General features: G+C 44.7%; 1 protein-coding gene across 3 annotated transcripts; it reads left to right on the forward strand.

The window, feature by feature from the left end:
- The first annotated feature begins 27,661 nt into the window (after positions 1–27,661).
- Positions 27,662–57,372, forward strand: CDH5 (cadherin 5). Of its 3 annotated transcripts, none has more exons than XM_019284253.3 (12): positions 27,662–27,890; positions 44,108–44,309; positions 46,562–46,850; positions 46,939–47,055; positions 47,724–47,888; positions 48,277–48,464; positions 50,169–50,422; positions 50,993–51,135; positions 51,700–51,824; positions 53,324–53,432; positions 53,719–53,964; positions 54,738–57,372. In XM_019284253.3, exons 2-12 carry the CDS (start codon positions 44,121–44,123, stop codon positions 55,241–55,243), a joined length of 2,331 nt encoding a protein of 776 aa, XP_019139798.1. In that variant the 5' UTR covers positions 27,662–27,890; positions 44,108–44,120; the 3' UTR covers positions 55,244–57,372. The 3 variants fall into 3 exon arrangements, with proteins under 3 accessions (XP_019139798.1, XP_010394809.1, XP_019139799.1); XM_010396507.4 differs by having other exon boundaries at positions 27,666–27,890; positions 54,750–57,372; XM_019284254.3 differs by lacking the exon at positions 27,662–27,890 and adding an exon at positions 38,795–38,923.
- The last annotated feature ends 3,576 nt before the right edge of the window (positions 57,373–60,948 follow it).

Here is a 60,948-nt window from a genome sequence, read left to right on the forward strand (position 1 = left end):
AGAACATAAAACAAAGACCTGTGATTAAGCGTTGTTCACCTCAGTCCCCCTGTGCTCCAGCAGCCTCAGAGAACAGCCCCTCTCCCTTTTTTGCCGGGCTTGAAGACCTGCAGCCTGCCCCAACCTCCCTCTTGCTCCTGCACCACCTCTGTGGCTTCTGATAACCCTCCTAGACCCAGCAGAAGAAACTCATCTCCTTTTCTTCAAAAAGGAGATTAAAGGATCAAAAACCTCTTACCACCTCTCACCAGGAGGCTTGGCTGCCACCCTGAAACATTCCCTTTCTTGCAAGTGTGTGAAGGTTATTAATCCTTTCCCATTAAGCCTGTGCCACCCAGGAGCTCCACTCCAGCCCGGGTGGCCAGAATGCCCCACTGCACGGATTTCCTATCAGCTCGGTGCTCTGAAAAACTCTTGCTCTTCACTCCCAACCTATCTAAAATATTTAATGGGTACTTGAAACAGGCACCAACGTTTAGTTTGCCTCCTGAAAAACAAGGGGGAAAACATATGGGTAATATGCAGCCTGTTTTGCAAAACAATAACGAAGCATCTGGTAACTTCTCCAGGAAAAGAAATGGAAGCTGAGGGGATATTTTGCAGAACTTGGAAGCGTTCATGGGATGGTGTACTGTTATCCAGCATGTGTCTAAACACACACAGTCTCCTAGCACAGCTTGAGGGGAGATATTTGGTGTATTCATTGTAAATCTCTGGCAAGCACAGCACACGGCCACTCTGTTCCTGGCAGCAGGCACGGGAGCCAATCCCGCTCCCACACAGCCAGCCCAGGCAGGAGATGTGCCCAAAAACGCAGAGAAATGGCTTGTGTCAGAGCCATGGGCAGAGCACACCTTCACTGGGGCACCAGCCAGCAGAGCAAACCCCTCACAGGCCAATAGATTTTGCCAGCTGGGGTTATACACCTTGCCTGAAATTCAGGTTTTCCCTCCATTTAAATTACAGCATGAAGTCTAATTCTATCCCTTGCTATGATGAATAAGCAAATTCAGTTTGCATGATTGAAATCTGAGGCATCAAAAATATGCCTTCCAGATATCCTTCTTATTGTATTACTACGCTCCCCATAACCACGCATAAAATGCCAAATTTAACAAGCAGTACATATAATGCACTACATAATGCTCACATCCACGTATTAGGCAGTGTGTGTTGAGCCACACTATCAGCAGCTACAACAGACCCAGGCTGTGCCTCAGCAGTGAAAGAAAAGAACACTAATTAGAGAACTGTAAGAGAATTTAAACCCAAGTTGTTATAAAAGACTATAAAAAGGATCAGTGGTGAGAGAGGGGAGGGCATGCAAGTAAAATACACTCGGCAAGGACATGATCAAAGGCAGGACAAATCGACTGCAAACACTCTGTAAGGTGCAAACACCTCCAAGGTGTGCTGAGGATCTGAGGAGCATCCTCCTCACAGCAGGAGGCTGCAGGCACATTTGGCGTGGCCTAATTCACCAACAGATCACAGCCAGCTAATAAAGGCATTCCTCAAAGACAGGCACGCTCTGCCGGGCTGGCCTAGCAGGGAAATGAGAGCTGCTCTCCATGCAGCGGGCAGCAGCCACCCCTGGCTCTGCTCCACGTCCAGCACTGCAGGTAACACATGGCTGGGGCACGCTGGGGAGTGCAGGAGCCCATGGTGGGGAATTCAGCAGCCCCACACTGGGGAGTGCAGGAGCCCATGGTGGGGAATTCAGCAGCCCCACACTGGGGAGTGCAGGAGCCCATGGTGGGGAATTCAGCAGCCCCACACTGGGGAGTGCAGGAGCCCATGGTGGGGAATTCAGCAGCCCCACACTGGGGAGTGCAGGAGCCCATGGTGGGGGACACTCAGCAGCCACCTGTTCGCAGGGATAGGAGAATAGCAGCAGGTCCCAGCTCACACCAAGGGCAGGAGCAGGGTTTGGAGGGGGCTCAGCCTGGCAGCCTGTATGTCCCAGGGCAGGACTGGGAGCTCAGTGTGGGCTGAGCCCCCTCCAAGCCCCTTCCACATCCCACTGATCCCAACAAGCCCCTCAGATGCCTGAGTTAAGCCCCATCTCAGCTGAAGAAATATTTTCATTTAGGTGCAGCTCATTTCTCAAAACAATCCTCAGAAACACCGAGTCCTGGACGCTCTTCCTCAAAGCAATAACCCAGGCCCAGGTTCCCTTTCTGTTCAGGAAGTTCCATGGGGAGATGGCACAAGGGAATAGCCAAGCTGCAGAGCTCCTGGGGGTTCAGGTGACCTCCAGCCCCACAGTACCAGCCCCAGCTGTCAGGCAGGAGCTGCTGCCACATCGGCAGCTGTACCTCTCCCCTGCATGTCCCCACCAAGAGCAAACCAGCCCACCCAGGCTCAGGAGGGCCCCACACTCGTTCCCCAGCTGGACCTCACATCACCCTCTATCCCTGAGCTTGTTTGAGCTCTCTGCACCATCCCTGCAGACAGACCCAGGCTCTGAATACTTGTGTCCTTTGAAAATTAGGAGGAACGGGAAGGTGGCAGTTGTAAAAATTTCAGCCTTAACCCAAACCAGTCTCCTGTACAGTGCCTAAGCATGCAAAATTCCAAGGAAGAATTAATTATTAATATCTTAATGTAAAGAGAGCTGCAGTTTTCATTCTCCTCACAGCTGTCAGGGAGGCACAGATGCAGCACTACCTTGTGTAATTGGAATCTTTATTTTACAAACAGGGCACTAGACTGTGGTTTATCTCCTCTGATCCCTGTGTAATACAATCAAGGCTCACCAGTCAAGGCTCCTTCCCCTTTGTTTGCCCTTCAGATGCTGCAGAGAGCCTCTTCTGTGCACTGCACAGTGAGAGTGGTGTGACACAGCTGCATCACAGAGAGCTTTTGTCCTGACTTTAAGGTATCCCCAAAGTGCCAACTGGCAGCACATTCCAGCCTGGCCAGGTGCTGTTCTCCAAAAGATACCATTATGTACCAACAATTAACAAATCTATCAACAGATTTCCTTTGTGCTCCCTGGTACACAGAATTTAAATACACTGCAGAAGGATAACAGTGCCTGGGTGCCAAACAGAAACACATCCAACTGCCAGAGCTCACACACGAGCACAGCAAAACAGCTCTGCTGAGCCACAGAGGGATGGGAGCACACACAAACCATGATCCTGGGGAAAATCCTTCAGCCACAGCCAGGGCAGCAGCCATCCATGGGGACGCTTGGAACTGTAGAGCATCAGCTGCAGTGGAAACCTTGTGAAATCTTAACCAGTTATGGCACCTCAAAGGAACGTATTTGGTGTGAGCATTTCAAGCTCAACACTTCTGGTATTTCTGGGAAGGCCCCTGAAGGAAGAATGAGCTCATTTTTCCTGGGCTAACTATAAATTTTCACAAATATTTTACTTTTAAGATCAGGATACTTTTTTACTTTTACCAGGATATTTTTTTTACTTTCAGATAGGGCAAGTGCTGGGGAGCAAGGAGGCAAAGATAAAAACAGCTTTAGTTTTCCTGATAACCTGCCTGATTTGGAGATAACTGTATAAGTAAAGTTCATGCCCATTGAGTAGAAATATGGATTGGATGGAGAGCCAGGAAAACTGTGTGGATGATGTGAGGAGGGAAAGGGAAGACCGTTAATGATCAGAGCTGTATCAGGCTTTGCAGGTGAGCCAGATAACTGCAACAGGAAAACCAGGATTACCTGAGCAGGGCTTTGGCTTCAGACACCTGAGGAGCAAAGGTTGTGCTTGGCTACAATGTCATGGGTTAGCTAACATAGTCTCGGAAGTGATGTTCTCGAAAAGGAATGCTTACAGCTTCCCCCATGACCTGACAGAACCTATCAGCTGGCCAGTTTGAATACGGACAATTCTCTGAGCCACTTAAAGTTGTGACCACCTTAAGAATAGTAAACCCTGAGGCAGAGGCCTGTCTCGTTTCCAGTGCTGGGACAGGTGGCTGCGGGCCCCGTGCGGGGGCCAGTGGGCCCAGCCCCTGCTCAGGCCAGGCCGGGCCAGGTCGCGGCCATCCTGGAGCCGATGGGCCCCATTCCACCCGTGGAACCCCCCCACAGCCCTGCTGTGGGCAGCCGGAGCGGCTCAGCTCTCCCCCCTCTCCACTGTGATAAGCCACATTCCAGCTGCAAGGCCTAGGTGAGATTAACCCTTTTAGTGCTGTCAACAGCTGAAAACCTGAGGGAAGAGAGAGAGGAGATGCTTAAAGCTGTGAAGCTATGATATATCAGAGTACCCATTGTAATTTCATGAAGATACGGGGGGTGGAGTGTTCAACTCGTGAGCAAAAGCACCTGCACTGAGATAGGCAGATGCTGACGCAGCTGTAATTTCATGAGAAGTCTGAACAGGGAGAGATGGAAGTGATGAGGACTTTTGCTCCAAATGGGAAAGAAGAAAACCTCAGTCCCTAGAGATGCTCCCAGAGATAGTCCTAACAATGAAGATGAGGAAGACCCTTTGCTCCCAGGGAAGGAGAAGGGCCTCTGTTTTTGTTTCTGAACGGCTCAACCTTAAAATTGTACCCCAAAAACCTTCAAGAGTGGACCCTCGAAAGAAGTTGTGGGAAAAGCTGCAAGCTGGGGGAAGGGACTCACATGCAAGCAGAGAGACTCCTCTTCCTAAATGGACTGAACAATATTTGGAAGTGGGCGGCTGTCTCGTTGTGATAATGTGTTCATAGCATGAGCAAGAGAGAATCCTCTTCCTAAATGGACCGAACAAGGTTATTATGGAAGTGGTGAACAGACTGAACATCTTAAGGCTTGTCTTTTTACATTGTCAGTGGGAGAAGGGAGGAAGGAGGGGGGAGGAGCAGAGTTCTGAAGGTGTGGTATGATTTTTTTTTTTTCTTCTTTTAGGTCTGTTAATAAACTTCTTTATATTCTTTCAAGTTTGGCGCCTGCTTTGCGTTTCTGCTAATTCTTATCTCACAGAAGATAAACAGTAATGAGTATTTTGGACCAAACCACTACACTAAATTGGTGTTTCCGCCCGGTTACAAACCCAACCCACTACATACAACCACCTAGAGAAAGGGCTTGTTTGAAAAGGAAGGAAAAGCAAATAGGATTTGGGTGAGTAGCAGAACATGTCCAAATATCACATCCTGGGCACAGAAACATGTTCATTATTTTAGGATTGGGGAAAAAGATGTATAAATGCAGTTAGAAAACTAATTAAAGCAGTTATCAAGTTATAAAGTTAATTTTCCTTGAGCAACCCTCTGGTAACCCTGCAATCCAAGATCAGGGCAGCTTTTGGTGGTGTCTTTTCCTCAGGCTGTCACAGCTGGATCTCACAGCTGGATCTGGCCCAAGTGGGCATCTCTACTGCCATGAGCTGTGGCCACTTTCTTCACCAGCCAGTAGTGGCAGAACAAGATTTCATTTTTCTCACCCAGGGAACCTCTAAAGGTGGGTGAATTTACCTGCACTGGGCTCACTGCCCTTCTCTTGGAGCTCACAGGGAAATGTGAGACCCACCCTGCAGTGCAGCCAGCCAGGCCCACTCACTGCTTCTGCCCTGGTTCTGTGCCCTCCTGACCATCTTCCCTCTCTCCTGCCAAAGAGCTGGAGGGAAATCCAGCGGCAAGGAGATAAGGAGGCTTTGAAACAGGGTCTGCATTCCCAACCAAGTCCCAAGAGCTCAAAAGCTTTCAGCTGTATCCTATTCGCATCTTTTCCTTGTCAGAAATCCCCTGATGAGAACAAGGTCTGACAGGAGGGGAGGAAGAAGGAAATTACATAAGCAAAACAAAAGTGTCATTAAATTAATTCTGCAGATGAGCAGATCAGGTCTTGGTTGTAACTTTTCTTCTTTCTGGCACATTCCAGACAGTTCTTTAAGGAATTCTCTGCTAAATGAAGCTCAGATGGCAGGTTAAGAGCTCCTTGTTCCAAGGGGTGGCAAATGTCTGGTCTCTTTTTTCACTCCCACTGTCTCATGCCATTTGCACCAATGTGAGCACTGACAGGGGAAGCACAAAGTGATTTTTCTCAAGGTTCTGAAGTGAAAGCATCAAGGCCATGGCTGAGTTATGCAGGATGAAAGCACACTTCCACCCAGAGCCAGCCTCCCTGGGGTGTAGTCCTGGGCTGTCTCAGCAACTGCTCTCAGCAGTCACAAAATGCCAGCTGACTGATACTGTTAGTGTTCCTCGGGCATCTCATCAATCACAACTCAAGCCTTTCCCAGTGAGTAACTTAGGAAAACAAGGCCATTCCTCCTGCTCATCCTGCTCTGAAGGTTTTCAGTGGTTCCATTATTCTGAGTTACTGACAGGTGCTTTGTTTCTCCCCTTGCACAACTTCTAGATACAAACTGCTTTTGATTTAGCACTCAGATTAAGTCCTTACCCCACCTCGTTTTTCTAATTAGAAAAAGGCCTGAGGCAAATTCAAGGAAGATTGTCCCCAATTCCTTCTCTCAGAGTAAAGCTGTGATATTTTTAAGAAGTACACAGAGGATGTTGAGAGTGAGGTGTTTCCAGTGCTGCCTGGAGAAGAAAGACCATGAGGTCCTGATGAGAACACAGAGTAATGTCACTCTGAGCCGCTCTGCTTTTGTTCAGGGTTACTGGGCAGAATGACCTGAAGATATTCCTGACAGTGGGGACAGTAGATCAACTCCAGATATTTTAGCTGCAGGCAGAACATCACCCTGACATTCTTGGAGTGCTTAAACAGATCAAGACAAACTCGAGAGGCTAAATCCACTTAAAACAGGTTAGATCATCTAAGAAATAAAATGCAAAGTACTCAACTACTACAGGCCTCCACATTCCACATCCAGTGAGAACTTTCTGATGACTTATGTGCAGTATGTGCAACCTGAGACAGTGCAAGGCTACTTTGAAAGGTGCTGAAATAGTCGTTCAAATTCATAATCTGATTGCCCACATGGAAATGCTACCGGCCCTTTCAGATACTTCAGCTATGAAATTCTGGCAAGCAAATCATCCAAAAACTCCTCAAGGCTCAAAATTAATAAGCATTACCTCAATATCTTCTAAAAAATATTATGTCTGATTTTCTCTCAGTATTTCTACTGAGCTGGAAGCTGGTAGAAATACTGAGAGAATTGTTGAGAAATTATTATTTTGGAAGGTATAAAAAGGAAGCGGCAAAGTTTTAAAGAAATTGTGAGCTTCCTTGCAAGCTGGAGAGAAAAGGAAAGAAGTGAAGATTTCAACTCAAAAATGCAAGGTAGACAGCAAATCCCCAGCATTTAAACTGCCAAAGACTACATAATTTTGCAATCAAGATTACTGCATTTATTTCTCAAGCTTTAACTTGATAACATTTAGCAGAGGTTTCAGAAAGTATTTATTTACATGCAGGTTTATCTTACTTCTAAGCTACTTGACTATTTTGTTGGGTTTCGGGCTGGGTTTTTTAGCTAATAGGAGAACGACAGTGATAGTTTAAAAAAAAAAAACCTTTAGTTATAGCTACAGTAGAGGAAAACTGTCTCTGAATACCATTTAATTTCCATGACAGAGTTATTTCTGAAATCCAGACTCCAAAAGCTATCAATGTAATGCATTAGATGGATTTGCAGGCATTTAAATTCATGACTCAAAATGGTAACAGGTGTGCTCATACAAAATTAACACTCACTCCATTCACTCATTACCATTTAACTGCCCCTTATTAAGGGCTGTCAGTGTTTTCCCAGGCTGAGGAAGTGATTTACTTGAGTGATCCTGAAGAGGGGGAACTCCAGCTCCAAGTTCTGCCTTCTTTGCCCTACTTTAACACCTCACCAAAATTTCTGGGGCGAGCAGTTCCTCATCTGTGAGGTTTCAGGCCCTGAGCAGTGGAACACACCCAGGGCCTCTGTGGGAACACGGGGCTGCTCACGTCCACACAGCAGCTCTGGGTAATCTGACACCACGGAGGGATTGCTCAATGAATTGGCCACAGAGTTCATGGTGGTGTTTAGGGAGGCCGTGAGGATGAAACGGGATGGCCCCAGCAGCACTGCAGCGTCCTGAAGGACACAGATCCTGGGAGCTCTGTACCCTCTGCTTGGGGAGGACAATGTCTGTGCAGCCATGCACGGATGGAGGGATGGATGGATGGATGGATGGATGGATGGATGGATGGATGGATGGATGGAGGGATGGATGGATGGAATGGTTGGAGGGATGGATGGAGGGATGATAGATGGACAGATGGAATGGTTGGATGGATGGATGGATGGATGGATGGATGGATGGAATGGTTGGGTGGACGGATGGATGGAATGGTTGGGTGGATGGATGGATGCATGGACGGATGGACAGAATGCTTGGGTAGATGGATGGATGCATGGATGGATGCATGGACGGATGGACAGAATGGCTGGGTAGGTGGATGGATGCATGGATGGCTGGATGCATGGACGGATGGACAGAATGGTTGGGTAGATGGATGGATGCATGGACAGATGGACAGAATGGTTGGGTAGATGGATGGATGCATGGACAGATGGACAGAATGCTTGGGTAGGTGGATGGATGCATGGATGGATGGACAGAATGGTTGGGTAGATGGATGGATGCATGGACGGATGGACGGAATGGTTGGGTAGATGGATGGATGCACGGATGGCTGGCTGGCTGGCTGCACAGCCACAGACTTTACTAACTGTGGCACTGACAGATGAGCCTATGGCCAGCCCGTTTTACACAGCTTCTGGGGTTTAAGCTGAAAACTGCACCTGCAGTTGCTTAATCCCTGCACTCAAAGGCTCACCCCTAGCACAGCCCAGGTCCCTGCATGCTGTCCAGTGCAATTCCAGGGAATTGGGCAGCTTCCAGGGAACTGGGCCAGTTCCAGGGAGCAGACACAGCCACCCTGGCATGCTCAGCAGGAGCCTGTGCACCACATCTTTTGTACCCAGCCATCCCCAGGAACAGGGACAGCTTTCCAAAGCCTGTCTGAGCTGTAATATAAACAACAATCATTCCAGGGGAAGAAAAGATGAAGCATTAAAATATTTCTATACTTTTTAAGAAGGTCTGAGTAATGACATGAATTAAAATTGCTAAATGAGTTCAGGGTTAGGGTTCTCTGCAGTGAAGCAGAGAAATGTCAATCTGTGGAAACAGCAGGGCTTGTAATGGTTGGAAATTCAAGTGGAGAAATTGTTGGGATGGAGTTGGCTTTGGAGAAAACAGTTTAAAAACCCCTTTATACACCTTTCTCTAAATCTAACATTATATTTGATCTCAAATGTAAAAAATCATATTTTGTCCAAGAGTCAAACTAACAGCAGCATATTTCTTTAAAAAAAAAAATTCAGAGTTACAATCAAATTGTGGTTCATAATCCCTCCCATCAAATCCTGACAATAATTTTTATTGTCAGTAGCAGCAATAAATGATTGCCCACCTTAGCTGCAGAGGACATGCAGCTTATATGATCCAAATAGTTACCAGTAAAACGCACAAAAAGAAGGAAGAAGCATTATCCAGATTACTACAGCAGCAACCTGCTGTAACAGGCTTATATAGTAGAACCTGTAGAAATATTCATTTATCTCTTTGTTTAATACAATGTCTAGTACATGAAAATGATACTTTTCACCATTTTATTTACTACAGGCAAGGAGGTTAATGCAGGAGAACATGTTAAAGCTTATCTCCATTCTTTGAACTAATTAATTGTAGCACTTGAGGAATCCTTTTAGGGAGATTTGCAGCAGAAAATGCTTTTAAATGACTCCATAGGTAACTGCATTAAAATAAATCCTCAGACACTGGAGGCTGGACAAAGAACTTGGAATAAAACAGCAGCCCCCATTTGAGAGAGTCCCAAGGTGTTCTGAGTTTGCCCACTGCACACCCTTTTGTTCCATGGCTCTTGTAGGCCCAGTAGGAACATTTTTATGGGCTTATAACTAAATTGATTCAAGATTTCCATATTGGAACAAACTTTTAGTGGACTGGAAATACAACACATTCTGCACTGTCATTTAACCAGATCTCTCAATGTTTCCAAAAATACTGAGGCCATTAAAGGGAAGCTCACTAAACAAGAGCAGGAATCAAGCTGAAAACGCCATGACCCTGTGGAGTTGGATCCAGAAACTTCTCTTGTCATCTTGCAAAAAGGTTTTGTTCATTTGGAGTAGAAAGAACTGTCAGAACTCAGCAGCCAGCACAGGAGAAGCTGGGTCTGCCACCAGTGAGGAAGAGCCCAGGCAAGCCCAGCACCACTGGCATGGCTGGAACCCCATTTCCTGCCTCCCTTTGGGGTGATATTTTTGTTAGATGGGGCACGTTTAAGAATTGTTTTTAATCCTCTTAGTTCAGTGTTGTCTCCTCTTGAGGTAACACAGCTAAAATACACAAAGCTGGTGATAGTGAGAGAGATGCACAGAAAAAGGGGGGAAAGCAAAGAGGAGGCTCCTGTGTTTTAATCAGCAGTTGTAGCACCCATGGCAGGAATCGCTGAGGTTCCCCATGCAGGAAGCACAGGAGTGGCAAGCATATCTTCCCTAAATTAGGTCATAAGAAGAGCAATGGGATGTGTCAAAATTATGAGGTGGAAAGGCTGCAGCTCTGTAACATTTTGGTGGTCTCTGTTAGCGCTGGCAGCCACAGGGACACTGCTGTGCTTGAATTACACCAGGTGACATTCCCAAAGCAGTGACAAGCTCAGGAACACCACAGATCTGCTCCCCAGCTCCACTGAAACACTTCAGCAGCCTCAGGCTGCCCACAGAGCCCCTGCAAAGCCCTGTGAGTGCTCCCTGGGCATTGGCACCCAGCAAAGAGTGAACCACAAACAGCCTCTGGAGAGCAGGTGGGGATGAGCTCCTGCTTGGGAAACCTCTTCGTTTTGTTAAATTATCACTTCTCAGACTCAATAATCACTTGCTCCTACATAAAAGTCATGAAACCCAAATGGAAAAGCCAAAGTGATAGGAGCTGTCACCATGCTCTTTAAACATCCTCAAGCTGTGCTGGTGGGGTCAGCAGATCAATGGGTGCTGCCTGCTCATTAATCCTCACAGCTGCACTTCCACCTGTGCAGGGCAGCAGGGTCTCTGCCCATGCCCACAGCCCCTTTAAGGGCAGGGTAACCCTCCAAAAGGGGCAAGATGCCATTGAGAGGCTTCTCCTTCCAGCACAACTCACTGTGGCACAAACGTCAGGAGTATTTTCCTGCTGAGCTCTGCTGTCAGCCACAGGCCGTAATTTCTACCCTTGGACACATTACAAGCATAATGGAGAACACATAAATGAATGCACAATCATTACAGATATTTATATACATCCTGCTGGTGCGAGATCATGCCTATAATTCATGTGTGGTAAAGCCACAAAATTATGAAGGTCTTCCTAGCACAGCCATTCATAATCCAATGGGAATCCATTACATTTTTATTTCTCGTGCTACAAGAGGCAATTTATGACTGTCTGTATTTCACATCATGTTTTAGAGGTGATGATAATGTAAAAGAAGCCTGACCTCAAAATGGAATAACTGATTGAGGCCAAGAGCCATTGCACAAAATGTGTATTTGGTTTCTTGGAGAAATCAGCAAAGCTGAGAAATCAGCTTTTTTAATTTTTGGTATGGAGTTCACTTTAGAACAACATTTTTCTCAAATTAATCTCTTTCATTTAATTTAATTTTCCTTTTAGGCAAAGAGGTCTGGGTTTATTTGATTTTCGTGATTACAACCAAACATACAAATTCAGGCTCTTTCAGAAACATTAGAATACCTCATTCTCTGGTTTTTCAGTCTGGTCCTTCCCGAGCCCCTTTGTGGTCAATACTGAGCTGTTCTCAGCCCAAATGGAAATTTCAAGACTGTTACTATTTATCTATTTCCTTATTGTGCTATGAGGCATAAGCTCTCAGTGCATTTACAAGTATTTAGGAGTTACTGAGGTGACATTGCTAAAAGAGGCCAAGAATTAATGTCAGAGTTGTCACACCTAACTACACACAATTTGATAGCTTTGAGTTGTACTTATTCCTTCTTAGAATTGACATCACATTTGTGATGACAGCTGTCCTCTGTCCTCTGCAAAAGTGTTCCTTTGCCAGGGCTGTTATTGTGGGGTTTATTATTATTTCTAGGGATAATTGTTCTATTGCATCCATTTGATTTCCTAACAGCAATATAATTCTGCTCATACCTTTGCAAACCCACCACATTTTCATTTTCAGATTCTCAAGTCCCCAGCATTGCCATATTCTGGTAACAGTTTTTTAAAAGCTGTAAATTCTCTTCTCTCTTGAAGAGCTGCCTTTCTGGGGCATGAGTATTTCAGAGCAGATCCATAAAAATGGACAGCTAGCTAAACTTTATACATCTTGACCTCACTAAGAGTCCTGTTTCACCTGCAGTCGAACCATTTATATTGGCATTATGTGTTACACAAGTCTGGCTGAAGTAAAATTACACTTAATAAGCCAGACTGTATTTTAAAAGAAGATGAAATAACGGCTATAAAATTTAATGTGGCATTTAACTGTCACATGAATAGTAAATCCTTCAGTAAAGATGACAGAGCTACAGTGATTTAGCAGTCACCAATCCAGGCCATCAGAGCTTTATGTTAACACCAGCAAAGAGCATTGTGGGACCAAGCCATGTAATTTCTCAGATGGAAAATTACTTTCTTGAGGTTCCTGAATCATCACAACTACATGGGACTACTTATGAGGCTGCTCAGAATTAGTCAGGGTACCAGAACATGGCTCTAGCAAGGGTAAAACAGGATGCCATTTTCCAGGTTTTAGTGGGATACCTCCTGATGGACTATTTTAACTTTTTTTAAATATCATTCTGACTACACAGCATTTTGTACTGTAACGGTGCTTTCTTCTTTTCACATTAAGCAAGGCTAATGTTGGGCAAAGGTACAAATTTATTTCCCACAGTGTGATGCCTGAATTGCAACTGACCTTCTGAATGTTTCAGGGATGCCAGCCCCAAGCTCTCTCAATTCACCAAGGAAAACTGCAACTTCCTAAATATCTTCCTTTCCGTGGAAAGGCAACAGCTCAAGTTCCACATGCCCTGTTGTCCCTTAATTCACTGAAAAGGCCAGTCTAGGTTTAGCAGATGCTCCATGGCTCATGTGCTTGAAACCCCTTTTTCCTTGGGCACTGGGCATTGCTCTCCAGCCCCCCAGAACAAGGGAAAAGCTCCACGGCCTGTTACAAACCTCCAGGGCCATTTAGTCATTCAGATTAGAAACCTCTAAAGATCACCCATGAAAACACACTGGTTTGCCATGATCTGCTTTGGGCTGTGTGCTCTGTGGAAGCTTTAGGGACTGAAGCTGCAGCCCTGGTTTCAATCTTTAGTACTGACCTCCCCCAATAACAACTTTCATGGCCACTGTGCTCTGCTCAGAAATTCAGTAGCCTCTGGCCACAGATAACCATCCACCAAGCAACCTTAAATGTTATCCTCTCAACGTTAAAAAAGTGTGTTTGAGATTACTTTGGCTTTCAGGTCACATTCTTGCATCCTTGCTGAACTCCCGCTTCCCAGGAGATTCTGACCGGTGATGGATTCAATGTGTTTTTCCTCCTGTTCTTTAAAGTTGATTCATTCATCACACTAGGTGGGGTACATTTTTTAAGCACTGGAATGAGAGCTGGTCAGCACAAAACAGCATGTGTGAAAGGGAAAACTGTGCCTGGGGTAGTACTGGGGATGAGTCCAGAGAAATGCACAAAAACCTCTCTTACCAAACCCAAGACCCTGGATCAAGCAGCTCACTGCACCTCCCTCTCCAAATCTCTGGAATCTCGACTGACATTCCAGATGTTCTGCTTCATTACGGTTTACTCATATTAACCTGCAATATAAACCAAAAATTTCAACATTTTCTCTCATCTTTGTGGAGGGAAGGCATCAGGAAAGAAAACTGCTCCATAGGCAGCCTGGATTAGTGTTGTCTACACAATGAACACAACACCATAGACAGAAACTATTGCAAGTATTTTTCTCATCACTTTTAATAGACAATGACTTTTCTCCATATATATTCTCTATATCTACCCTCATCCTCTTGGCTCTCCCAAATTACACCCAAGGAAGATCTTTTAGAAAACAAGACCAGCTTTCTTTGCAACCAGAACTGTGCATGTCTTTAGGAGATACATCTCACCATTTACTTTTCACGTTACAACCAAAAGGAATTAGGATGCAAAAAACACACATCAAATAACAAAGCTACTCCCAAGATGGAGTAAATGTAAAACCTGAGGAAATCTCCTCTTAAAATCAGGTGGAATCAATAACAGGCTCTGCCTTTGCATGGTATGGAAATACATTCTTACTAGAAATTCCCTCGTCATCGAAGATTTGGCTCTTGTAAGCCCAGCTGTGAGTTTGGGACTGGTCACAAAGCCCAGGGCATGAGATTTTCATCTCTAGGGGTAGTCCCTACTGCACTGTGTGTACATAAACAGACCCACTGCTTAAAACTCAGGTTGTTAACACCCAACAAAATCACAGAAGACATTTTGAATTCAGATCTAAAAGCATCGTTGCACTACTGGCATAGAAAAAAAATTAAGCCCTAGAGATGAAATCTTTCTACTGCTGTTGATTTTCATGTATCTCTAACCTACATGATCTGTTATTTAATATCTACCAGTGCTATCACTGATTTTAATGGGCCAATGCTGGTGATTATTTTGAAGCTGTCACAAGGTACAGAAACAAAGACTGACAGATGACACAGCCACAGAGGAGACACTAAGCAGGCAGAAGGGATGTGCCCACTGAAGTCCTGTCGGCACTCAGGGTGATTATCATATCTTGGGGCACAACAGCTCCTCAGGACGGGGCTTCTGATATAGGCAAGGGGAAACACAACCCTTATCTGTTGGAGGAAGCTGATATACACAGCGAAGGGTATCTTGGATCTCCTCCAAGATCTCCTATTTCTAAAATGCATTCGTTTTAAAATACTACACTAACACAGAAAAACAATTTTCTCCCTTTCCTTACATTTTGCTTTGTTTCCACAGCAGCCAGTTTCTGAGACGTGGAAAAAAAATCAACAATCCCAGTAGAGAAAAGCCCACTATAAAGGTACAAGTTTGCCATTCTACCACAGTCTATACCTTCCTTCAGCAAAAGTCCAAACACAATGTGCTTCCTGTCCCAGGCTTTGTTATACAGCGGAAATCCTTTCAACAGCAGCATAGATGGGTCAAAACACACCAGAACTACTGCATTCAGACAGAAGAAAGGTCCCTTTCCCACCTATTATTCTATTCAGAATGTGTTTGAGAGCATTAGTGGCACCCAGATTGTGTGTGCCCCTTCACTGCCATAGGTGGGTTTAACTGAATGTCTTCAGAGAGCTGAGAAATAAGTTGGTCATTTTCTCCTCAGCAAAAATCTCTTCTTGTGAAAAAGGAGAGGGGACACAACATGAGCCATCCAATAAGTGAGCACATGCAACAAATGCCATGGGAAAGCCTAGCTGGGACACCAGACCTGCCCAGCACCACCAGTGCCAACCCAGTGTCACTGTGGGCTGGACAGTGACAGTGACAGAGAGGCCAGCAGGGAGCAGAGCACCCCACTCCCAACTGCATTTGGGGTGTTCCTCACTTTGATCTCCTGAGTTGCAGAGATACTTTGGCCCTGCACATCCCTACAAGCAGAGGAGGATGGAGGAAGCAGCACACGACACGAGCAGCCTCCTCTGAGGGCTCGGGGAGTCCAGCACTGAATGCACCTCAGCAGCATCCTCAGTGTGTTTTTCTTTCTTTGCTGATGAAGTGCTTTGTGTGTTTGCATCATTTATACAACAGAAAGCAGCTCACACTGCATAATGCACACAGCAAAATGTTACCAATCCAATTAAAAATAGAACTCATCTTCTGCTTTCCAGAAAATTAAGGCAGCAGTTGATTTTAAGTGGTAATAAAAGCCTTTGAAATCACCATTGTAGTTCTTAGTACTTTCAAAAGATACCCTTCCAAGTCCTATCAGCCTCCAAGAGAAAAGCCAAAATTCAGATTACTTTACTCATTCCAGCAATGCTATTAAAGGAAATGGGACAATTCTTCCCACCATGGGGCACATAGTGGGTTGTATCGTCATAAAATTGTGGGTCACAGATCAGGATCCAGAATGAAAAATCTAAGCCATCCTTGAAGAAATATGATCCACAAAAACTAGGAAATCAGTAAGAAAATCAGTAGGAACTAATAATTGAGTTATTCACAGGCAGATTTGTTGCATAGAATCATAGGATTGTTTAGATTGGAAAAGGCCTGGGACCATCAAGTCCCACCATTCCCCCAGCACTGCCAGGGCCACCATGTCCCCAAGAGCCACATCCACATGACTTTTAATTCCTCTAGGGATGGGGACTCCATCTCTGTCCTGAGCAGCCTGTTCAGAATCACAGAATCATTCAGGTTGGAAAAGACTCTCAGGCCACTGAGTCCAAGCTGTGCCCCATCCCCACCTTGTCCCCAGCCCAGAGCTCTGAGTGCCACCTCCAGCCCTTCCTTGGACACCTCCAGGGATGGCGACTCCAAACCTCCCTGGGCAGCCCCTGCCAAGGCCTGAGCTCCCTTTCCATGGGGAAATTCCTGCTGCTGTCCACCCTGAGCCTCCCCTGGCCCAGCCTGAGGCCGTTCCCTCTCCTCCTGTCCCTGTTCCCTGGGAGCAGAGCCCAACCCCCCCGGCTGCCCCCTCCTGTCAGGGACTTGTGCAGAGCCACAAGGGACCCCCTGAGCCTCCTTTTCTCCCAGCTGAAGCACCAGTTCCTCAGTCCCAGTCCTTGACAACCCTTTCAGCAATACCCAGTCACAGAACTTAACATAAAATCACTATTAAAACTTAATTAAGCTACAGCTGGGTAAATTGATAAAAATGTTGCCTTATTGCCTTCAATGTCTTGCAGGAGTGGAGAGAAGAGCACTTTGTAGGCCAAGGCTGGTCTGAAGATTTCAAACCAATGTCATTTGCACAATGTTCAGCACAACAGGGCTCTGTTCCATCCTGGACATCACAATAAACTTCCTCAGCAATGGTCCCAGCAGGTCCCACTTCTGTTTGTGGCACTGCACCTTTGTAGATGAGGTGAAGCTGAAAAGAGGTGCTTTAGCCCTGAAACACAGAGCACCAGGACCAGTTCCTACAGTACCCTGCAGTCAGGAGGCTTTTGGCATGCACATCCCATCAGGAAATATTTTTGGCACTGAGTAGGCCATATCTATTGTGGCTGGGGAAAATCAGGAAAGCAGGAAAGCTGGATTCAGTCACTCGAGATTCCCTGGTCCCATGGCAGGGGCTGCTCCCTCCTGCTCTGCAGAGGTTTGAGGGCACAGTTCTGCAGAACAGAACAATCTGGATGTGCCACAGAGGGAGACAGGGCAAGAGAGAAACCAGAGGAGGTGCGGTGCAGGAGGAACAGGAGAAGGATGTTGAGTGCAGGGGAGAAGGAGGAAATGCAGTGTACTGGCTGAAAAATGAGGAGGTGAGAAGAGAATCCCCAAACAGCAACAGAAAACACAAATTCTCAGCTTTGTGACAGGAATATGTGCAATTATCCAACCTTCACCACCTGTTTAATCCCAGCAATTCCCTTCAAACCAGCATGTCTCACTACTACCAGCCAAGGAACCTCTGCAGCACCCCAGGCTCTTGACTACACCTTATCAACAGAGCTGCATGCAACCACACTGCTCCTCCTAACAGACACAACTCCCCCTACAGAAGCAAGACACTTTCTGACCCTCCAGCAATAGCAGAATGAAGTGAAAATTGTTCCGCCACTGAATTCCTTTGGTTCCACAAACGGTCGATTTATGCTGCAAACTCTATTTGTGCTCTTTATTAACAGGGCACACGACAGAGCAGGCTCAATTTGTCATGTGCTAGTTGATCTCTTGCTCTGGAAAGCAAAAACAAAACCTGGAATTTCTCATTTGCCTGATTTGTGATGCATTCAGCCCTTACTGAATAGTCCAAGTCCGTGGCTACAGTTGCTCTTCATTTTCTTCTCTCTTCTCTATTTCCAGGCTTTAATTTTCAAAATTAAACACAGCATTTTTTCACATATAACTCAAGACACCTGCACTGGTCAATCAGTGCTAAAGAAGTACATTCATATGCCCAAATATTATCATCATTGTTATTATTATTATTACTATTATTAATTGTAAAATGCAAGTTTTTGAACAACTGTTGTTTACAGCCTTGGTGAAAGCTGTTTATATTTGTGTGTGTGTAATAATCAGAGATCAAGTCTGCTCCAATAAAGTGATTTATCATAGAAAACCTTACTTTATTACAAGCTTTCCTGTAGTGCATTAGATACCTCAGCCTGCCCACAGATGCAGCCACTGGGCACCCATCCTGTTAGTCTCAATGTGACTGTGAAAACAGATCTTTTTGTAATGATAGCAATAATGTTTTTTTTTTTCCTCCAGGTAAGACAGGACAGAAAATCTTTGCTGTGACAGGCAGAGAATGCTTGTGAAACAAACACACACAGATGTGCTCCTCTATTTTAGCACCAGACAAGCTGTCCCTTGTTGGGCATCTTCCAGACAGTGAAATCCCAGGCAGCCAGGCTCACTCCCACTCCACTGAAACTCTCTCTCCAGGTCCACACCTCTGGATTTTCTCCCACACCCAGCTGGAAGAGCCACCAAAGAGCATCTCCCCAGCCAACAGCACATTCCATGGTGTTGACTCACAGCATCCTCTGCCATTTTTAAAGTGTGCTCGCGTTTAATGCTCACATTTCAGACCTCTTCTGCTCTCGTTTGCTCTGTGCAGCCTGGCTGCGATACCACCCCACAGGGATGATTGGAAATGGCTCCTTTTTTATGCCAGCCTCCCCTAACCCAGCCTCTCTGAGATGTGAGGGAAGCACGTAGAAGGCATCTCTCATTGTGCTGCTGTGCACCTGCAGCTGCTGGCCAAGGTCACGAGAGGAAACAACAAAATCCTTCAAGAGCCAGTTCCTTTGTCATCTGAACGCGGGCAGGAAACACTGGAAGAGTCTGAAGAAAGTTTTTCTAATGAGCTCTTAGCCCAGCCTTGCAGGAGCCAAAGACAGATGATCATTGCAGGTCCCTTCCAGCTGAAATAGCCTATTCTGCCCTACACAGCTTTGAGGGAAAAGAGCACCAATATCTGGCTATTTCAGACCAATATCCAGATCCTCATGTTCACAGGGATTGCTGGGCTTCAGAGCACAGGAACAGACACTGAACCTGGGTTTGAGGGGAGGGCAGGGCCAAGGTCTGGATCAGAGCTGCTCTGGCTGAACCGCCCCATCCGCCTGAATTCAGGTTCTGTTGCTCTGGTTTAACCTCAGGAGCCCTTCAGAGAAGGCTCTGAGGTATTCTGCAGTATAAATAATATTAATTACCAGCCCTTTTATTTCACAGGTACTCGAAGCTCATTTGAAAATATTGTACTCAGTGTGCAAGTAATACATAAAAGGTGGGGGGTTTTGAAAAGCAAGTGTTTTAAAATTATGCTTTCTCTTCAAAACAGATTATTAAAGTTAAATCAGCATAATTTTCTGCTGCATTAAACTGGGGACAAGTCAAAATGGCTGCAAGTCTGCTTGAAGTAATTCACGAACATTTATCTTTCCTCTTGTTTATTGTAAATATATCTTTATAGAATAAGTTAATTTTCCTATATACTTTTTCAGGAGCAGTCAGGAAGACAGATCCTAACAGAGCTGTTCATGCACAACCTTTGCAAACTAGCAAGATCAATCATTTTCCTTTCCTCTGAATTTCCAAAATTAATGTAAATCCTTAGAAGTCAAAGCAAGGATTTAACTGTATTAAATTTTCCATTGTGCTTTTAAATATACATGTTCTCTCCTTTGAGATTCTGTTTGGATGTTAGGAACCAGCTCTTACTCTTTTTAATCTCTGTAAAGTGCACAGGGATGGGCACAGCGTAACCATTTGTACCGTCAAGATGAAATATCAGCAAAAGAAAACTGTCCAGGGCAGATATATTTCAGTATGAATCATTAATTCCTAAAGCTTGAATTTTTTCGTTACTCATTACCCATTTTTCATCCTGTATTACTCCCCCAGTTTGCAGAGCTGCAGTGAGATCCTCACAGCTCAGAAGTGTTGGTATGTGGCTGGGGAGAGCAGCCCTACAGCTCAAACTGAGCAATTCGCAGGTAAACAGAAGATTTAAAATTATTTTTCCACTGCATTGCAAAGATCAGTCACTGAAATCTGGCATTTTACAGACTCAGCCCTCCAAGGCCTGTGACTGCTTTCCCTGACTATTTGCAGGGTACATCCTCATGCCAAAACCCCAAACGAGAATACCCAAAGCCAAATACTCAGATTTCCATCGGATTTGCACCGTCCCTGTGCCTAACAGCTAGGAAGTTATTTATGCAATTATAAACACAGCATTGAGAATCAAATGCTACTTTATCAATTCTAAGGAAAGCCTGACACTTTTGTATTCCACATTCCACTGCAATGGCTAAATCCAAACCAGTGCAGACCAGAGCAGCTTCACAGCAGAGGGGACATCAGAGCCTGCAGTGTTTAAATAAAGGCAAAGCCTGGCTGCTGTAGCCTCCACACAGATGGCTGGCTTTCAGCGGGCGGGGGGGAGAAATCCATCCTGACTGGTTTCCAAGCCATTAGGAGTTCTTACACATCCACTCAGTGCCTAAAGAGGCACAATGCCCACTGCAGCACAGGGACAATGCGTGGGGGATGGCAGTGGTACACTTAAACCATCTGCATTTGCACAGTGCTTGGCAGCAAGCACAGGACTGGCAGCCTGGGCCTGGGGTGTAATAAAGGGAGTGTAATAAATGAGTAAAAGTCACTGAACCAATTTACAAGGCATTTGTGCCTTGGCTCTCACACTTCAGCCCCTCAGCAAGGATTCATCCAGAGCAGCTCCCTCCACTCTGCCTCTGGCAAGTGCTCAGCTCCTCCAACAGCTTTTGGAGAAGGCACATCACCTCCTTCCCTCACGCCATGTGCATTCGAGCAACACAAAACCCACCTGGAAACCCATGCCCTTGGGAGAAGGGTGGCAGCAAGCTGGGAGTGGGGTCCATGTGATCCACATGGAGAGCCTGTGGAGTGTCACACAGGGTGTGTGTGGAGCTGGAGCCCACATGTGGCACTGCCCAGCCCATCACAGCTCCCACATGGACCACAGGGTGTCCCAGCCACTCCCAGCCAGGGAAACATAGGGAACAGATGGCAGAGAGAGCTGGGCAGTCCCAAAGGTGAGGTGACACCAGCTGGGCTGGCACAGCGGGCCAGGCAGGGCCATGGCTGCAGCACCGGAGACAGTGAGTGTGTGTGAGTCTGTGTGTGTCTGTGTGTTTGTATGTGTGTGTGTGAGTGCTTGTGTGTGGGTGTGAAGGCTGAGCATGAGCCAGGTGTGCCCAGATGGCCAAGAAGGCCAATAGCCCCTGGCCTGGATCAGGAATAGTGTGGGCAGCAGGACCAGGGCAGTGCCTGTCCCTCTGGGCACTGGTGAGCCACACCTCGAGTGCTGTGTCCAGTTCTGGGCAACACGGCTGGTGAAGGGTCTGGAACACAAGTCCTGTGAGGAGCAGCTGAGGAAGCTGGGGTTGTTTAGCCTGGGAAAAAGGAGGCTCAGGGGAGACCTTATCACTCTGTACACATCCCTGACAGGAGGGTCAGCCTGGGGGGTTTGGTCTCTTCTCCCAGGGAACAAGGGACAGGACAAGAGGACACAGCCTTAAGCTGCACCAGGGGAGGTTTAGGCTGGACATTAGGAAGAATTTCTTCACAGGAAGAGTGACTGGGCATTGGGATGGGCTGCCCATGGAGGTGGTGGAGTCACTGTCCTTGGAGGTGTTTAAGAAAGCCTGGTCTGGGTGACAGGGTGGTGCTGGGTCCCAGGGTGGACTCGATGATCTCAGAGACCTTTTCCAACCTGGTTGATTCTGTGACTCTGTGCCCGTGTGTGTGTGTGTGTGTGTTCCACAACACAGCCAGAGAGCTCCAAACCCACATGGCCAAACCGGGAGAAGGAGGGTGAGCTGTGACCAGGACTCACCAACGCCAGTGGCATGACAGCCCTTGGAATGCACACGTGGAGATTGGATCACTGGGGCTAAGGCAGCTCAATGTGAGGACATGAAAGGAAATTCTAGAGACTTCAAGGGGCATCAAAGAAAGCATTTGAGATATGGGTCATCTCACGTCCTGTAAACACCATTTCCCTTCAGGAACTGGTTTATTGGCACTCACTGGAACAAAGCCCCAATGAGCCACATCCCTTCTCTGGCAGAGACACCGGGGTGAACAACAGCCCTGAAGGCAACCCCAGCCAAGTGTGTCACCTGCCTTTTGTTGCACACTGCTCTTTTCACCCCAGCACCGTAAAATCTTCCTCTCAAGATAAAACTCCTACTGCACTTGAGTAGCCACATGAATCCCAGCACAGCAGAGCTATTTGTGTGCTGCAGCTTTTGGGATGACAGCTCTCCTATGACTGGAATGCTTATTTGGTATAAAGGTTGCAGTTCAAGCAATAATCTGACTTTTTATGTCCCCTGAAGCTCTCATAGAACAGTGAGAGGCATAAAAACGAGGTTTCAGTCTTTTTTGAAAGAAAAATCAACGTTATTTCTACCAGTTAAAAATCTTCTTCTGTTTTAGAGCTTCCTAGCAGACATTTAACTGCTGAACAGAACAGTCAAAGAGGCAGAGTGCTGCTGAGTGCAGGGACCGAGATCCTCTGCCCCTGCTCACCCCAGTGCTGAAGTCAGGAGCTTGCAGGCTGGCCCATGCATGGGGAGAATGCCAGAGGAAAGCCAGGACCAGGATGGGCAAACAGTCGTGTAAACAGTGCAGGAAGAAAAGGAAAGAGGCCATCAAACCCCTGGTTTTGTCTGATCCCTCACAGATGGAGCACAAGCACAGGGTTTGAGCAGCCCCAGGTGGGGCTCACAGAGGGAAACCTCGGCAGCCCCTCCTGCCCCAGCAGCTCCACATCATCTCCTGCACACTCTGCTTCTGGGTTATTTTAAATTAGCACCACAGACATAAAGAATGTTTGCACTGCAGACTTTACCAAAAAGTAAGATGGATGTTATGCCTCTGATTTCAGATCTGGCATAGCAGAGAGAACCTCTTCTACACCAAAACATGAGCCTCCTATTTCCACCACCAGTCAGAGGTGAAAGCTGGGCTCTTCGACAACCAACCAACTGAGTTCAGGAATGAAGGATGATGATTTCCATCCCTTTTGTTTAAGAACAGATTGTGTTGGTTTGAGTTTCTGTTTTAAGGGGCATTCCGATCACAACAGATATGTTCTGTGGGTGAAAAAAAAATTCACCGAAACAAAGTTTGTTTATCAAAAAAAATGGTGGAAAACTTTCTCTCAGCGTCACACCTCTACACCAGACCTGCTCTTCCAACTGAAATCCCATGGAAAGGTTAGTGTGCCAGAATTAGCCTGCAGGCTTGTTGTTCCAAGTCCTTGTGGACTGTGTCTTCAGTGAACACATCAAAAGGATTCATGATTCCTTCCTTCAGCTCAGTGGTGACGCAGTTCCATTTTATGGCTCCTGCTCAGGGTGTTACAGAGTTTTAGTACAATGTGGGTGCATTTTGTACCATCTATTCTTTCCTGTCATTTCCAAACAAGGCAACCAGATCATTTGGGATTGTTCCCTGATGAAAATTTTAGGAAAAAAACCCTGTGGTCATTATTCTTTATGAAGCATTGGGTCTCATTAAGGATGATGGGACTGACCCTTCCACAAGAGATGTGGTGTAGTGAAATGAGTGTGGTACAGCCAGAACAATGCTCTGGAAAACATCTCAGCAAATGCTATCACACCTCCCCAGCGAACATCCAATGCCACCAGCAGTTTTTTAAAACGTTAAAAATTTTTAAAGTTCTTCATCCGTTTGGTTTTTTAAAATACACCTTAAATTAAAAACAAATCAGAGCTACATTGCTTTGTTTAAGAAACCTGACAAAAGGAAGCTGAGTCAGAGTCCCTCCAGGATGCACACCTCAAGCTGTGACAGAAAGGAAACCAGTGACCGAGTGGAAATGGCTAAGAGCACTGCACTGCCCTGATTAAAGGCCCAGAAATAACAACACAACGTGCTGCAGAGATTATGCCTTCCACATGGAGCAGGAATTGTTATTTTTTAAACCTCAAGTAATGCTCCTTCCAGAGAGGCTGCAGACAGCCATCAGATACAATTGCACATTTCAGGTGGGAGGGATTTTACAGTGATTAGCTGAGCTACTCAAAATTAGCATTTGGGGTTTCTTTTTATAACTGAAGGATAGCCTGTGCTCTCCCCTACCATATTTCCTAACTGGTCAGAGAAGTCCTGACCCAGTATCACTGCTGTGACTGGATTCCCAGTCTTGGCAGACCTTCGCTTGCACAGTGCCTGTAATGTGCTGGGCTTAGCAAGGCAGACTACTAAGGCTAACTTTTATAAACTGTTACAAAAGCATTCCTGAGCTGTACTGCCAAGGGTAAAACCCTTCCCTAGTGAGAGTCAGATGGTAGGACGAGGATTAAAAGATTATTAGTTGCAGCTGTGTCAATAGCTGTCTTTGGTTTTGATGACTGTGCTTATCAAGAAGGGCTTATTTATCATAAGGAATGTCACCATAACTCGAATTACTTGTGAAGAAAAGGAAAACTCTCTCTCAGTGAAAGGCATGGGCTGCTTTATCCACTTTGCTGGGATTTGTGCTGGTTAGGAAAGCAACAAACTTGTTCCTACAACTGTGTTTTCCATGAGTTCTTTGAGGAGAACTTCCCAGAGCGCTGACCAGATGGGACAGCAAACAAGAACAAACTTGAAACAGTGCAAACCTGACACCAGCTGTGACCACAAGGCAGCCTGCTTTGCAGGGTACACAGCGAGCAGAGAAACCAGAGCTCCAGACCACCTGACCAATCTCCTCAGCAACAGATAAATCTAATTCTGAAGAAAGGTGCTTTAGTCTCACATTTATTCTGTGCACTTATCAACCCATAACTTACACTAAGCCCCTCACGGGTGTCTGTGCATAGTGAGAGCAGTCAGACTTAACAGATTTCATGTGCTGAGTGAGGGCTGTGTTTCTGCCCATTATAACACATTATTCCTCTCAGCAGTAGCAGTTATTACTTCAGATTCCCACAAATGTCAAATTCAAACTACGCACAAGCACCTTTAAAGCAAAGTTGAGCTCTACCCCATCATTGAAGAGAGGGAAGACTATTTTAAACTTTACTAGTCTGGCAAATTGCTCAGACTCCAGCAATTAAATACCACAAGCTAAACTCAGAGTTTCACAGAAAGAGATGCTGATCTGAACCAGACATACCTAAAGCAGGTGCCACAGAGTCCCAAAGCAGCAGCTAATGAACATCTGTGGGAAAAGCATGTGGAAAGAAGCAAATGATCCAGTGAGGGCAGCTGGATATAACATGGAAGAAAACCTGTACAGCAGAGCTGAACGGAAAAGGGCCTGATGTCATTTGGAGAAAGGAACAGCAGGAGAACACCGTGAAAGGCCGAGTAAATAATTGTCACTCCTTTTGCTCGTGCCACCATCTCCGTCCATGAGTCACACAGATGGTGTGTGCTGAGGTTTCTGTTCATTTTTTACCTGTTCCCTTCACTTCCACAAGCTGGGCTGTTAAATAATATTTCATACACAAAATCAGACACCTAAAAGGTGCCAGCGTTGTCTGATCATGCAAAGGATTTTTCTCATTAGCAGAACTTGTGTGAATTAATAATATTTTTGAAACATTACCCTCTGGCTTGCAGAAAGCGTGAGCCACCAAGGAATTTTTCCAAAGTCTTATGATTTGGCCCCAATGATAAAGTCTGAAAGTCTAAGATCTACAAGAAATCCTGCTTGCCAGCATTTTGTGTCAGCAGCTTTAAAACATGGTGGCATTCACTGCCTAGGAGGGACAGCAGGGCAAATGTCTGGGATCAGCCAGAGGGCACAGGGCACTCTGAACCATCAGGGGCTCTGCTGCTGGTGGAGGGGCCTGCAAGAATTGGTTCTTCATTCCATAAAACCTCAATGGACCTTTCCTCATAGCTAGAAAGAAAACCTTAAGGATCAGTTCAGCAGAGGTGAAATCTATAAAGTATAATAGGAAGGGTTTAGATGGTAAATCAGGTCTCTAAAATTTCAATGGAAGTATCTTCCTCTTAAACTTACAAATGGTTTTCAGTTTTCTATTGAGCTCTGAAGCAGAGCATGTGAAAAGGCTTTTAGAAACTTTCTCACTTCTTGCCTTGAGCTTTTTGGGGGAGATGAAGCAAATCAGATAATAGGAAGGTAATTTAGCAGGCATTGAAACAGACCTGGACAACGTCAGCCTGTTGCCCCAGGGCACACAGAGCCCTGGGGTCTCCTCTTTTCCCTCTTGAGCAGACAGGATGACTCCCTTCCCTCCTCCTTTCCTTGGAGCAGCTGAATGTCACCCTCACTCCCAGGCCCCACACAGGGACATCAAAGGTACCAAGGGCTGTAAATGCAGTTGGAGCCCCTTGCAAGGGTAAATCCTATCTGGGGCCTTTGCCTGCTGTGGGCACCAGATTATCACAGAGCTGCATCCTGACCAGATCATGCACTTCCCTGGAAAACCCCTATCAACATCTCCCTGCTCCTCTCTCAGCAGTGACACAGCTTGTTTAACAGCTTATTTTCCTGCAAGGAAACTGGACTCTGTGAGCTCCTTACTCAAGACTTTGAAAAATGTCTCCTTTTTTTTTTTAATAATTAATGCAACAAATTCCTTTAGAAGCCATTCATCTTCACTGCTGTACACCATGAAAATGTGAAACAATCTGACCAACGTCAGCCTTCTGGCAAGGCAGGAAATCAATGCCACCACCTGTGCTGGACTGTGATGACAAATAGGGGCAAGAGAGTATTTAACTGTGGAATAACATTAAAAATTTAATTCAATAATTAAAGTTATTAAAGTCATACTTAAGATACATTGAACATTTGCCTACATTTGTTATAAGTGGCTCAAAAGAGTGAGTTTTGAGTAAGCCCCACACTTCTCAGTTTTCTTCTGCATTATTTAGTGAAAAAAATCCTCTTTCATTTGTACTGCACAATGCCAGAGCTACACCCATGTGTTCAGTTTAACACTGAGGCTTCCCCTTCCCTCTGCCCTGAGTGGTCTCCAGACTTAGAACTCACCATAACCAAGGTGTTATCAACATTTTCTCCTTGTCAAAGGCCCACCTACACTGCCTTGCTCCTCGGGTCTTCACTTTACCTGTGAAAAATACTGTGAATTTCATTTTTACATCCAGCACTGACAGAGCTTAGCAGGAGCCCAGTCTCATCAACAGGAAGGCTCTACCTTTTTGGTTTCCAGGTATAAAAATTCTTATAGGTGGGACACTTCCAAAGTGCTTTGAAAATCCTGTTTGTGCAAAGCAGGCGTAGTCTGTGCTGATCCAGTGTCAGACACCAAAAGTACCTCTCAGATATTTGCCAGCTCCTAAAACTCTCTCTAAAACAATGCTAAATAACAGACCAACTCTGGTGTTTCTCTCGGAGCCAGTTTCCTTTTATTCAGTTCCCTCATTAGAGTCAGCAACAAATAAGTAGATAGAGCAATAATAAGGCTAAGTTTATCTTGTTTCCTCCACTCCCTTTTCTCACTCTATTACTAAGACTTGGAACAATAACAGGATGCCGGGATGCAGGATGGGAAAAGGCTGACTCCCAGCTGGAAAACCTTGGAGACTGGAGAGCTGAACACTCCCAGTATTGCTTAACGAAAAGAGAAGTGGATTTTTCTATTTGATCTTCGTTTTTAGTATTCTGCTTAACATTTTGGGATACTGTTGGGTTTAGTTTGCGACCGAAGCTCCGCCACCTCGGACTCGGGTAAGAGATAAAAGTTATTTTCTGTCCTTCAGCTATGGAGTTCATTTCAAAGGGTTTTTTACCTCCACCCATATAATTTCCAAATGTCTTAAATAATTTAAGAACTAGCAGCAAATGGGCTATGAATTTTATACATATCCACCAAATCCTTTGGGCCTTACATTGATGGCACCCACAGAAAGTTAAGCACAAACAGCAGAGCTGTTTACAATTGACACTGGAAGAGGAAAATCTCTGGCTTTGTTGGGGTATACCACAATATTCCCAGATTGTGTAAAAAAAGAGACATTTCATGCTTTTTTGGAGTATTGTGTTGTAATATTTAGATTGTGTTGCTGGTAATGGAAAAGAGATCATGACCATGATCGCTGTTCATTCATAATGGAAAAGAAGTGGAGATTGTGCTGCAAATTGCACCTGTAAAGCCTTTAGGAAGGGATTTCACTCGTGGTGGGGACAGGTGAAGGTCCAGGACTGTTTGCAGTAAGGTGGGGTCCGCTGGGCTGTGATTTGATGCAAATGTTTTATTGAGTTGGGGGTGGATTTGGGGTCTGTCTTTAAGGTGGTGGCTTTGCTGTGCCCAGGGCCAAGAGGTGACAGCCATGAGCTCTGGCCAGCTCTGGCATGTCTGTTTAGAACTAAGAGGGGAGTTTATACAAACTCAGATCAGTGATTCGGTCTCCTAATTCCCAAGTTTAAAGCATCCCAAGTACTTTAGCACCCTAACACTGTAGTGCCAGGTTTTACAGATCCTGTTCTAAAAGACCAGCCATTCTTATTTCAGAGGGTTCTTGATCTCAGTGGCTCACAAAGACGCATTTTTTTTCTGATGAGTTATTTTATGAGCAGTGGCTTGACACAAAAAGTTGGTTGAAAAGGCTTTTATCTCATCCTCGAGCCAGTGTAGCAGGTCCCTGAGCTAACAAGCTCGCTGTACAGCTTGCAGAGACAAAGCATTTATGCATAAGAGATGAACTGATAGTGGTTTTTCTGTAAGAAATCTATTCTGCAATAGTGGGACTGTCAGTGCGCACAGCACCTTACTGTGCTGGCTGTCACGCTGTAATAAAGATAAAGGAAGGAAAGAAATGCAAGGAAAAAAATAAGATATGGAAGAAGATGAATTTCTGTGAGAAAAGCTCTTCCATTCTTAGATCCCAGAAACATTCCAAGTTGGCTGTTTCTGCAGTTAACAAAGGTGTAGTTAATCAATGTGCCCCTGCCCCCTGTGAACATAAATCATTAGACCAGCATTTGTAAAAGCACACAGTATTATAGATGTTCATGCAGAAAAATATATTAGACAAAAGCAAGGATGCTCCAATGATTTACAAAAGCTTCTCATCTTGGGTTAATTTGTGCCTTGTAACAACAACCCATATACCAGAAACAAATCACAGAAATGCTGACTTGAAATTTATCTCTGGTATCTCCAGGCGGTACATTTTATCCTGAAATAAAGGGTGACCCACAGGAGAAAAGGACACAGGATTCATTTAGCATATGAGAGCCTTAGAACAGTACAGTTTACTATAGAGAAGGATGTGAATTTAATTTGAAAGCAAAGGATAAACTCAATTTAAAAATCATTCCTGCTTTTCCCACAAAGCCACAAACCTGGGGTTATTTTTCAGGCTGCTACAGCTGCACTGCAATGCAACAGGAAGCATTTCCCAAAGCTTTGCTCTTTAACAGAAGACCATAAAACTGTTCTCTAAACATTTTTAAAACAAGTTTTAACACTGAAATTGTGTCCTGGAAGAAGAGCATGTCCCTGAGCAATGTGCAGCTCGCAGAGTGCTGGATGTGGGGCACGGAGGCAGCTGAGGCAGGGCAGAGTTAACAGCCCTGCTGCCAGCTTTGCTTCACATCCTGCCTCTGCTGAGGGAAACTGCTCTGAAAACAGGATAGAGGTAAAAATCACTGGGCATGGTTCAGAAACTGCTCTGATTTACAGCCCTTATGGAACAAAGGACTTCACTGTCCATCCATAAACCAATTACTTCAATTAATATTTCAAATCAAAAATAGAAAAACTTCTGTGAAATTCTCTTTTCTTGTCAGGGTACTTGTCTACAAAACTACAGGCTTAATTCAGGCCAAACAATACTTTATAATTTCTAAAAGAGCAGAGGGTCACAGAATCGAGATAACTGATTATTTCTGGCAGCTGAGGTTTCTATAAGGAATCTTCATTCTATTTTCATCATAATTCCAGGTTTTTCTCAGGTTCTAGAAGTTTAATTCAGAAGTTCCCATGTTAGTGCCAAGAAGAAAATAAGAGGTTCCCTGGTTTTGTGAGAAATTTGTTGGGCATGAAATTACTTTGGTGTCTTCTTTTTTTTAACCAACGGGTTTCCCTTGTTATCCTTGTGGGTTTACAAACTGGAAACCCCTCAAAGTTTAGCGCTGGTGTGAGTGGTTTCCCTTCCTCCCCTGAGCACAGCAGAGAGGAATTATTAGTGCAGACTGGAGGTTTGCTAGGACAGAGAGGTGCCCAGCTCAAAATCCCTGGACCCATTCCCACACAGGCCTTGGAAGAGCTGGAGGAGAACAGACCTTGGCAAGCCTGGAGCTGGACACTCGTTTGATCCACGATACGTCTTTTGGATCCACCTGTGGGCTTCCCTTCAGAGCCCTGCTCCTCCAAGGGCCATGCAGGTGTCGCAAACACAGAAGACAAACACTCTGGTGTCATGCTCATGACCAGGAGCCACCAGTTCTGCTGCCAAGGAACTCTGAGGGGCCCCGCTCCAGAGCCTGTCCTCAGCCCAGGCACAGAGCCCCTGCACGCCCAGAGGTCCCACCGAGCAATGCTGGGAATAAAGGTGTGCAAAATGAGGGCACATCTGTCCAGGAAACTCCCCTGCCCAGCCATCCAGGAGGGACTCAGGCAGTCTGACTCCCACCCCAGACTGTCCCTGCCGGGGCTGGAGCCTCTTCCAAGCTCCAGGATCCAACAGGTCCTGCTTGGCTCCCTACACACACCCTCAGTGTGTACCAGGATTCCTTCCCAGTTCCAGCCCAGGTTTCCCAGGGCAGTCTCAGACATCTCATTCCATAAAGCCATTTATTCCCAGTGCAGTAACACAGAACAGCCCGAGCTGGTGCCCCCCAGGATGGGTCCCAACCAAGGAACCCCTGGGCTTTTATCCCCTCACAGTCCAAGAGTGCCAAAGTCTCCCTCTCCCTCCTGAGCCCTTGGCTCCTGCCATGTCTCTGGCTGTGCCACAGCCCCCTGTGCCCTGTGCTGTGCACAGTCAGTGCCAGCTCCCAGCCCCTTTCCTGGGGCTCCAACCATTCCCAGGGCTCAGCCTGAGCTGCCCCCAGAGACCTGCACAGAATGGGTTCCTCACCACACCGCTCACCGCTGCACCTCCTGAACTCTGCAGTGAGGCTGGCCTTGGAATATGCAAAATTAATAAAAAGTTGTGAAGAACCTGTTTGCAGTTCTTCAGTGCAGGAATACAAATCAGCCCCTTTCATTTGATTTTCACTCATCTGCATCTGAATTTCAGATTTGTCAATAAGAATGGAACTAGCTATATTTTGAAAGCAAGCTTGTGCTGAATATGTTAGGTTCTCTCAGACTGCTGAAATGGAAGTTGTTTGTGCCATGGGTCTGATCTGTACATTTGCTGCTGTACACCTCTCTTAGGCAGGCAGTGAGATTTGGGGCCCAACCCTCCCAGGTGCTAATTAGGACATTCACAGGACCTGAAGCAGCTCAAGCCCTGGGTTTTCTAGTGCTGGCAAAGGCAGGAGAAGGGCACAAGGGCAACTTATCCCTCCGTTGCACTGCATACATTTCAGTTTTGGTGCTCTGAGAATACCCCAGTAAAGGTTTATCATCAGTAAACCAGAGAGGGTCAAGAGGTGAACACTCTGGAAGACTTTTCTCCAGAAAGGTATTTTTGTGTAAGACAGAGAGCAAAACTCTTACAATAGATTAGCAGCTGCATGTGAAAGCTTTATCAAGTATTATCCACAAAAGTCCAGAACTTACGGTGAAAAATGCCCGGTATTTTAGAGAAGGCAAGCATGGTCACCTGGACAAATTAGGGAAATTGCACAGGTACCTTCCCAAAGAGCAGCAGAGAGGAAAGAGTGTTCTTCTACCCCAACACTGCTATCAGAAATGCCAGGAGTTACAGAGCACCATCGTAGTTAGAGGTAGACAAAAAGGCAGAAATGTTTTAAATTCCTCATTTTCAAAACCCAAAGAGGTCAGTTTTATTGTCCCAGTTGTCACCAAGACCCTTCTGTTCCTGTCCAGTTTCCCCAGCATCCTCTGTCACAACTTGAGGTGACAGAGGCCGCTGTTCCTATTACTCTGGTAAAAAGCCCCAAACCAGCAGTGGCCCATCTGGCTTTGTCCCCACTGCAGTCACCCATTTCTCTGCTTCCTCCTCTCTCCCAAGCCCACCAGCAACACCTGGAGTGGTGCTCCTGACACCTGGCAGAGCTCACCAGGCACAGGGTGGGTTATTGGCAGCACACGGGCCCCTCACCTCATTGTGCCTGACAGTGGGAAGGGAAATTCCACTTCCAGCACGTGTCTGGAGGATACACTGGAATTCCTTCTCCTGCCTTTGTCCACATTTCTAAGCAATGCTCTGCTAGGACCAGTCTTCCTTTTCCCCTTCCTTTAAACGATGCTATCTGCTGTGAATCTGTGGTCTGGAAATCCTCGAGGAGCACAAAGTCTACCTTGCAAAGTTTGGCTTGAGGAGACCAAGGGCCTGGTGTTGCTGTCATGCAAATGATAGGAAATCCTGCCATTGATGGGAATGGTTCCTGTGATGGGCTCAGCTCCATCAGCAGAATCCCCACTGGCACAGAGCTTTAGGCTGGCTTCTCCTTTCTATTTGTGGGATACTCGTCCCTCCACCTTCAGCCCTAGACCTGAACTCAGAAGAGATTCGCATTATCTTTCTGGCTTTTGCTGTCATTATCTTTCAGATATATATGGTCACTCTGCAAGAGAATCAATTTGCTCATGATCTTAAAGGCCTTTTCCAACTTTAACAATTCTGTGATTCTGCTAGGATTAGGCCAAGCAATCAATATTAGCAATAATGTATCAGAGTTTTGAACACGTCCTCTAGGAACCCAAACCTGCAATGAATTAGTGTATATTGGCTGTTTGCTCCGTGCTGTTAATTTAGGGGTTTAGGCTCTCATTAAAGCATAAACAATTATTGCACATTTTAGTCAGTGCACTCCACCTCAGACACTTAATCCAGCACACAAATTAAGAAGTGAGGGCAGAGAGCACAAGAGCTGGAATGCTTTTTGCAGTGGGTTCATTTTACAAAGATGAAAATGTGAACAGGACAGGGTCAGAGCTATCACAGAGCTCCATCCTCTGTAGCACCATTTAACAAACACCTTTGCTTTGTACCCTGGATTTTACCCAGCAGCAGCTTTGGTAAAAGTTTAGGATTAGAACAGATACCGAATTACTGAATTGCACTTGGACTTCAGTCCCAAACAGGAAGAAAGGGGAACATTTCCCTGTGGAATATATTGCCTCATTGCCCTGCTCTGAAGTGATGAGCTGCATCACCTGCCAAATATGGACTGACCTTCAGCTTCTTTAGATGAAGAGAAAGGGTTCATTCACACCAGAAAGGGGTTTTCAGTGGCCAGGATTAAAACGTGAGCTGTGGCAGAAATAAATGTTCCACTTACACAGCCTCTAAAGAGAAAGGTTCCACTTCATCTTAAGAAATATCTTTGTTAAATCACAACCACTCCCGCATGGAAGCAAATCCACACAGAAGAGAGTCCCACAATTTACAACAGCTTTCCTCATCTTTTTCAGCTTCCCTGTGTCTGAGGCCTGAATTTTCAGGCTCTCCAGCTTCCCTTTATCAGCACATTAAAGTGGAAATTTGCTTCCCTAGTTTTATTTTGATTTAAAGATGAAATTTTCCTGACAAGAGCTAAGCTGTAACGAAAACTATTGAAAGGCTCATTGTAAATTCACAAGAGCAGTATTAATATCATTTGCATCACTTCACAAACACGGAGATTATAACAATGGAAATGTTCCAGGAAAGGACTGTAACTATAGGGATGGACATAAAAGGTCTTAAAGTTAATTAAGCCTGGTCTACAAGTCTTGTTGGATAAGTGCAGGAAATAGAGAAGAATGAACAGACATTTGAATGAGATATTTGAAAAAGGGAAAAAAACACTGAACACTAAACAAAATCTATCCAGACACACCCTGGTTTTTTAGCCTCTTGCCCAGACAGAAAACAAGAGATTTATGTATATGTACATGCTTTCTTTATCTGCCACAACATTAATTTTCAGAGGAAATACTAATGCATTCAGTTACCCCAGAGAATACCCTGGACAAAGGAATGAGCACACAGAGCCAGCTGAGCACGGTTCCTCTGCTGCAGATTACTGTTAGTGCAATAAATATCAATTACTGTGACCTGGGCATGATGCTCCTGTTCCAGACAGATACTTTTGCTCTTGAGCTTTTGTTAAAGGAAAACATGGAGAGAAAAAATTTTATCTGCTGTAAACACAGCTACATTGTGCTTTTTAAAAAATCATATTTATTGCAAGTGGTTCCTCAAAGGAGAGGGACTTTTCCTTAATGAGGGGGACTCAGCTGGAGCTCTGTGCTAGGAGGCCTCTCTGATATCAAGGATTTATGTGGAAGCAAAGGGAAAGTGGAGAAAGCTCTTCAATACATTATTCTTATTTGTACCTTATTTTGTTTCAGCTTGGCCAAACTCTGAAACACCCTGAGGCAGCTTCAGCCTCTGGGAGCTGAGCTGACCAGGGGAAGCACAAGAACAGATCCAGTCTGAAAGGTGCACACAATTTACTGTAGGGAGCAAAGCTTCTGCTCAGAGAGGCTGGGGAAATCTTTTTAGTGATCACAAACACCTCCAAGATGCCCAAACTATTCCACTTCTGCACTGGAACGAGCAAGTAATTCTTGGAGGATTCTCTTGTCCTCCTGCTCCCCAAAAATCAAACAGCACGGGACTGTGGGGGATGCTGGGGATGAGGGGGCTCAGTGAGACACCTGCACCTCTCTCTGTCCCACTGGAGCCACCTCAGTTTGGGATAAGCAAAAGAAAACTGGCTCAGAGCAAGGGAGAACAAAGCTGGATCTACAGCCAGGTAAATATGTCACAGAGACTGACAGAGAGCCCCTTCCCAGGGGGAGTATACCCGATCATCTCTGAAATTTGCTTTTGGATACAAGGAAGGGAATAAGTTCTTTGCCTGTCTGTGACACTGGCACTTCATCACTATTTTCAGCATCTGTCTTTATCAATAATTAATCCAGATGGGAGGTATCTTCCTCTTAACTTTTTATCTTGGACAAGGAATCCAGAGGGGGAAATGTCTGCAGTTCCAAGCTATGCGTGCAGGGTTATCCCACCCATCTTATCAGCTCACTTCAGAGCAGAAGGGCTGCATTTAACCCAAAGTTAACCCCTCAGAATGGCTCTGGCTTCAACAGCATTTGGCAACTGTCATCACAAGACATGTGGCCAAGAATGTTTTCTGGCATTTGATTGTTTGTTTCACCCCTGAAACATTTGCAAAGTAAATAAATCATACCAGTCATAGGTACTGTGAGATTTCTGATCTTAAAAAATTGAATGCTCCAAACCAAGAGAGCTCAGAATCTGTGTGACACCATGATGATGAGGTGAGGATGTTCTGTACCAATCCCCAACCTCTGCCTGTGGGTTTGAGCATATTCCCTAAACACCAGAATACTCCTGCTCCTCACTCAGCCCTCATACACTTGCTGCCAGGGACCAGAAGCTGTAAAGAGCTACAGCAGAGTAGTTTGTGACCTTAAACTCCACGGGATCCATGCTGTCAACAGCCAAGGGAAAGCCAAAATTTTCTGTTTATGATAATATTTTTATTTGCTACAAAACAGCATCAAAAATTGGTTTAATAATTTAATCACAAATGACATCAAAATATTTCAGCAGCTGCATTTACACTGGGCACTGGGCTTAAGCACATTTTATCCCTTGTTATATTTTGTACTGACATATTTGTACATGAAGTAAAAGACTTTATGCATGGAAGGATTGGGCAATACCACTTCTTTAAGGGACTCTAATCCATGTTGGGAATACTTCAGGAAAAGCAAAGCATTATGTGACTATAGGAGAAAGGCCAGAGTCAGAACCCTTAAGCAGCCCCAGAATATTTCAGTGCTTCATGCATTGTATCTGTCCCATTTCAAACTGGTTCTCATCAGCTCTCAAGTGTCTCTACAGCTTCTGTGGTGACAATTAACATTATCATGAGAAATGAGCAAAGCCAGGGACTCTGCACCTGGCACGAGACATGATCTGCACACTGAGAGTGGGAAATGAGGAAGATTGCTTAACTCAGCTCAGACTGAGTGTGGCTCTGATGGACCTCCACATGTGTTTCTCTCCTGGGCAGAAGGTCAGCAGATTTACCAAGACTGGGGATTTCTTGCTGAACATACCAGCATGGTCACAGGAAAGCAGTCATCCCTTAAAACAACAATTAGCTGCATCACCAAACTGATGAGAAGAAATTCTATACTGTCACTGCTCATTTTAATGACTGCAAAGCATTGTTTTACCTCCATCACATCTGTCATCCACAGCAAACAACCCTCAGTTAAACTCTCATTTCAACAACAGAAGTCATTCAAGAATTATTAATTCAGCTAATCCAAAAATAGTGCTTCCTTAAGGTCCCTGAAAAGACCAGTCCAGTAACAGAAACATTAACATATATTTAATTTGCTTCTCAATTACTAGATTTACAAGAAAGAAACTCAGATAAAAACCAGGTTACTACAGATTGACAGGAAAATTATTTGATTAAAAATGAGAATAGGAATCAAAGCTTGTGCACGTGACCCAGAGGAGCAGCTCCTTGTGGGTGGCTCATTTTCCTGGGTAAGATTTTTGACATGACACAGAAAAATAAGTCCTAGATATTCTCGACTTATGTGGAAGTTGCAAACTTTTGTACAGACTCTCCAGGCCTTCTTTTATTAGATCATGTAGGGGTTCATTTCCACAAACAGAAGGGTTTCAGATCCCCAGATATGCTTAAACTAACCCTACCCAACAAAAGGCTACAGGTACCTAAAGAACACAGAACAACCAGGCACAACCTATCAGCCCATCTCTTCCAAATCTTCACAGGCAAAGAGATTCTTTGAGGTTTTCTTGAATTCTAACAGAAGCCAAATTCAGAGCTGATTCTGAGCTGTGCAGGTATTATGTAAAGGGAAATCAAGATCAAGGCCAAACAAATGTGTATTTGTGAACAGGAAATTGAATACACCAGCAACACACATTCAATAATTTTGTAACAAATCCATTCTTTATCAGATACGAGGCAGGTAGGAGCATAGACAGCACCCTCCAGACTGCAAATATGCTTTTGAAAGTTTTTTGAAGATGCACATTAAGAGAAGGTTAACTAGAAATTGAGAGAAACCAGCAGAGGTTAAAAATCCTTCCACCTTTGAGATTTTGGGCCTTAGTGCTTCACTGTCTGACAGGACTCTCTCAACTCAATCAGATTTATCAGCAAGGAACAAACAAGACCATCCTTCCTCACTCATTCTGTTTACAACCAATGTCTTCTTGGACCATACATTTCTTATTTTCAGCTCGCACTCTGCCTTCTCTCAGGATTCACTGCAGCACTTTAAACCAGCAGGTCACTCGCTAAAATGCAAGCAGGGGTGTCAGGATCGCTGGGAGGCTGGGGGTAGATTCATTTTTTGCTACTCACCCATCTTTAGGGCACAGATTGTCACTCACTAGCTTGGAGGGCGGCTTTTCTTCTTTCAAAAGAAAAAAAAAAAAAAAAGGATAAAAAAGGAAAAAAAGAAAAGAAATCCCACCAAACCAGGTCTTGCCTCTCTCATTTTTTCCCAGTTCTGTATCTGAGGTAACAGAAAGACTGGGAGCACAATTTGGCTGCCTTCTTTCCACCAAGGCAGTAAATCTTTAGTGTATACAGAGCAAGTATTTACAGGGCTTTTATAGCCAAATTTCTTAATTTCCAGAAGAGAAATCTGTCCTCGCTGAGGAGTCCATCCATCCATGACATGAAGTTGTATTGTGCATCATCCAGGAGAAACTTCCTGGTGAGCTGAATAGACAGGGAGAAAACCATAAATACACTTCCCCCAGGCCTACCAGAAATGTGGGGCTGAAATCACAAAGCGATTTCAGATTAGAATTAATTCTTTTTCCCTGGGGAAAAAAAAAAATAAAATAAAAGAGGAGCCAAAATCAGAAGTGCTGAATTATGTCCTCACCTGTGTTCATACACTGCTGCAGCATCCACACCAAGAACTGAGCAGCACCACGAGTGCTCTCACAACACTGCTATTTTTAAAGTAGCAAGTTTACTTAAGATATTGCTGAAGTGTCCATTCAAAGGTACTATCCCAAGCAGAAAAATGTCATTTTCCAATCAGTTTTCAGGCAGGCATTTGCACTCCAGATTGTTCAGTCATCAAAGTGGCTATTTACTTAAAGGTACAATCACTGCATATAAAATGGCACTTTAGAACCAGTTCCAGGCAGGCATTTGCACTCCAGACTGTTTAGTCATCAGTGGAAATCACTTCTCACATGCATAAAATCCACACAAGGACAATCAAAAATCCAACCCCAGGTAGTCAGGCACGAGGCCCGTTGAAATCAGCTCAGTAATCTGGAAGGGAACAAGCAGCACAATGTTCTCAGGAAAGGCCTATTTTGATTGCTGTGAGGGGACATGTGACAGACAAAGAGAAACACCGAGTTCTGCCCCGACAGAAATTACATCTGCAAATGCAAAAAAATAATTCATCTGAGTCAAACGTTGCACGATTCCCTTAGCCAGCTGGTTTCAGTGTCACTAAGGTTTGAGGACCTCCCCAGTTCCCATTGTCACTGGGTGCCCTGAGCTCCTGTCCCACAGGAGCCCCAGCAGCGCGGCACGACCACGGCTCAGCCCGCGGATGGAGGGGAACGGGACAGGTAACAACCTCACCTGGGCAGGGACCCCTTCTGCTGCTCCCCTGGGAGCCATGGGCACAGCCATGGGCACCAATCCCAACCTAACAACCTCACCTGGGAAGGGACACCTTCTGCTGCTCCCCTGGGAGCTGGGCACAGCCATGGGCACCAATCCCAACCTAACAACCTCACCTGGGAAGGGACACCTTCTGCTGCTCCCCTGGGAGCCATGGGCACAGCCATGGGCACCAATCCCAACCTAACAACCTCACCTGGGCAGGGACCCCTTCTGCTGCTCCCCTGGGAGCCATGGGCACAGCCATGGGCACCAATCCCAACCTAACAACCTCACCTGGGCAGGGACCCCTTCTGCTGCTCCCCTGGGAGCCATGGGCACAGCCATGGGCACCAATCCCAACCTAACAACCTCACCTGGGAAGGGACCCCTTCTGCTGCTCCCCTGGGAGCCATGGGCACAGCCATGGGCACCAATCCCAACCTAACAACCTCACCTGGGCAGGGACCCCTTCTGCTGCTCCCCTGGGAGCCATGGGCACCAGTTCTGAGCCGAGGGAACTGGGACAGCAAAACCTGAGACCATTGTCTCTCCTGTCCCTGGTCCCTGTCAGGACACCACAGACACGTTTCAGCCCTCTGTGCTTCCAGTGCCCCTTTTGGAAGGGATAATGCTTTTTATCTGCCTGCAGGGCTTTTCAGAGACGTGAGGAGCTTTATTAATCCAGGTTTGCACAGCCCTTTATGGCCCGTGAAAGGCAGCATTAAGAATTGCTAAGGCTATTTTCCTTTAATAATGTTCTGCATGCTCACCAAAGCTGCAGCACTGAAAAGAAAAAAGATCATTTATCCCCCTCCTGTGTTTGGTGTGTTAACTTTCTGTCTCTTAGGGCTCACTGCATTCACATATTTAGTTTTGGTCCTACCCATCATACAGATGGGAAATTAATGTTAAAATGGATTCTGTGTGGCCAGGCTGTTCGGAGGCATTCTGCTCCCTGAGACCAGGTCAGATTGTGCCCTCTGTATCTGCCATGGTTTCACTGAGCACAGCAATTTTGGAGGTGTTTAGATAGTGTATCAAAGAATATTTTTTGCATCTGAAAAATAATTTTTCAGTGCTGTCTACTCCAAGAAAGACTAATTTTTTCATATGGGGTTTTTCATTTTCACTTACATCATTCAGATTCCAATAAGTAAAAATAATCTTTCATTTCCAGCCTTTCTCACAGTCAGTTATGCAAATTATCTCAACAACATGGACATAACCCTTTTAAAATGTGTTTCTTTTCTTGTGTATGACAGCCACTTTTAGCAAATTTCTCTCTCAGGATGTTCATTATCACCACTCTACCACTATTTGGGTTTTTTGGATACTGAAAAATTCTCAAAGTTAAGCATAAGGTTTTAGTATGATCGACCAAAAAATTACATCATTTCAGAGGCAAGTGTCCCTCATTTCCTAAAATCTCTGTACAGAAGCCTGGTTTAACCTTTGTTTAACACACAAGCATAGAACAAATTTCTTTGCCAACTGAACTACCCTTGCATAAGCATTAATATACACTTTTAGAGTGAGAAGCAAACTAGGTGAGAGGCAAATACCAGAAAAAAACCAAAAAACCGTAAATGTTCATAAGAATATTTCATCCAATGTGGTTTCTTTACATGGAGACTGTATTTACATCAGCTGTTCATCACCTTTACAGTTGATTACTTGCCAAAAACCTGTAAAAGCAAATTTTAATTAGTATAGTATTGTCTGTATCTCCCCCCGACGTTTTTTTAATAATTACTCCCAGTCTGGAAGAAGAAACTGCACTATGTGAGTCATGTGTCACATAAATCACTTTGAATACCAGAATTTCTCAGTTAACTGTCTACAGTACCCTGCAGACCAAGAGTTATTTGCTAAAATAATTCAACACATAAAATGAATAATATGGGTGGGAAAACCCATCATTTGCTGGAAGAAAATTTAAGAGCAGAGACAGAAACTCAGCTGCTTGAATAAACCATTTCCTGCTAGCTTTCAGGAACATTTACGGTCCCTGATTAGGTTGAAAGAATCTGGAACTGTTGGGCTAATCAGGCAGCAACACAGGGATAACTGGGGGCTGTTGTGAGGGCAGAGCAGGGCAGGGACTCGTGGCAGCATCCAGGAGACCCACGTGCATTCCAAAGCTGTGCTGGAAGCCTGGGGGGTCACTGCTTGAAGGGATGCACCTGATTCCCTCCCCTCAGTCCTGGCTGTCCCAGCAGACACAGGAAGAAAGCAAAAGCTGATCCCTACCTGTAAATAATCCCTTGTTATCCTCCCTCAGAAACGTTCTCGCTTGTGGCTCCATGGGAATGCCTTCTCCTGCTCAGGCATGGGAATGACCCCTTCTGCTGCTGCCTCTGGCACTTCAAGTGAGAAGTGCTGGGAAGGAGAACTGTCATGGCCAGAAAAGAGAGAGCATTTAGTGCAGCTTGTCAAGAGCTGACAACCCTGGGACGCGGCATCCCCGGAACGCGGCCTTCCCACCAGGACAGAGCCCTTATCCCGCCACTGCTCCGCAGGGCCCCGCTCCGTACGTGCTGCCAGGGAGGAGCATTCCTCAACACTGGGAGGAATTCAGTGACAGGCTCAGCAAAGGCTGCCAGCTGCCAAATTTGGGAACAGGTGCATGGTGCCATGGAGGAAGTGTCCCCGGGGTCAGCCTGTCCTACGGGGCAAGGCACCTCCCATGTCCCTGGAGAAGAGGGAGCTCCAGTGTTCACTGTCATTTCCCCAAAATGAGCAGTTTGAAAGATGCCAGAGGTGAAGCAGAAATCAGTTTTTGCAAGAGGCTCTCCCACCTCCATCTGGGTTTGATCTGCAGTGCCAGAGGCAGCCAAGGTCCTCCAAACTACTGCCAAACGAGCCCTTCACTTACCAGGGAGGCTGGGCAAATATGAACAAGGAATCAATTAATGAGGAGTTAAAGGAATTGAAGACTCTTTATGATGCCTTTTCCTGGTCTTAAAATCAAAAGTCATACACGGTTAGAAGTGGAAAAGGGATTTTACCTTGGTATTTATTTTAAGGATCCTTAGGTGCACACGTCCAGGTCATATGCATCGAGATGCACCCCGCCGAGTCTATCTCTGTGTCCGCCTCTCCCCCCAACATTGGGTATAACATTATAGGTGTTACTAATTAGCAGATCTATCAAAGATTCCCCAATGAGAGGCTCAAGTGAGCCCCCCCTCCCCAGGGAACCTTCCCCTGGATGGTTCTATCTTGGTTTACAGAATGTGTTCTGGAGAGGACCTTGGGGTCTGGGGCACACTGATCCCTGGCTACGAAGCTTCTCAAATGTTGAGTCTCTTAGCTTAACAAACAAGTCCAAGAATGTAGGCAAAAAGCACTAGGAGTACAGAAGTTGTAAAAAGGTATAACAGGGGTATAAAAGAAAAGGCAAAAGTCTTCATGGCATCATTTAAAATCTACAAAGCCAAAGATGGACACGCTGAGTGAAAGGGGTAGCTAAAGTTTCAGCTGAAATGCACATATATCTAAATAATTCAGTCAGCACTTTCTGGTTTAAAACTTCCAAGCAGCAGCTCAGCACTACAGGAGAGCTCCACTCAGCACAGCAACAAGAGGAAAGGACTTTCAACACTCCAGTCTGTTCTTTGGCAGAACCACAGCCTGTGCTGGTTGGCATTGTCCAACTGGCTTCCTTTGGTTATCATGTTTTGTAGTTTTACAATGAAAGTCAGACCTAGGCAATCACAACAGAATCATATCACTGCCTTCCAGTTTCCAGTTATAAAACATTCATCATCACAAATAAAGCATAGAAAAACAGCTAAATCATACTCATTTTTCTAAAAGTATTCAGAGTCAAGCTAAGTGCATAGAATAGAAAAAAGTAGCTAAATCAAAAAGCTTTGTTTGAATCCAGAAAACTGTATTAAACACAGCTTATCTATTAAAAAGCAACTTCAAATCCACCTTATTCGGTCACTTCCTACACAGCCACAAAGGAGGAATGTTCCTCAGTTTATGTACAACAATGTGGGAGAGAGAACAGTAGAGGAAAGCAACATTTCATGGTAAATAAAATCTTTTTTACTGACAATGATGCTGCACCACCGGATAACACTGATTGCTTGGTTACCAAAGAGTAATTTTGGAAATGTCTCAGCACCTTCCTGATGAAAATATTAATTTAATCTCACATCTATCAACCTGTGTGATGCCAACTTCTCATCACAATTAACAGGTTTATTTTTGATGTGCATGCTGACAGCTCCTAAAAGCTAATGGAAAGTCATTTATGTGCAATTTGAAGTCTGATTACTTGAGTGTTAAAGTTCCCTGACAATCCTTTATATTGGGAACGGGAAATTTAGGAAGAAAATGAATCAGCTTTGATACATTAAAATAACTCCTCTGATAGGAAAGTCAGGCCTAAAGTTTGCTAATATTAATACAGGATGCAAAAATACAGTTTCACCTGAAAATCATTTCACAAATTATCATTTTGCAGATGTTAAAGCCTGAGAACAGGGGATAAAGGAACTTTATGTGAGTCTCCAAAAGTTTCAGAAGACAAGGAGTTGAATCAATAGATGAGCTCTTAAGGAAAGATAATTTGCTGTATTGTACTTGGAATTGATTGAAAATTTCACACGAATCACTTTCTCCACCAAAAAAAAAAAAAAAAACCACCAGATTTTATTCTACATCAATATTTTCCATATGAAGATATTGACTACAGCATATTTTGTGTTGGGGCATGTCAAAACACTGCATTTGGGTTTCTCAAGCCTGAATGTTTCATTTCAAGTGGAGTTAACTCAAGCTCAGCCATGGTGCCAGGGGCTGCCCTGTCCTTGTGTGCAGGGGGGACCCCAGCTCTGAATCTGCTCCTCAGGGCAATGACAGTCACTCAGGGGGATGCTGGCCTTCATACCAACATTCAAAACTCACTTTTTATTGAATTGAAATACTTTGTGTTGGTTTTTACAGCTGTCATCCAGCTAAAACTGCTTCATAGAAGGAAGAAGCCTTCAAATTTTGATGCTGAGGCAAATGAAAAGAAACAAAGAGATCAAACTTCCCTACAGAAGGAATGTCCATTTGCACCTCTATGTGTGCTCCCTCTGCTTAATCTGATTCTGTTATTTATATTTTTGCATTTCTATATTACTTTCCAGGCTACAGAAGAAGATGAGCCACTTTATTCTACTTTTCTCATTGTTCCTGGCTCCAGCATTTGCTGATGGAGGAAGCCAGAAATCAACCCAAAACCTTTGTTCAAACGATGTCAGCCACAAGCGCCAGAAGAGAGACTGGATATGGAACCAAATGCACATCAAGGAAGAGATTGATACACCTTTGCCACACCATGTTGGCAAGGTAAGCAGCAGCCTGTGAGCGATGAGTGACTGAAAATAGCAAACAAGAATCCTGAAAAATGTTATTTGTTTGCAGTCTGGGCAGGAGAGATGAAAAGGAAATAGAAATGGGACTTAATACCTACATATTAACATGTTAAAATCTTCAAAATGTGGGTAAAGAGTAAATGAAAAACAGTATCAAAGGGATTTTAATTCCTTTGAAGAATACAAATAAATTTAAGGGAATGGCAGGTCTGGAGATGCCACAATGTGGGAACAGCCACGCTACCTGCAGGTGTATGATTAGGAAGGAAGTCTGGTGCCTGATACATGTCAGTATTTTTCTGGAAGCACAAGATTCTTTCAGAAACCTCAGAGATCAGCAAATAAAATGTATGTATTAAAAAACACACAGTTCCATCTCTCAGCTTGGACACCAAACACGAGTGCTATGTTTCGAAATACTGTTACACAATCAAAAATATTGTTGCACAAAGCAAAAGCAAATCATTTTTAAAAATACTAACAAGCACTGACCTGCTTGCAAACTCATTTTCTTCAGGGCAGTGCTCATAAAAGCCTGTTATTAACTGCATATCACCCAGGAAAAGTTCTCCCAATCTAGTCTTTCAAAGTGATGCACTGTGACACTGCAGATAAATGCAGCTGAACGTTTTCCTGCCCCGTACAACACTCACATCTGTCAGGGCTGTCTCAGCAAAGTCAAACAGGCCTTGCTGGCTGCTCTTGGCTGCCAGAAAGCACCACAGAGAAAGCAAAGAGGCCACAGGGTCCTCTCAGCTACCACAGGGCATCTCTGTTTCATTTCAGACCAATTCAGCCCCAGACTGAGGAGCAGCTTCTATTCCTGGAGCTGTCCTAAATAAGATTAATTCCCTTTGTACAACTCCGGGGTGTTTCAACAATCTCCTGCTTGCTCCTGCCGTGGCTGCTCGGTGCATCTGCAGCACTGAGCCCTTGATAAACCCTTTAAAGAAAGGCCCCGGGAGCAGCATGGCAGGGCTGAGTGACAGCTGCAGGAACGTGCTGACACATTCGGATTTTATCGTGCACCACCTTGCTGCTTTCCTTTGTGTGCTCATCCTCAGCACCAGAAAAGGCATTCTGAGAAGTTTGTACTTTTTGCACTGAACAGGTACATAAAAACTGAGAAAGAAGTCACTGACTAGCCCATCCTTGAGACAGGGGTGAGGTTATTTCTCATGTGACATCTCCAGAGTTGTGAACTGCTCTCCAGCAGCCCCAGCAGACAGAAGCATGATTGAGGAGTGAGGGGTGGAAATATTAATGACACAATTCAAAAGAGAAAAACGAAATTATAACAATGCTCAACAGTAAATGACAGCTAGAGGATAAATCAAATCCTGAATACACAACAGGTGACATTGATGATAACATCGGTAACAAAAGGCTAGAAATACTTGGTCAAACCCAGCAATCCTTGATAATTAGCTGGCTGAAATAAGAATTCTGATATAGTGCATGGAAAATTGTGGTTTAAATCATCTCTCAGTGTCCCTGGATGCGTGAGGGTATAGAAAGGGAAGCATCATCACATTATCTGCAGATCAAGTAGTGTGCAAAAGCATTTATAATTGGATTAAATTATATTCTAAAACAGATTATTGTTCATTCCTCTTATTCCATCCTTTTCTCATTGCATATAACCTTAAATTTTAAAATCTATGGGGTGGAAATGTAACCTTCCTGTCAGTCCATGAGGCTGAAGACTGCCTATTAAACGACTGCATGTGACTGAGCTGTGGCAGGAATTCTGCTAAGTGCTAAGGAATAGAGGCTAATGCTGAATAGTGTCAGGAGTTGTGAATACAGATTTGTTCCTGTAATCCTGTGGAACTGAGCAAAAACCCCTGGCAGGTTCAGAAAGTTGCAAACAAGAGCAACTCAAACTGAACCGTAGCTCACATTTAGACATAATGAAGTTAATTATCTGTAAGTGTTGGCTGCATGAACAATTTATATCTTTAGGAAATATGAGATATTATTTTAAAAAAAGCTTTTTTCTATATACACCAGCAAGTTTCAGTGTGAATGCAAGTGCCATCCTATAACCCCAGATGCTGCTGTGGTGCTGTTCAGTGATGCCCCAGCTGACAGCAAAAGTCCTGAGGGCTGCTCTGGTTCCCAATGGGATGAAGAATTCCTGACTGTATGAATCCTCTGGGAGAAAGTGCTGCATCGAGCTGCCAAGCCCCACCCTTATCTCTATGAATTACACTTTCCTTCCAGATCACATCCAGTGTAAGGAACAACAACGCCAAGTACATCATAGAGGGTGAATATGCCAACACCATTTTCAAGGTGGAGGAGACCAGTGGGGACGTCTACGCCTTCGAGAGGCTGGACAGGGAGAAGAAGGCAGAGTATGAGCTGACAGCCCTCATTATTGACAGAACAAACAACAGGTCACTGGAACGCCCCTCCAAATTCATCATCAAGGTGTATGATATCAACGACAATGCCCCTGTGTTTGTACAAAAGGTGTTCAATGGATCTGTCCCAGAAATGTCACCAGTAGGTATGTCCTCCCTCACTCATCTCCCTCCATGGCTGGGGTTAAAAAGTAGAATTTATACTAAATATGCAGCTTGAAAATCCTTTTCTAGGAACCTCAGTCACCAAAGTGACAGCTGTGGATGCTGATGACCCAACAGTGTCAGGTCATGCCACAGTGACCTACCAAGTCACTAAAGGAGGCGAATATTTCACCATTGATGACTCTGGTAAGTCAGACACACAAATGTCCTTACACTTTGTCCTTACCCTACCCTTTGAAGAAAACGCAGTTTTAAGCCTTTTTCATTCTGGAAAAGAGAAATAGTAATTCAAAAATATAATTTTAAACATGATTTAGAAAAGTTTTGCATTCACACTCCGCAGTGCCACAGTCCCCATCTGGAAATGAACTAATAAAATCAGGAAATCAACTGCCATGAACATGAGAAGATAAAAGGTCATTTTTTTCCCACTTACAGAGAGATTGACCAGGAGCAAAGATGAGTTCATGTTTTCAATTCAGCATAGATACTGTTCCTGTGACTAAACAGGAAAAGGGAATACACAGATTCTGAAGCAGCATTCAATAATCAATAATCATTTGCTTTCCTAAACTTTCTAGATTAAATTTTGTCCAGTTTTAAAACCAATGTCAGTATCTCTTGTAACCACACTAGTCTGCTAGAGCAAAGAACGCAGGTAAAGAGGTTAAAGATCTGTTGAAAGGAATATTCTGCAATAATTCTCCTAAATATTCCATCATGCAGAAAAATTTCTAACATTTCTTGAAAAATACCCCTGAATGTGTGGCATAAGATAAAAATCTGCTGTCAAAATTGAAGAGATGTTGGATGTGCTGCGAAATCTAATTGTATTCCATGTTATTTTTTCACAGGAGTGATTTATACAAAAGAGCCTAATTTAGACAGAGAGACTAAATCAACGTACGAGATTGTTGTTCAAGCCAAAGATGCTCCGGGGTTTTCTGGGGATTCCAGCACAGCCACAGTGATCATCACTCTGTCCGACATCAACGACAACTTCCCAGTGTTCAAACACTGTGAGTGTCACACGGGCTCTGAACCTCTTGGAAACCAGGGGCTGACACAAGCACAACGAGTTTAGGTCACAGTCCAGCACAACTCACCTTTCCTTTAAAGTGGCCAAAAGAGCTTTACGTGTTCATGTTCTTCCATGCTTCAGCCACAGCCACTTTTCCTGGGCGATGCACACCTAGAGCAGAAAACAAAAATCAATATTGATTTCATCACTTTGCTAAAGATCTTGACTATTTGGGGTATTATTTATACTTTTACATGTCTTAGAGATATGCAATGCTGAATTCTCAATGAAATATTTCTCTGTGCATCTATCAAGTAAGACCATTTTTAACTAAGTTCTAACTTCCATGTACACACTCCTTATGTCTTTTTCTGTTTTTTTAACAGCGTCTTTTCACTTTAAAGTTCCTGAAAACATTTCAGTGGGAGGAGAAGTTGGCAGAGTCAAAGTAGAAGATATTGATGAACCACAACACAGAAATACAAGATACAGCTTTATCCAAGGAGAGTTCAGGGACACCTTTGACATTGTAGCCAATCCATACACAAATGAAGGAATCATTAGGCCAAAGAAGGTACTTTTCCCTGTAACAAAGATGATTATTGTGGTTTTCCATGTGTAATGTAGTGGTTTTGGTTTAGGACTAGCAGCAGGAAAAAATGGAAATGCATGAAAGTCAGCATGAAATATACTGATCCTGAACACCAGCTCTCCAAGCTCTGGGAGAAGAAGAGCTGGTGATTTCTAGTCCTTTTCAACCTCTAGACCTGAAAAATTCCAGAATTACTGCAGAGTGCAGCGGGGGCTGTGTCAGATATTCAGGTTACGCACTATGGGCTCCTCGCACACTTCAAGTGGTTAGATGCTTCAAAGAGGCAGAGATTTAAGAGTTGAACCCACTGGCCAAGTCACAGAATCCTTCCCTTCTGCAGCCCATGTGAAACCAAAGTAGAAAATGTGAATGAGTCCACCCGACCTCTTTTCTAAGACCCCTTTGCAGTTTGGCATTTGCTCCAGTCTGAGCCACAGCTCCCTTACCTTCCCCAGGGTGTTTTCAGAGCTTCCCCACTAATTTCTTCTAAGTCTTTAAGTCTCTCCAAAGCCTTTATTAGGGTTTGATTCTCTGTTCTTTTTAAATTCTCAAACCCGCTTGATTTGTACCAAGGGACTGCTGCAGAGCATTGCCAAACCAAGACTTCATTGATTTCATTGACTTGCTGTTAAAAGAAAAAGAGGAGAGAGGACTATGAATCAGCTCCTGTAATCCTCAGATTGACAGGAATGTGTTTTTCCCTTCCAAATGTCTCTCTGTAACTGCTAAGACTAGAAATGTCATTAAGAAGAGAAAACTTTCAGGAAAAACAGTACCAGGTATTTCAAGGCAGTAAAATCCTTGGCTGTGGTCACACTGGGTATGAGCAGCTTTCCTTCACCCGGTGCAGCTCTTCCCCTGGCCTTCCCAGGACCTGGGGAGTGCCTGCCCAGAGGAGGAGCAGTCACAGACCCCACACACACTCCCTGAGTGATTTGGATCCAGCTCTTCCTTCAACACTTAGTGGGCAAAGTTCACCACCCTGTTTTGCAATGTGATTTTGGCCGTGCACGTCGTAATTTTAAATATGCAGCCATGTGAGATAAAATGTCAGCTGCTGGATACGTCTCATCACTTCCCTTTGCAGCATCTACTGAAGAGAAAAACAAGAGTCACCATAACTGCTGTGTATCTCAGTGCTTTTAGAATCTCAGGTGGTAGAACAGAGGAAACTTTGAAAGGTGCATTTCTTACTGCCCAAGCTCCTGGCCTTCCTCCCATTGTGTTATTCCTTTTATAATCTCAGGCAAGGGGAAAAACAGGGAAGAGGATGTCATTCATCACTAAATGCCCCAGCTGTCAGTCAGTGCAGATCTGCAATCTGCCTTGAATGCTTTCAGAACACAAAGCTTAGCCAGGAGGAGAACCTCTTCCCCAGCCTTTGGGGGACAGGAGCTAACCAAATTTTGGTAGTCACAGCATTATAAAAAGAAAATTATTTAACCCAAGAGTTACTTGCTGAACTTAAACTACTGGATGAATCTGTTCCACACCAGAGGTAGTTTGAGCCACACTATGACAGAGTTCAGCTGGGAAATGCTCCCCCACGGGTCCAGCCAAGATGCAATTTGGTAACATTGCCAAGCATGAAATAGAGCACAGATCTTAAATCCACACAGAGAGCCAATGGAAAGTGTGCTTAGACATCGCCAATGGAAGATTATCTGTAACTGTCTTTTGTTTTAGCCCCTGGACTTCGAAACAGTAGCAGAATACAGGTTTAGCATTGAAGCAACAGACCCCACCGTTAACCTTCGCCATTTCAAACCCGGCAACCCCCGGAGCATCTCCAGAGTCACCATCGAAGTCACCGATGTGGATGAGCCTCCTGTCTTTACTAAACTCCCATATGAATTTAAAGTGAGGGAAAACCATGCAGAAGTAAAAACACTTGGTTCCGTTCATGCAGAGGACCCCGATGCTGCTAAACGGAAAATCAGGTAAGACAACACCAGCTTCAGCAATTCTGTTTAAAAGTGCAGAATTCATTAATGACACCAAGAATTTGAGAAAGAATCAAGACTTTGGCCCTATTTTTCAGAATCTGCATGCCAAACAAAACAAAAAAATCCAAGCTGATTTTTCAGCCCTGCAGCCATGGATATATATGGTCACCAAAAGCTGAACATAAATTACATTTACCCATGTAATTACCACATGGTGTTACTGATAAAACATTTTCATATTTAGGGAAAAAATATAATCCTGGATATTTTTACATGGCTATAATTTATTGTTATATTTTTTATTGTAAGAGCTCTCCCAAGCATGTGCTTAGAGAAGGAAATAGACTTCTGAAAGAGCAAAGTACAATAATCTGGAAACTCCTCGGACGGGTGTATTTCAGTCTCACAGCTTGCATAGTTTTAGGAAAAACTTCTCAGCCCTCCTGGTCAAGATATTAATGTAATTTCACACAAGAACTCTCTGACCTTCCTCTGAGAAGAAATGATGTGAAACACAGCATTACCAGCCTTGCATTGACATATCTTGTTTTAAACAAAAAACAGATATATTCAGCGTAGAGCTAGCCCTAATGGAGACTACGTCAGAGTATCCAATAATGGAGTTATTCAGCTTCCCAAGCCTCTGGACAGAGAATTCAGCTCCTCATACAACATCACTGTAGCAGCTGTGGAGATCCTTGAAGATGGTAAGTGCCACCCATTTCCCAGTTTGAAAGAAATCTGGGTACACCTTTCCAGCAGGGCCGCAGCTTATCAAAAATGAAAGGCACAACCTGACAGGCTGTTCCTCTTGAATGAAGGGGGGGCTTCAAGGTTTGCATAATCATCTTCCAAATCAAACAAATCCCTACAAATAGGTCAAAGATCTTTTTAAGATTTGGCCCCTGGCTTTGCTCAGCTCCAGGGAGTGGGGGAGGCCAGTCCCCACTTGGTTTGATATTTAATAATACAGACATGGCCTGTTCTGTCCATGGTGGTTTAGTGGCAGAGAACGATGCTCAATCCATCACCGTGCAGTGGGAAGAATCAGGAAGCCATAAGCTACTGTCATTTTATTCCTCAAAGACCCTTGATGATTTACCCATTAGGAGAGATTTTAGGAAAATAACTTAATCTCAGAGGAAAAGTTTAAATTATGATGGAGCTAGAAATTCTTCCTCATGTGGAAGGCACAGAAGTGGGCACAAAGTGTGGGAAGCCAGCACTGGGAGTCCAGACTTGTGAGACTTGTACCCTTCTTGTCATTCCAGGCCGTCTTTCCGACAGAGAGTCACATGCCCACGTTCACGTCATAGTTGATGACGTAAATGACAATGCTCCAGAACTTGTTTCTCCCGAGGAACCCCGAGTGTGTGAAAATGCTGCACCAGGAAAGGTGAGACAGGGAGAGTTTTTCCCTGAGACCTGAATTACTGCTTGCAAGCTCAAGCGAAAGATGTCTTTTAATGAAAGTGAGTCTCAGTTTTCATGCCAAAGCACCTGATCATTTCACTGATTTCCAAACCATCAGTGGTCAGGAATATCTCTCAAGGACATTACCCTGTTGGAATGTTGACTTTTATCTGCTTGCACACATGGGCTGCACTGCTCCTCTCCCCCCAGGCTCTCACGTCTGTGTATTAACAGTTGAGCCATGAAGGACAGCCAAGCTTTGCACAGCAAAAATCAGCAACTCAGTTCCATCACACAAATGCTCATATGTGATACTGAGATGGAAACCATTTCAAACTTGTAAGAGAAACATTGCTGCATGGAACTTTATTTTGTGGTCACAGAGTGCATGGATGTGCACACACAAAATGTGTTAGTACTTGGCACAAATAGTGTCAGTATTTTGGATGTACCTGTTTGGCCACAAGCGTTCAGCCCAGACTGTAATATTTGTTTAGTTAAGATACTTTGTGTCATGGTTTAGGAATGGTACTCCCCAGTTTAGTGTTCCCACTGAACTCCAAACCACACACCACTCACTCCCCCGCCTTTTCCACTGCAGCAGGATGGAGAGGAGAACTGGAGGCACCAAAGTTAAAGATCATGGGCTGAGATAAGAACAACTTACTGGAAACGGGAGTGAGATAAGAAAATGAGCAGTAATAGCAACAATATAAATAACAAAAAATAAATATAGAAAAAAATAGAGAGAGTGTGGAGCAGCAACGCCACCCAAGCTGCTCCCTCTGGCTCAGCACCAGCATTATCCCACCACTCCCTCCACCACACTTGCTCGAACAGAAGGAACCCCTCTCCCAGGAAGAGAGTCCCTTTCCCCTCCCAGTAATGACATGAGATGGTCTAGAATAACCTCTGTGCCCCCTCCCAGCTACTGAAAAAAAAATTAGCTCTTTCCTAGCTGGAACCAGGACACTCTGTCGCTGCCTAGACTCTCTGATAGAGCACACAAGGTGTTAATTTCACCTTTAGTTTAATTTTTAAAATACCTTTGGGACATAATCAGACACATTTTTTATATTGTATACATCTAATCTACATCAGGTTGAGGATTTCAAAACCCAAGCATGTCCTTCAGGCGTGGCAGTCTTAGTGGTATTCCACAAATGACAGTCACACCTCAAAGTAGGCTGAGCACTTGAGAAGACACCATCTTAGACATTTCCACAAGCCATATGTCTTTGAGCATGAGGCTTTTTTCGTGCCTTCATTACACAAAATTCGAAGAGGCAAAACTGGTCTCTTTGAAGACCCACAAAGAAAATGCTTGCCTTGAAAAAACTTTAAGAGGAGCATCCTGAGATACCTGTGTCCTGCCCTTTACTGAAGGGTTACACAGGACACACAGCTCAGCTGAAACACTCCACAGGTTTTATCACTGGAGGCAATGTGCACTGAAAACCGTGACCTCTTCCATCCTTGTAGGTGATCGTCAGGATTTCAGCTGTTGACAAGGATGAGACATCACCCAGAGGTTTCTTCAGATACCTACTGGCCACAGAAGATAGCAACTTCTCCCTGGCTGAGAACTACGGTAGTGTATCCCTGCAATGCCTTTCCTAGCTGCTCAGACTGGGACCCTGGCACTCAGGGAAGAAAAGCTGTAGCACTGACCTGTGGTTAGTCTAGCTGAGCTCAGTAACTCTTTTATTTTTAAAGGCTTAACATACTGAAATAAAAGGTGTTTGTTGCCACCGAAGTTTCACTGGGCTCCCGAAAGGCTGGGACTGTCTGAGGGGAAGAGGCACCAACTGACAGGAAATCTGTGAGGACAATCTGGTAGAGATTATCACTAAATGGGATGTCATTACTCCTTCCAGATAACACCGCTAACATCACTGTCAAATACGGGCAGTTTAATCGGGAACTTGCCAAATTCCACTACCTGCCTGTCCTCATCTCAGACAACGGCGACCCTGACCTCACCAGCACAAACACTCTTGTCATCAGTGTCTGCAAGTGCAACGAGAAAGGCAACTTCACTTTCTGTGAGGAGAGGGCAAAGCAGGTCGGCGTCAGCATACAAGCACTGGTGGCAATTTTTGTCTGCATCTTCACAATCATTGGTGAGTATCTGACTTTTGGAATGTTCTTTGCACTACAATGTGAGGATTGTTGTGTTCTTTCTTTAGCTGAGATCCACAAAAGCTTTGCAGCTATGAAAAGGTCAGAAAGCCAGCTATGCTGTACCTATTTGATTCATCTCATGTGCTCTTCCCCTCTGGCCTGTTAGCACAGCTTCTCACTCCTCTGGACAGGCTGAGTCCCTGGAGAAGTTATTGCACACATGTATAATACACTTGATTTACGGGTACCAGCCTCACACACAGCTATAAAACTGTCAATTTGGGCTGGGGCAATAACAACAGGATTACTGTTTCCTATGGCAGAACTGGTCTGGAAGCCCTTTAAGCAGAACATAAATACATCTGTAACAAATCAGCAGGCCAGTACCTGTTTGCTGTATTTGAAATCTATCACAGACAGGGCTCAGCACTTTTTTCTTGTCTGAGAGCTGGCCTGCTTTGCAAGTACCACATAAGTAGCATCTGATGCTCGGCATTAAGAGATTTACCAGTTCAAGGCAGTAGTTGATTCAATGACCTTGTGACACCATGCATTTGTACTTGTAATTCCAGTTCAAGAGTCAGGTGGACAATTCCTGTCTGAACTGAACTCCTTCAACTAATCCTACAGTGAAATAGAAATTTTAACTTTTTTTTTGGTAAATACATGTTAAAAAACACTCCAAAAAAAAAAAAAACCACTTCAGACTGTGTTACGTATTTTAAATTCAATTTTAGTGTCTTACTTCTCTATTCACACGCGCTCATCTAAGTTTCCTTTGCAGTAATTGCATTGCTGATCCTGCTAAGAAAGAGGCACAAGAAGGATCTGAGCGGCCTCGGGAGGAACGTGGCAGAGATCCACGAGCAGCTGGTCACCTACGACGAGGAGGGAGGTGGTGAGATGGACACCACCAGCTACGACGTGTCCGTGCTCAACTCCGTCCGCAAGAACGGCCTGAAGGCGGAAGCCGCTCCCTCTCTGTACGCACAGGTCCAGAAGCCCCCTGAAAACATCACCCCTGGAGCTGGGGGGATGGAGATGATGATCGAGGTGAAGAAGGATGAGGCTGACAATGACAGGGATTTGCTGCCCTACGACACTCTGCACATCTACGGCTACGAAGGCGCCGAGTCCATCGCGGAGTCCCTCAGCTCTCTGGGCTCGGGCTCCTCAGACTCAGACATTGATTATGACTTTCTCAACGACTGGGGACCCAGGTTCAAGATGCTGGCTGAGCTCTATGGATCAGAACCAAGTGAAGATTTTGTGTATTAAGTTCAAACTAGCCATGAATTTTCTCCCTCCTGCTACAGATAGACCCCAAGAGACTGCCAGTGGCCAAAGAGGAACTCACAGTTCTTCCCTCAAGCCGTAGTAGGATTTCAAACAGGCACGGAAAAAACCTGCAGTAGGGTTAAAAAGACACGCAGAGACCACCTTCATTAACTTCCCCCAGCACTACCATCCTTGCTAACATTCATTTTTTCCCCCAAAATTGCTGCTCATGGGCCTGCTCAACTCTTCCAGGACACACTTCCTCTCCCCATCTTCCCCACTTTTCCTGGTTTTGTCCCCTTTTTCACCCTCATTCCTCTCCTCCTGTGCTGTTTCCATCCCCATGATCCAAGGTCACCCTCCACTGGGAGAGTGGCGTTGAGAAGGGATGTTTTAACCCCCCTGGATCTCCAGCTGGCTGCTTTGCCTGCCCCTCTTGCAACATCTTTATTGATATTCTACATTCATGCTTACCCAGTAGAGAAGAGGAACATATGGTCTATCACTTAATATTAGAAATTACTCCATCACTTTCAAAAAGAAGCATGATTTTTTCTTTCTTTCCATTCTATTAATTATTTTTGCTTTATAGCCTTCTACTACATCTATGAGTTACTCAAGATAAAATTAGACAGGATTTTTAGACACACAATCTGGTTTCATCTATCATTTTTAACAGCCTGATGATGATTTCAGGCACATTTCTGGCATGCTAGAATTTGCTCTAGCTAGCAGCAAAATTATTTTTTCTCTCTGTAAATAGGATCTCAGTGTTACTCAATGGAACATATCCTTCAGGGAAGGAAATGTGGAGATCAGGGGAATGTTAAGACTCCAACACTAAATCTCTCTAGACGGAAACATAGGTCTCTCTAGATTTCTAAAGATGTTGAATAAGGGGTTTATTCAGCATTATTAAAGCAATAGCATTTTTTCAGGGACAAAACAATGAAGGGCCTCATTACTGTGAAACTGTTGTGCTTTTTTTCTTAGCAGGTACTGTAGAAGGAGTATTTTCCACCTAGGAAAATATTGTAGACTCCCAAACCAGAATGCTACACACCCACACACTCAGCTGCATAAAAGCACCACAAATGTAAGGCAGGTTTGGAGCTGCAGCCACCAAGTTCCTGGTAAGGGACCGTGTTCAGTTTCCCACCTGGTGAAGAGCCACAGAATGACCAGAATGAAACTTCCCACATGGGAAGTTACCCGGCCCAGTACATTTTGGGAAAAGTGGGTCCCTTAGGACCATGGCCTGTCTCTGGCTTCCAGCAGTGCAGAGTCCTGTTCTCTCCAACAGGAACAGAGCCCTACTGCACAGATCCTCCACTGTGCAGGATCTGTGCTGGAGCTGTATGTATTAGTTTAGTTGATTTGATTATTTAAATCTGGTAGCTAACCAAATAATACTAAATCTTTTTTTTTTTCTCTTTTTTCTTAAACCAGTATGGTGGAACCTCACTAATTTGCTTTTTACTTGTTCACGTCATCTCTAATTCACACTCCCTTCCCCCAAAATGTTTTCTTGGCAGGAAATAGCAATGCTCTCACATCACTCCTCACTGCTGTAAAAAGTTGCCCAACACAATACTTGGCTGGACACTGATGCAACATCAACAATGTAATCACCCAACTTTTCAAATAGCAACTAAAGGAAAACTGAGGAGAAATCTGTCCATCAGTCAAATCAGCTTTGGATCCCGTCCTTTATTCTTAGAAAGTACATTTTGGGATAACAGCCTTGGTTTTATTTTGGATGTGTTCATTCTTTTTTGCTTAATCCAGCCAGCAGTATGTACTGTAGGGGTTCCACGTTTGTGTATTATAAAAAATGCTAACTAATAATACTTACAGTTGTAGGATTTTGTCAGTACCTGTGGTATTGGCTATCAGCAGGTAATGTTAGTTATGAAATTATTTAGTGCAGTAAGTCAAGTACTTTGGTAAGTATCAGCCAGATTGTATGACCTGGAATTGCTGTTTTTAAGCCTGATTTTTTAAAGTTATTTTAAGGAACACTGTATCCATTTCCAATGTATATGATGTTTGCACTGGACAGTTTCTTTTTATACTCCTGTACTGTATTATGTTGTTTTTTTACTACATAAAAGCCAGCCTCAAGTTTGGGTTTTCTGTGCATTAATGAGTTCCACCCAGAAGACAATATCAGGCTTTGTGCCGCTGTGACCTCAACCATAAAAACACTCTTAAGTGAACCCAGACTAGGCCTCAACTCACCAAAGAACTCTCTGTAAAAGCAGTTTTTTCCCTCTCCTCGCACAGCTGTTGGTAAAGCCCCGGGTAAGGGACAGAAAAGCCCCAGCAATGCAGCTGGGAAGGTTGAACCCTCTGGGGAGCTCTGCAGTGCTGCAGGATCCATCCCACGGTCCAGCAGATGTTTGGGATTTCAGCAGCCAGGCATCAGGGTGACTTTGAACCATCCCTGAGCTCCTGCCCTGTTTTCCTGCCTCTCAGCTGGAGAAGAGTCACAGCCCTGGCTCAGCACAGCCCCAGAGCAGGGGAGCCCCAGGGGCATCCGGGAGTGGGACCCAAATGGGAAACCAGGCTGAAACCCACGCCCAGCCCAGCCCTGCCACCCGTCCCTCCCTGGCCTGCCCCCCAGACACACGGAGCACAAACCCCTCCAGCTCCCTCAGGACTGAGACAGGACATACACAACAAAACACATCTCTGCCAGAAAATAAAATTACCCCTAAATTTGCAGCTTTAGCTAGCACAGCTTCTCACCATCTCTTTTTACTACTACTAATGACTACCCCAATATAGTCCCAAGATTATTCTAGCACTTTAAAAAAAAAAAATCACATCAATTTTCCCCAGATATGGCACTTATAATTTACAAAGCCTGGAATAAAGAAAAAAAGTTCAAATCCTTCACTGCTAATTACCATGAGCAAATGCCAGATCAAACACACTTTAGCACAAGTTGTATTAAAAACACAATTGATGTGCTAATTATGTTGTAATGAAATGCATTTTTCCATAGAAAGAATTTGATTAAACAGCTACTTGCAACTTGTAGCAGAGAATCTCACAAAGGTTTTCATTATTCATTTAATTAATAAGCATTTTAATCTCTTATCCCCAAAAATATATCATAAATTGTTATTTTATTACATTCAGATCTAGAAGTTCATGCCATTTAATAAAGGTTTAGCCCCACCCTATCAGAACTTTTTATGAAACAATGGCTTGTGATGAGAATCCTTGCTATGTACCAAAGCAGCAGTGAAAAGCTGTTTGAATGGGAACACGTGGCACACAGTGGCACCCTAGGTAGGGCAGGTGACATGAGGTCCCTTTATCAAGGCAAATTTACTCCAGTCAGTGAAAGAAAGCTCAATTCTATGGTTTATGATCCTGTTGCAGTCCAGCGCTAGTGACACGCCGTACAGAAAAACGCAGCAGCAAACCCAGCGCGAACTGAAGGATTGGTTACCAAAGGAAAATCAAATAATCCTTTCTGAGCTCTTGTTCTTCAACAAGTGCATTCTTCCCTTTTCTCCTTTCAGCAGCAAGGGCTTAGAACAGCGCCAGGAGGGCCCAGCCAGCCTGGCAGTGACACCTGCCCTGCACAGGGACTGTCACCCTGCCAGGGCTGACTGGAGTGGAAAGCCTGCAAAGCCTCACTGGCTTTTGGAGCGCAGAGTTCGGGGTACAGATCCACCTCTGTACATTTATTTTACATGATTTCACTCCCAGGGATAGGTCACATGCAGGGGAAATGCTCTGGGGGCAGTAAATATGTGTTTGTGTTATACTCTCTTATTTGGCTAGAAATTGTAGTTATACTTTTTTTCATAGTATTTCAGGTGGGGTTAGGACAAAAATAAATAATCACTATCTTTTCTGAGTTTTCTCCCTTTTTTTTTTCCTTTTTTTTTTTAATAAATGTTTCAAGTTTGAAAGAATAAGAAATGCAACTCCGTTGGTTTCACTTCACAAACTTTCTGGAATGAAAGAAATCACCAAGGTGAAATCTTTCCCATTGAAATCTTCCCATTTCACAATCTTAGTGTACCACAAGTCATCAAGTCCTACCAGGAAATGAATAAGAGTCTGATGAGATCACAGAGGAAGATTTAGGCTGAATCTTGGCTGTAAAAAAAACACGACAGAAAACAAAACAGCAAAGACACTCTTTTAGTCTGCATCAGAAAAAAGGAAAAGAAAACAATACCAGAAAAACCCTTTTATGAGCAATAAACACGCACGGATCTTTGCCGACCTCTCTCACCTTCCTGACTTTGTTCCTGCCTGACCTAAAGGAAAAGGGAAAACCAGCATTTCCTTCCACTTAGCCTCAGTGAGGGGCTGTCCCACCTGCTTCCCCTCAGGACTCTCTTAATTCATCCAGTTAACCCCTTCATCAATGCCACAATCAATCAGAAATCTCTGCGATTCTTTAATTCCTCATTAAAAAAGAACCTCCACATGAAAGCCAGTGCTCTGGGTGAAGTCTCCAGAACAAAGCAAGACAGAGCTCCCCAGGCAAACTCAACCAGGAAACACAACCCCAGGAAGGTTTTCCAGAAAGTCAGAAACGGCTGGGCTGCAAACGGTCCCAGGAGCTCTTGTGGCAGCCTCAGGAGCCCAAGGCCTGGCCTGCAATGCTCCTGCAAACCAGAGCATTCCCAGATGGGTCCCAGGTAACCCCGTCTGCTCTGCCCCCAGCGAGCCCCACCGCAGGTGGAGCCCAGGGGCAGTGCGTGGCCACCACAAACTGCTCTGAACCTGGGCACTGCAAAGAGCCTGAAACGTGATTCCCACCTCCAGCATTTAAAAATGGCTTTTTCTGAACAGCTGTCCGGGCTTCCCTCTCTCCCCTGAAAAAGCAAACCTGAAGAACCTAAAAATGCCAAAGGCCTGAGCTGCACTTGGTGTGTCCCACAGCACAGAGGTGTGGAATGCAGGCTGGTGCCCTGGCACTTCACAGGGAACTTGAGCCTTGCTGCCAGCACTGGGACACTTCCTTTTATCCAGTGTCCCTGCTCTTGGCCCCAGGACACTGCCCTTTATCCTGTGATCCTGCTCTTGGCCCCAGGACACTGCCCTCTACTCCATGTCCCTGCTCTCAGCACCGGGACACTGCCCTTTATCCTGTGATCCTGCTCTTGGCCCCGGGACACTGCCCTTTATTCTTAATGCCTGCTCCCCGGACACTGGCCTTTATCCCGTGTCCTTACCTCCGGGACACTGCCCTTTATCCCTTTATTTCTGCTCCCGGGACAATTCCCTTTATCCCGTGTCTCCGCTCCCAGAACACCGCCCTTTATTCCTTTATCCCGGGACGCTTCCCGGCCCCGCCTCAGTAGCGCGGGCTGCAATGACCGGCGGCGGCCGCCAGGTGGTGCCCGAGGGCAGCGCTGGGCACGGCCGCGCTCGGAGCTTGCCGATGGATCCACGATGGATTCCCGATGGATCCACGATGGATCTCCGCTGGAGTCCCGCTGGATCCACGATGGATTCCCGATGGATCCACGATGGATCCACGATGGATTCCCGATGGATCCCCGATGGATCCACGATGGATCCACGATGGATCCCCGCTGGAGTCCCGCTGGATCCACAATGGATTCCCGATGGATCCCCTATGGATCCCCGCTGGAGTCCCGCTGGATCCACGATGGATTCCCGATGGATTCCTGCTGGATTGCCGCTGGATCCACGATGGATTCCCA

Source organism: Corvus cornix, chromosome 11, assembly GCF_000738735.6.
Source record: "Corvus cornix cornix isolate S_Up_H32 chromosome 11, ASM73873v5, whole genome shotgun sequence".
Taxonomy (NCBI): Eukaryota; Metazoa; Chordata; class Aves; order Passeriformes; family Corvidae; genus Corvus; species Corvus cornix.

What these genes read in the sequence shown, in the direction of transcription:
- CDH5 (XM_019284253.3), top strand. Translation starts at nt 44,121, where the DNA reads ATGAGCCACTTTATTCTACTTTTCTCATTGTTCCTGGCTCCAGCATTT. An exon ending in TTTCACCATTGATGACTCTG is followed by an intron (nt 47,056 to 47,723) that starts GTAAGTCAGACA and finishes ATTTTTTCACAG; the next exon opens with GAGTGATTTATACAAAAGAG. An exon ending in CTTCCCAGTGTTCAAACACT is followed by an intron (nt 47,889 to 48,276) that starts GTGAGTGTCACA and finishes TTTTTTTAACAG; the next exon opens with CGTCTTTTCACTTTAAAGTT.